General features: G+C 34.9%; 2 protein-coding genes and 1 long non-coding RNA gene across 5 annotated transcripts; 2 read left to right on the top strand and 1 right to left on the bottom strand.

Moving 5' to 3' along the window:
• The first annotated feature begins 2,880 nt into the window (after positions 1–2,880).
• On the top strand, positions 2,881–37,458 carry LOC127872918 (ras-related protein Rab-1A). Its single transcript, XM_052416457.1, has 7 exons — positions 2,881–3,060; positions 23,068–23,140; positions 24,305–24,352; positions 24,902–24,949; positions 26,493–26,588; positions 29,339–29,470; positions 34,714–37,458. Exons 1-7 carry the CDS (start codon positions 3,047–3,049, stop codon positions 34,909–34,911), a joined length of 609 nt encoding a protein of 202 aa, XP_052272417.1. The 5' UTR covers positions 2,881–3,046; the 3' UTR covers positions 34,912–37,458.
• On the bottom strand, positions 5,504–6,110 carry LOC127872935 (uncharacterized). Its single transcript, XR_008045840.1, has 2 exons — positions 5,963–6,110; positions 5,504–5,668 (listed from the first exon to the last, which is right to left on the bottom strand). It is a non-coding gene; the product is annotated as an uncharacterized LOC127872935 (long non-coding RNA).
• Positions 37,459–42,884: 5,426 nt separating the features above from the next.
• On the top strand, positions 42,885–52,342 carry LOC127872914 (ras-related protein ORAB-1-like). Of its 3 annotated transcripts, none has more exons than XM_052416439.1 (7): positions 42,885–43,557; positions 43,799–43,871; positions 47,980–48,027; positions 48,256–48,303; positions 48,702–48,797; positions 50,593–50,724; positions 51,114–51,898. In XM_052416439.1, exons 1-7 carry the CDS (start codon positions 43,508–43,510, stop codon positions 51,435–51,437), a joined length of 771 nt encoding a protein of 256 aa, XP_052272399.1. In that variant the 5' UTR covers positions 42,885–43,507; the 3' UTR covers positions 51,438–51,898. The 3 variants fall into 3 exon arrangements, with proteins under 3 accessions (XP_052272399.1, XP_052272401.1, XP_052272400.1); XM_052416441.1 differs by having other exon boundaries at positions 42,917–43,557; positions 51,775–52,342; XM_052416440.1 differs by lacking the exons at positions 42,885–43,557; positions 43,799–43,871 and adding exons at positions 43,879–45,169; positions 46,791–46,843.
• Positions 52,343–70,042: the final 17,700 nt, after the last annotated feature.

Consider the following 70,042-nt stretch of genomic DNA (forward strand, 5'->3'; position numbering starts at 1 on the left):
AAACAACAACATGTATCAGATACTCAGTAAGATTTTGAGAATATTCCATTTATTCCACTAGTATACCAACATGCACTTACTAATGATTTACATGCATTCCTTAAACAGTTTAACACAACAAATGAATTCTTAATCCAAAGAAAACTACAAACAAGATGCTTCCTAGATAAAGTAAATTAAAGATTTCATGAGCAAAATAATCATTTTAATAATAATGAAGATTATACTTCAAACAAACAATTATGAATTTATGGGGGGGGGGGGGCGTCAGCACTAAAACTAAAATGGGGGAAGGGAAACGTCTGTGGAGGAAACGTTGTGGGGGATGTCTGGGGAGGAAACATCTTGGGGGATGGGGGAATGTCTGGAATTCCTGCTTAGGGCGAAAAGTGTTTAATGTGCCTTTAGAAGAAATAATTGAAGGAAAGTATTTATTGGTGTATGCCCATCCAGAAGCATTTCTGAGCACAACATTGGGAACACATGATCCTTGTGTGGTAACTTTCACAATTTTATACTTATTTTATACTCTATAATCTAGCTCTTTTGTCATAAAATGAGAGGTTTCATTATCCAGCAGGTTTCTTGTTTGAACCTCACAAATTTTCTTATACCCAAGTGAAAAGGGCACTTTCGAGCACGCGGGCATTTCTGGAATGCTTCCTGTTGCATGTTAATTTATATGTTATAAATAATTGTTAGTGTGGTGTAGCCCACTGTCCGAAGCGTTCAGATTGGTCATTGGGTTTATCGCGTTCAATTTTTATTTTATTTCTCTCTGACAGGCGTTTCTTGTTTGATTTATTTTTTAGCAGTCACATAAACAACCAAGCTATGTAATATGGAACTTTTACGGCAGTCTAGAAAACCTGGATCTGTTTAACTGATCAAGTAATGTCTTATTCAGATATTTTATCTTATACATTACCATAAATTAATGTTCATCTGAAGTCCAGTATAAAAACATAAACCTAAACTCAACGGACACACAGACAAACGCATCCGAACATCCACCCACACACAGAGAACCTTAAATCCCCTCTGATCAAAGACCAGTAGGGGAATATAATTACTTTGTTTATAATTTTCAATAAGGCTACATTGTTTACAAAGATGTGATGCAGTCCAGTCCAAAATCCCGTCCACAAGTCCAGTCCAGTCCATGAGTCAAGTCCAGGTTTTCTAGACTGCCAACTTTTACACCAATTATTGCTGCTTCTTCCTGTATTTGTACGATGATGATCTGAAATATTAACTTTATGATGCTATAGTCTTAAATCTTTTTCTATAAAGAAGGAATGTAGTTGACACTTGTACGTAGTGGTAATTAAATTGAATGCGTTTTAATTCCCTTTTATAATTATTGTTTAATTTGAGTTGCAATGCTATGAGGTTAATATTTATTTACACTTAAATGTATCATGAATATTGGTGGGCCAAGTGTGAGGTTGAGCGCTCTAAAACCGGTTTAAACCCCCAATGCTTTGCATGGACCGTTCCAAGGCGTTGACCCCTGCTTTATTCTTTTAGGTGTTATGTATGTTGTTTTGTATTGTGCTGTTTTGTACTCGGGCAGGAACGGATTTTTCGAGCGCCCGCAGATGATCATGCCCTCGAAAACGTGTATTATCTCTATATTATTTATTACGTATATATATTTGATAATTCAATACATGTTTAGTAGATCGATGATAAAAATACGATGAAAAGTGTAAACCGTTGTGCAATAGTTAATTGCAACAAAACGTCAATTACACTTGAATCCACGGAATCCAACAAATGTACTCTATATCATCTAAAAGTCAGCATTTCTGCAATTATGGCCGGATACTCTTCCGTAGATTTAAAAAAAAATTGAGCGTGACCCATCTTCTTTAGGTACGCGTTGTTTATTTTAATGCATATACATACTAAATCAATAAAAATCTTCCGACAAAACGTCTTCTTTGTTTAACTTGATTTCGGCTGCCACGGTGATTTCCAGAAAAAAAATCAGCGCGTCAAAAATTAAATCTGGCGCACATAGTGTGTATTGGCTGTTGTTGTAGAGAAATAGCGAGGTTCCCGGTTAAAGTATGTGTATGCATTATAATAAACAACGGGTAACTAAAAAACTAAATAAAAAATAAACATTGTCATCGAGCGCCGGTGGTTCCGACAGTTACAAAATAAACATTTAAGCAAAACATATTAAGCAAACGCCGAAATAATGACGTCACATTTATTGTCGGAACAAGTTAGGATTTTAATATTCCTCTGTTAGAATACTTGCCCAGTCATAATAGGGCAAGTTTATGATTATAATTTTGACGTTAAAACATTGATTTTGTCTTACTAGTAAAAATATTGGTTATTTCCTCATTTTTGTCAACCGGAATTAATTGTAAATGTATCTCCCAGGCACGCCATTTTGATGACGTCATCTACGATAGTGGCACGGTGTTCGTTCCACTAGTGAAGACGATAAACAGCGCGCTTGAAAATTGTTTTTAAACAACTTTCCCCACCTTGATCGAATCGCAACTTTTCACAGTAACCTTATAAACATTCAAACTTTTTGCCCAAAACAATCAGATATTCTTTTTTTAATTTTGTCTAGGTAAAATTTTAGATTAATGCTCTACATCTCCCGAATCCTCCGGATTTAAGCAATCTCCGCGCAGAGTTGTTGTTCTTTGCTCTCACAACCTAATGTAACCGCATTGTGTCACACCGGTCTTACTTAACGTAGTGACGTCACCATCTATGTATAGAATGAATGTAACCGTCGTGCAAGAGAGTGAATCGTCTGCTCATTTAGAGTGGATTTCCCCGTGTTCAGGAAAATCCTTGTCACGTGAAGCCACGTTAAGGAATGACGCTTTTGAGTTAAATTTAGAAAGCCACCTGGCGGATGTTTGAACAGCGGAAGCAGTCAAAGTAGCCATCTTGGAGATAAAAGGAGGGCCGATACCATTAAGCATACACCATTTTTTTGTCTAAAACGACGTTAATTATTCGACCCGTCTAGGATTGAGACAAGATTTTCACACAAGAAAGCATAATAATGAATCCGGAATAGTAAGTATGGTGAAAACTGTTTGAAATGATAAAGAAAACCTTATAGAACACGTCATCAAGAAAAGTCGCAAAATATTCTGGAATACGACAATTTGACAGATCGTATGACTTCAAAAATTAAGCACGAATGACACATCAATGGCATAGGCGCTCGATGTCAATGTTTATAATTTTTTATTATTATTATTATTTTGTTTTTAGTTACCCGTAGTTTATTATAATGCAAACACATGCTAAATCAATAAAAATCTTCCGACAAAACGTCTGCTTTAAAAAAAAGTTCGACTATGTACATAGAAATTGACAAGGTAAATCACTCGCCATTTTCTGAAGCAACGAAAGTGCATCATTATGCATAATTAAATCGCTGTCACCCCGCTCGCTTGTTGAAATCCGCGCGCAGGCCGGGAACCTCAATCTTTAAATATCAATAACAGTCATGTACATGCGTGTATTCACGATTTCGACATTGTTAAATCACGCGTAACGAGACTGCCCAGATAACACGAGATTAAGGGTTCGGGGGGGTTCTGCCAGTATTCGCTCTACAGTATACACACCTTACCTATCCGCTATATTGACTTTATAAATAAAATAAAAGCGATAAATTGCCGATTTGTAACTAATAAAAGCAATCTTTATTTTTATTATAACGTTCAACGACCATCTGCTCGATAATAGTTCAGTACCATTGTAATTAACGGCGCCGTAATTAACTACTGACAAAAATAACATGATCATACCTGACTGTACGGTGTGCAGAAACCTGTCAGAAATTAAAACAACTCCAGACTCTTATAATTTTTGAGTGCAAGTTTATTTAAACACACCCACTTATTAAAATTAAACCTTTTTTATATTAGCTCATTTTTCTAAATTTTCAGAAATAAAAACCAATTTGTATTTGCACATTTCAGTTAACCTTAGACTACTTTATTGTTAAATATGTTTGATTTGTAAATTGTATAATAAATTAATAATCTATATATTTTTATTAGTTCTGTTGCAAGCCTAATTTAAGTTAAATATGTTTGATTTGTAAATTGTATAATAATCCATATATTTTTATTAGTTCTGTTGCAAGCCTAACTTGTTGTGTTTTTAAAATTCATAAAAATCATATTGTTGACAACTATAATATTATTTAAGATCATTATTAAGCAAAAGTAAGTCCCCCAAATCAAATCAATATTTATTTATTGTCGGTATGGTATACAAACATTATAACTTAAGCTATGAATAGCTTTTGACCGACAGCTTACCCCGGCCAGCTAAACCGGTAGAGTGCTGATCTCTGACTCGCTCATGGGTGGGTAAGTTTAAGCCTCAACTCGGGTTCATCTCTTAGAAATAATTACACCTTAGGCTACCCTGTCTGTAACCCAAATTGCAGTCGAGGGTCACCGACATACATGTATCAAATACAATGTATGTGCTTATGTTAACATTTCCTGATGATTCAACCACTGAGCAGGATAACTAAGTTAACCCCATATTATTAATGAAAAAAATTAAATATACTATTAGATGTATCAAACAGACAAACCAACTAGTACCTACTAGTACTTTCATAAGGAACATCATTCATTAACCATCTATACTTCCAGGTCTTTTGGCTCTGCTACAACAACAGGAATTAGCGTTGGGTTCATGTTTTCTGTGTTAATCATAGGGATTACAATTTATAATATTTCATCCCAATAACAAAATCTTTATAATGATAGTATTCATTTTACAGTCAGGTTTTACTTCTATTAGGTTAAAAACTAAATAGTGAATCAGTTTTTGAGATGAGCTTGTACCAAACACACACACACAAGCTCCTGTAAATTTTATACACACTTTAATGAGCAAGTATTTGGACTGTCACAGTTATTGCTTGTTGGAATGTCTCAGACTAACCAGGATATACAAGCAGTCTTCACTTTAGCATTTTTGAACAACTAGCCTGAATCTTTATGCATTAATAGAACAGATTAAAATACCCACTAGCCCGACTATATGAATCAGGAAATTTTAACAGCCCAAATTGAATACATTTCACTAGCCCCGGGCTGTTGGGCTAGGGGTTAGCGTCAAGACTGTAAAAGCAATAACAATTGTTCAAACATTGATACTTGTCTTGTTTTGAACAAATCTGCCATGACGGGTAGTTAATAAGTATAGCCCAACAAACAACCAGTTAAGGATGACTGTGATACTGCTGAAAGTTTCACCAGTATGGATATTTAGCCAATGGACATTTGACCAGGGACACTTTATTTAATTCGAAGTAAATGTTTTCTTAGCAGTTTTAATAGTCATGTCAACACATCACATGTTATGTTAAATGACTACATGACAACATTGGATGTGTAGCAACTTAAACCACCATCCATTTTATTATATTTCTGAATGTGTAGGATATTTTTTAATGTAAGGGTATGAAGTAGACACACATCTGAAGTATCTTTATTTTATTTTTTTCAAAGAAGATAGTTATGTAACTGTGGTGATGTATAATATTAATTGCAAGAGTTAATAACATTCCAGGTGTAGAATTCTTGAGCGTCATGCAGAATGAGATACAGTATTCCAGTTTCTGACTTCTGTTGACACTGTGATGTTCCTGAAAAAAAAGGTTTCTAAGTTATAACAATAAACCATTCAATAACATTTAAAGACAGCATTGTTATCTGTTTTAAAATAATTGTTCTTTTCAAAGAAAAGTATTTTACCAAAGGTAATCAAACTTCTAATTTGCCCAAACTTAACAAATAATATATTTTTCAATACCCCACCCGCTTTTGGCATGTTTCGTTTTTACCTACTTTAAACACAATAAAATCGAAATAAAGCATAAACATGAACTACAATTAAATCAAAGATACTAAGCTAATAACAAATTACAAAAAAATCATACCATATAAGTTATATCTGCAAATTATTGGGAAATTATAATTGCATCAACACAGAACTCTATGCAGACGCACTGCAGTAGATGATCGAGTACCCCCCCGACCTCACTTAATCCACTCAGAGTTGTCTCCCTTAAAATAATGTCGAAAAGGTCAATGCCTATAGCCTATAGAGACCTCCACAAACGATGTGATAAATTCCTGTAACTATTATTTCACTCACTTAATGGGTTAATCAACAAAACATGTTGTAAATTGCATACACATGAATCATTCCTTACCAATTGTTTAACTGGATTTGGTCTGCCATGGTGGTTTCCAGAAAAAAAAATCACCGATTCAAAAATCAAATCTGGCGCCCGTAGTGTTTGTTGACTGTTATTGATATTTAAAGATCGAGGTTCCCGGCCTGCGCGCGGATTTCAATAAGCGAGCGGTGACAGCGATTTAATTATGCATTATGATGCACTTCCGTTGCTTCAGAAAATGGCGAGTGATTTACCTTGTCAATTTCTATGTACATAGTCGAACTTTTTTTAAGCAGACGTTTTGTCGGAAGATTTTTATTGATTTAGTATGTGTTTGCATTAAAATAAACTACGGGTAACTAAAAACAAAAAAAAATTATTATAATAAAAATAAATATAAACATTGACATCGAGCACCTATGATCAATGGTGTCATCTTCTATCAAAAATGTGATCGTGTTTAAAAATGACGTTTTGTACTAATTCGTACATTCAGTAAATTGTTTTATTACATTACCCCACCCATTAACACCTATTTACTGAATAAAAAACTTCTTAATAAATTAATTCGTTCTGCACTTTACTTTGGTCCAAAATATTTTATAGAGAAGGAACATTTGACAATTTATGATATGGTGCTTCCAACAATAGGTACAGTCGATTGGTGTATAGCGGATTTTAGCGAGTAACGGATAGGTTAAACGTTTTTTGCAAAATACTTTTATTTATGCTAAGATTTATAGTTTTCTATGAATTGAATACAAAAAGCCTATCATTGTGAAGTAGATTCATGTTTTTGTTAACGTGTTTCAATGTTTACAACTGTTTTTTTTTCGAAAGCAAAACAAGGTCACATTATGTACGCACCGTTTTTGTGACGACAGGAAAAGTTCAGATGAATGGTTTCTTGAATTTTGCAGATTTTGTTTGGGAAACATAATGTTCATTGATGTAATAGTTTAGTATTTTGTGTCCTTTACAAAAGTAAGAATGCTCAGAAACCAAATTGATGCGTACTATATAAAATAAGCATGAAAGCTGCAACTCGGGATTTAGTGAATAACGGACATAAGATGACCCATATTCAGGAATGTGGAGATTGTCTCAAAATTAATATAAACTCAATTGAAGTTGTCCAATACACATGTGGTTAGCGTGTGGCTATGCTATTATAGTGAAAACAACATTTTTGATGAAAAATAATCAAATTATAACGAAAAATCGATTTATCTGAAAACATATTTTTCACTATGGAATCTATATATATAACAAGGTATTCAACTCAAAATGACCCGAATATATGGTGCATCGCTTTGAACAGCCATTTATTCATCAATTGTGCAGCGATTTCCCAATCTCTTGCACGACGGTCACATTACATTCACCTCTGTGTTGGCCTCAGAACGGACTATTGTTATGAAAGCGTCTCATTTACGTCATGATCATTCCAAGCGTTCATCATTGAGGTTACAGAATACTAAACAATCTCTTGCACGACGGTTACATTGCATTCACTGCATTAAAGAGAACCATCTCATAACATGATATCTTATATCAGTCTTAATTAATTATTATAAAATTGATATGGTTTTTTGATGTTAAGAAACCAACATACATACACACGTCGAAGCAATTCCTTACGTCACTCAAAAAAAATATGTTCAATTGTTTACATTTGTGAAGTGCGTGGAATGATTCCATCTGCGTAAATGGGCAATAAATTAGTTCCAAAGAGTTGCATTAAAACTCGCAAGTTTTTGCACGATTTATCGTACATTTAAAAGTCATATTTCTTAATTTAATGCATGCGATCTTAAATATCCAATCAAATATACGTTGAATGCGTTTGTTCGGTTTTATCTATTTTATAGACAAAATGGAGGGCTGAGACTTTTGCAGAGTTGTATGTGAGAGGAAGGAACGACAACTCTGCATGGAGATTGGCGATTTCCATGAACTTGGTCTTATTAAATGCAGAAATGAATTCCCTTTCTGGAAATGTACATATATTGCAATTATTTTTATGCCCCCCTTCGAAGAAGAGGGGGTATATTGCTTTGGACATGTCGGTCTGTCGGTCCACCAGGTGGTTTCCGGATGATAACCCAAGAACGCTTGGGCCTAGGATCATGAAACTTCATAGGTACATTGATCATGACTCGCAGATGACCCCTATTGATTTTGTGGTCACTAGGTCAAAGGTCAAGGTCACCGTGACTGGAAATAGTAAAATGTTTTTTGAATGATAACTCAAGAATGCATACACGGCCAACAGGGCACACTCTGAACAATATTACTTTAGCAACTGGTCTGTAATCCTAAATCTATAATTATAATTCCAATGAAACATCATTCTTTTAGTAAAATACAGTGGATCAGTAAAAATATTATCAGAATATGAGATTTTTTGTATATTTAGTATATTAAATATTGTGTTAATGTTTAATTTTGTTGATTAATATAAATATAAGCAGGACAGGGGAGGTAATTGTTACAGCATTTGCCTCCCTTGTAATATATTTAAATTTTACCAAATGTAAAGCTAACTTCATTTTTGTAATGCATACTACTACTACTACTACTACTGCTGCTGCTACTGCAGCAGCTGCTGCTGCTGCTTCTACTACTACTACTACTACTACTACTACTCTACTACTACTCTACTACTACTACTACTACTACTACTAATACTACTACTACTTCTACTCCTCCTCCTCCTCCACCACCACTTCCACCACCACCACCACCACCGTTCACAGTGACAAAAAACGTATTCACACAATGGCTGCTACTACAACTTATAGCCCATATAGGGGGGCATGCATGTTTTACAAACAGCTCTTGTTTACAAATGCTGTGTCAAATTTCAAGAAATAACACGATACAAATGTAATCCGATAAATGCCTAAGCGATCCGGTAATGGCTGAATCAGTGTACCATGAAATTCGCGCTGTAAACAAATAACTTTTCGGAAATTTAAACCGCTGGCATGTTTCAATAGGAAAGACATGTGTCTATCTAGGTTTAATGGTTTAATTACTGAATGCATGGTGTTTACATTGAAATGAGACTCGAAGTCCTTAGCTATCCGTTATACACCAATCGACTGTAGTTGTTCTTTTAGAGACGTTTGAAAAACATATTTTCGGCATCAGTTGTCTTGCATCATCTGTATTTATTTTCTAACCATTTATTTTTTAAGATCTGTTGTCTTGAATCATCATTTGACTCGCTGTATTTATTTCATAGTCATTTAGTGTTTTAAGATAAATCTTATGAAAGTATTTGTTTTTGTAATAGAACTATCATTAAGGTTTCAAGAGCTGGGCAAACCAAAAACCTATAGAATACACAGATTGGACACTGTCGTCTTCGCTATAGCGATATGCGATAAAATCTAACGGCGGACGCGAGTCACGTGACATTGATTTTGGAGATGCCGGTGTGCCATTAGATTCTTCCATGTTCCAGCTACTGTCGGCCATTTTGTTTTAAAGCAATCAATTATGGGCAAAGTCGGTCGCCGCAAACAGACATATTGAATATTTTTTTGTGTAAATAAAAATAAGTTTTTATTTTCTTTGTTGATAATGCTTCAGGATTCGGTAGTTATTATTCTTATGTATTATTAATTTATCGGAATTTGAAAGAGAACAATGGATTTGTTCATTTCGATCATTTTTGAAAAATTGAAAGGACCAAATGATTTTTTTTTAAACTTCTTCATTTCTTAAGTAAGATGGTTATGCTAGGTGAGATGTTAATCTAGGTACATGTATGATTTATAAAAAGTAGACGAAAATAAGGCATTTTAAAGGATTTTGCCTTTGTACAATTTTTGTACTGTTATTTCATTCAATCATTTTCACACCTGTCACCAAAGTGGTTTGTTTCTTTTTGAAAAACTTTTCTATGTCTCATCCCAAATCATTGAAGTATGATTTTTATGCTAGGAGAGATGTTAATCTAAGTATAAATTACAAAAACGTAGAAGAAAGTGTTCAATTTAAAGAATTTGGCCTTATACAATGTTGGTACAATTTTAAGCTCTTTTCCTCTGTTGTACACGATTGCTGTCAAACGTGTTTTTGTTCTTTTTGATAAACTTTCATTTTTCATCCCAAATAGATGAAGTCAGATTTTTATGCTTGGTGATATGTTTATCTAGGTTTGAATAAAACAAACTGGAGGAAAAAGTTCATTTTAAGGATTTTGGCCTTGTACAAAGTTGGTACAATTTTTAGCTCTTATACCCTATTGTACACACCTGTCGTCAAACGTGCTTTGGTTCATTGTGAAAACCTTTGTCATTTTTCATACAAACATAACATCTTCTTCAGTTCGCTAATTGATCTGATAATTAACACGCGCGTGAAATGTTTGTTTTATTTTATTTTCGCGAAATCCTAGTCCATGACACTTAATGAGAGCTTTTATTTATTACCAATAGAAAAAAAAACTTGGTTACAAACACAACTTTAATAACCTATAACTCATGAATAAGATCTAAATAAAAAAAAGAGAATTGAAAAATTGAAAAAATCCTCAGAATCAATATTGAAATAAGACTAACTGAAACCGTTTTTGGATCGAACGATCATAGCATTTATTATACTGTTATGTTGTTTTTATCAGAGACCTAGATCTATGTGTCCACATATATCTATCCGTTTTGAAATAATATTATTTTATAAGGTTTTAACTGTTTGAATTCAAAATGTATAGAAGAAAATTTATCAGCAAAAGCCTTTCAAATAATTAATTCATCGGCATTCTAGCCGCAATTTGGAAATTCTTATAGCGCTATTACTTCAACGATCGCGGCATTATAAATTCTTATTTAAGGTAAATAAAATCGAGATTTTGTAAAAGCATAATTACTCGTGTTTCTATGAAACTTTATTTTATAAAAATCGGATCATTATTGACCAAGTTACAGCCGCCTTTCTATAGCGCCGTAACATTTTCGCATAACTTTGCTCGATAATGGTAGCCGTTGCTACTGGACACGTCGCTATCTTATAGCAATCGTGATACATCGGCTATCTTCGGACTCCTCCGATTTATTTATGGAATAAATCGTCTGCTGATCCTAAGTGTTCTTATCAGTTTCTCGACCACGTGACCCCGCCGCGAGATAGCCCGATAAGGCGCGAAGTTTCCAATCTGTGTATTCTATAGGTCTTTGGGCAAACACAGTGTGCCACATACATGTTTAAATACTTCTGGTGTGCTTTAAAACAAAAAACATTTATGCAAAAATAAACCTCAGTAAACAGCATACAAAGAATAGGGCCAAACAAAAAATAGGTCCGTTTTTGGCCCGACCGTGTCTCCCTAATCAGCGCCGACCCTCAACTTTTTATTGGGGTGGCCAAAAAAGTAAATAAAATTCTTCATTTTCGTTCATATAAGATGTTATATCAAGCAAACAAAGCCAGGGTGTTTTTTTTACTAAGAAAGTGACGCCGATATTCGGCGTCTTCCCCTACCAGAATTTTTCCCCTAAAACTACCATTTCCCCTCCAAAAATATAATTTTTCACCAAAATATAATATTTTACCCTCAAAGAAATGTTTTTTTCTTTTGGGAAGTAGACACTTATCCTATTTGTACCATGTACAACGGTCTCGCTCTCTCTCTCTCTCTCTCTTCCGACGAACACTCAAATCTGGGAATCCCAGTGATTCTATATATAGCTCTTAAATTACGTCATGGAAACCGGGCAACTAATCGTATTAATCATGTGACTATTTTACTGGATTCCGGTCTTGCACGAGAAGGGTGTTTCGTCAATTAATTACCGGAAACCAGTCGAATTTTCATCCGGGTTATGTGAAAGCCAAGATATAAACGTTAAAACAGAAAAAAGTCTCACAATTGGCGTTCATACACGAACAAAATAAAACGTCCCGACTCAGAAAATATTAATTGCGTTGACGCATTTTTAACCAGGTTTTCCGAAGGAAAAAACTGGTTATTAGATTGGCGAATGCGGGCGGGCTGGCTGGCTGGCGGGCGGGCTGGCGGAATAAGCTTGTCCGGGCCATAACTATGTCGTTCATTGTCAGATTTTAAAATCATTTGGCACATTTGTTCACCATCATTGGACGGTGTGTCGCGCGAAATAATTACGTCGATATCTCCAAGGTCAAGGTCACACTTTGAGTTCAAAGGTCAAAAATGGCCATAAATGAGCTTGTCCGAGCCATAACTATGTCGTTCATCGTCAGATTTTAAAATCATTTGGCACATTTGTTCACCATCATTGGACGGTGTGTTGCGCGAAATAATTACGTCGATATCTCCAAGGTCAAGGTCACACTTTGAGTTCAAAGGTCAAAAATGGCCATAAATGAGCTTGTCCTGGCCATAACGATGTCATTCATTGTGAGATTTTAAAATCATTTGGCACATTTGTTCACCATCATGGGACGGTGTGTCCCACGAAAGAATCACGTCAATATCTCCAATGTCAAGGTCGCCACGACTATAGATTTAAAAAAAAAAAAAAAACTTACAAAGGGGGTTAATTTTTTTTGGTCATTTCAAAGTTCAGTTTGAGTTTTCTCCCTTTATCAGATTTTTTTTTCACAATGAAAACCTGGTTTTGTGACAATTTTGTCCCTTGTTTAAGAATGAATCAGGGATTTCAATAGACGCAGAATCCTGCGTTTTGACGCGAGCAAATTAAAAATGACTTGTTTTTGACGCAACCCTTTTTTGTGTTGCGCGTCAATTTGACGCATCGAAAATTTGATCTGTGCGTCAGTCAGTTATTATCTCGAGTTACATGGTAATAGATCCCACTGTGCTCCTATTAAATTGAAATTAATGTTTCAGTATTTAAAACTCGGTCTATAATCGAGGGGAATACCCCGTGCGTTGTTTATCTTATCTCTTCCAATACACATGTCACCGTCTAAATAGTGCGTGCGCACTAACTGGGTAGCCGCAGCAACTACATGATGATTGATTAACCATCCGATAATTGCAGGTTTTTTGCAGACGGCATGGTTAAAGAAAGTCGGCAAAAATAATTAAAGAAAAAAAAAAATTGATCTATTAATTACGTAGATCCACTATTAAGTCCAGCGAGTTTTGTCAGTTTGTTAATCCACCGAAAATTACGAGTAACACCCATCTTATATAAACTGGAATCACAGTTCATTTATTATACTAACAAGTCATAATACTACACATAAACATTGAGAAAACACATTTCCTTGATTAGATATAAATTATCCGAGTAGAATTAAATTGCTACGTCATGACCTTCGACATTGTAAATGGCGGACGTATTGTAAATTAACATTCAACCCGCGTTCAAATAAAACAATGGTTATTCAATAATGGAGAAAGCCTAAACTGGATTTAACAAACATTTGATAAGGTTTGTTAAACCAGATAACAACAAGGAAAATTTGGATTATTAAAATTAAACTACTACTGGTATAAGGCATTCTTAAGTGTATGTATTTCGGACATGTATAATATTCGGATAAACATTAATAGATATACTAGATGTTCCATTCATTTTGATTGTGTTTTTGTACAAAAGCTATCATAGGGATGATGATAAAATAATGAGGATAAATATGTGATGAAAAGGTGCTACCGGTACATATCTTAATTTACTTAAATGTCTTAAAGGACTAAAATGTGTTATGATGAAGTAGATTTTAAAGAGCATTTATTGTTTTTACAAATAAACATTGTATAGTGATAGAAATAATAAAAGTTGTAAAATGAACATGTTTTGTTTTTGAAAAAGTCGATATTGTTCGCACAAATTATTAATATTTTGTCCTTATCTGTGTGTACCAATTCATTAAAATATGTTGTTTTATGTATCATGGTATTTTTATTTAATAAAGCAGTATAACTTTTTAAGATATTGTGTTTCTCTTAGAGCATAGTTTTATCTAACAAAAATGAATATTACAGACAAAAACGCAATTAACGCACTTCAAAATGACTCCAGCATTTTTCAATTTGACTCCTCAAAATTTCAGTCCAGGGGTCATTGACTCCTGGTTTTTAAAATCTATTGAAATCCCTGATGAATCATCAAAAACTGTTGAAACCCAGCAGGATTCGGAGGTACATGTTATCAACATCGATTAATACTGTCGGATTATTGTGAAAGTGAAAGTAGACAATCGGCAGCTGCCGCACCTTTCCCTTCCAATACTGTAGCAGATCTAGATCGTCAACCCATTCATCATGAAATGGAAATCACAATATTGACATCGTTCCCCTGCCCCAGTTGAAAACATTTCCCATTATAAGATCTACCCCTGCAACTTTATTTAGGACTTTGACTTTAATATCATACTTGTTCTTGTGTTTAAGAACAAAAAGGTCAGAGACATGCCTCTTTTTCTAAAAAAAACCCTGAAGTCTGAAGGCGAGTAATAGACATTGAAATGAACAGTTTTTATTTTTTCCCCAAATATGTCTCTTTCGCGCTCGATTTTCCCCTTTTACCCAGCGTCCAGCGTCTTCCCCTTTTTCTATAAAAAAACCCTGAAAGCATATATATACATGTATTTCTTATTATAAGCTTTAGTAGCCTTCCATTCTATTACCCATAAAAAAACACACTACCTACCGACCCTGTTTTTTTTTTTGCAAGGAGACCAGAAACGGACCTATTTTTTATTTGGCCTAGGCAGGAATAATTGCAATAGACAATCCCAGAAATCAATACCTCCCGGATTACCCGCCCCTGAATACTCGCGCGCGCCTCCAAAACAGTACTAAAGAAAAACACAGGGATGTGTTTGTATAGGTCCCTGAACAAAACAAGAAGGCGAAACGATTTTATCGAATATATTTGAAGATTTAAATAGTCTCTGTTACCGATCTGATAATCAAATAAGAGTTTGTGATTTTTTTAAGATATGTTATTACGTAATTAGTAGAAATAAGGTTTGTCTGCATTCCTTTAAGAGTAATAAAACTCAGCATGAACAGGGACCTATTTGTAAAGGTCCCTGGCACAAATAAGGTCTTGATTGTCATTTAACATGTTATTTAAAGGCAACACGTGATATGTTATCTTAATTACGGTATATACACATGTGCAGACATGTGGTGTCACGGGCATACCCGTAAACGCTTTTAATCCACACTTGGAACATCGCCTCCCATTTAATTAATTAATCCATTTATTTGCTCTTTTATCGCTGATGTTTTTTTTTCAAGACCTTATCTTACTGAAATTTATCATCAGGGTTGGCACGAAAAACTCGCCCCCGGGAAAACCCGCCAGGAAAACACAGTTTTTCCCGCCCCGGGCAATACTCTGAAAGTGGGCAATACTGGGCAATAGTATTTTTTCTTCATTAAACATGCAGTTGTTTTGTTTTTTTTATCATCCTTACTTCTCTGCTAGCCTCTATTGTAAAGAAAAAAGAGTTAGCAAATGCTATAGAATAGTTGGCAATAATATTGAAATAGAAGTAGCATATTGTCCCTGTATGATATATAAAATTTTGCTGCAGACTTCAAAGTGACAGTTGTGACTACAATATCTAGTCACAGTTTCTTAGAAAAAAACATGATATAAATAACATAAAGCAATCTGAAATTGATAAATGGACTTTTATCATGATTTTAACCTAACAATATGAAAATAAATATAGTCCCCTCATATTATTAACACAATACATAAATAATCAATGAATATAATAAATTAATATGTATTAGGCCATAGAAAATAAATTCCTAGACTCTCATCCCCGCCCGAACGTTTTTTATTTGAAAAAAAAATCCTTAAAATAAATTCGAGCCGCAAATTCTAAGGACCAAACGGCTGAAAGTTCGAAAATAGCAAAGTGCAAACCGGCAACTCAATGTCTCCGAGAAGCTTTGGCCTAAAAAAAGAAGTCTTGTTTCCGGTTACCCGACCGACCCTGTTTTCAACCGCCAGCTCAAAAGTTTTTTTCTGGTACAAAATCCGCATCTGAATTTTAAGTCCGAAATTTACACAACTGCGGAAAGCATCTGAATCATTCAGAACTCTTCAGGGCTCAACATTAACCTAAAAACCAACTCGCCCTGCCGGGCAAGTACTTAGAAAATCTACTTGCCCTGAACATAAAGCCACTTGCCCAAACATGAAATATCGCATTAACTGTAAACCTCATAATTTAAAATAAATTTCAAAATGATACACCACAAAACCTATTTTATTTTTGCACATTTAACAAAATGAATACAGCAATTAAAGTCTTAATTTAATGCCTTTTGCTCTTTTTTGCACTTGCCTGGGCTGCCATTAGATTATAAAATAACTTGCCCGGACCCAACTTTTACTTGCCAGGGGCAATAGGACAACTGCTAATGTTGAGCCCTGCTCTTTTTTGTGTGAATGTTTTGTTTCATTGACATTTATTCTAGTCAATAAATGCTGTATTCAAAATGCAGTCTTTAGTTTTCAACGAATATTTATTTGTACAGTAATTTTCAGATAAAGACAAACGTTTTTTTCTGATACAAAATCAGCATCCGAATTTATGTCCGAAACTTACGCAACTGCGGAAAGCGTCTGAATCGTTCAGAACTGTAATTTTTGTTAATGTTTTGTTTCATTGACATTTATTCTAGTCAATAAATGCTTAATTCAAAATGCAGTATTAAGTTTAAAAAGAATATTTATTTGTACAGAAATTTACAGATGAAGACAATATGGATCAAACTTCTTCTTGTTAAGAACTATATCTGAAAGTTAGTACTATGACGTCATGCATTTCACACTGCTTGTACCTGAAAATAATGACATTCTCATGTCCCTTATGTGGCCCAAATAGGTCCAATGATTATCTAAGTGGCCCAGTGTTATTGTTAGTTGTACAAACTTTGTGAGTGTCATAAATGATGACACAAAACTGTGTCAATAATTTAAAACACTAAATTGGGGCATGAGTCTTAATGCAACATGAGATCAACTAAATTATTTGAATGAGAACAAAAAGATATATTACATGTATAATCCCTTATGTCTCTACCCATTTCCCCTCTCCTTCATAAATACCATTCTGTTACATATCATATCATATTTTTAGAAAAATAATGTGAGTTAATAAAATGTAAATCAGATAAAACACACATACCAAGTTATACCCAGTTTTGTCCATAAAGACCATTAAATTGAATTTCATTTATGTAAAAATAAGAAAGTATTATTAGGATTCCAAACTTTCCACATGATGTACATGTAGTTGGTTAAAATGTAACAAATAGTTTCTAATTATTAATAATTAATGGATATGTTTTTATAGAGACTAATAATTACATGTATATAAGTTATATAATTGTGTAATATCTTTATTACCCAGTAAAGCCCATCCAAACCATCCAAAACAAACACAAAATGAATTGCACTTTTTTTGCAGAAAAAAAGTAATTATTAATATGCATCCACATGAAGTAGAAGTTCACAGTGTAAATAATAGAATAGAATTGCTAAAATTAATAGTTATTTTCTGTTATGTACTAAATCATTTTTATCATTATGCAAGTTGTGCTGTTGTATAATTGTGTAATATCTTCAATACCCAAGTAATGCCCATCCAAACAGACAAAGAAAAAGAATTTCCTTTTTCATAAAAATGAGAAGGAATTATGAATATGTTTTCACATGAATTAGAAGTTGTCAATGTTACTAATAGTTAAAAATTGTTAATAGATATGTTCTTTTAATATGTACAAACTCATTATTATTGTTATTATTAAGTTATACAATATTGCAATATCTTTATTACCCAGTATTGCCCACTATTGCCCAGTAAAACCTGGGGTTTCCCAGTATTACCCGCCCGGGCCGGTCAATACTATAAAACCCGGGTTTTATGCCAACCCTGTTTATCATCCGTTAAAAACGAAGCAAAATCACTTATTATTTTTTTCGTGTTTTTATTTTTTTATCGTAGATTTAGACTTTATAACAAAATTACCGTAAAACGCTGTGTATAACGCGCATTTATGTATAACGCGCATGTACTTTTTGAAGCAAAAAAATCGGGAAAAAAAGTTTTTGAAGCAAAAAAAAATTTAGGCAAAATTTCCGTACCTAAGGCTCACTGAAAATTGTTTAATTGATATTGCCGATCTCACATGTTATTTTATTTTTCAATAATTAATTATCTTAAAAAAGATAACGATAAAGATAAACTTGTTTGTGTGTTGTTTTTTTTAATTATAATATTACGTGTTAATGCTTCGATTTAAATGAATTATGCATGAAATGCACAATTTCCACGAGGATACCATCGAGGTTTTCATCATAAGTCTCCCAAGTAACTGTCCACGATTTAATCGTGGAGGAGTACACATTAAGGACCGATTAGTGTGCTTAGTATAACTAAGACACTGAATTTTTTTTATTGGTATTGGCACGGAGTTATTCACACATGACTAATTCACAACCGCGCATTTAATTTACATTTCCCATCTCACGCGTTCTTTTCGAGCGTCTATAATTGACAGGAGACTTTAATGACTCAAACTTCTCAACACCATTACTGACATAACCGGCTTTAAACAAACATTGGAGGTGTGAAGTCGTTTGCCGGTTCGCATGTTTGATAATAGCCCAGCTACACAAAACTTGACAGGTGACGCAAATTGCTCGATAATCACAACCCAATCTTGACAAGACATATGAAAATGTGTAAACAAACACAACATCAATTTTATTAACACATTTGAAAAGCAAGAAAAATAATAATAAATATATCGGGAAAGACCTTGCCGACATACTATTGTAAATCTACAAGTGCCCCCAAATAAATTGTGTAACCCTAGTACAGTAGGGTATAATATTGTGGGAAAAAACAATAAAGTTTAAATAAAAATGGCTTTCTTGTTTTTCATTTTCTTCTTCAAATTTATTTGATTTCAATGCTCTGTATGTACCTGAAAAAGATAGAAAATATTAATGTTAATTTTATAACGTTTGTCCATCTATATTCAGATCGTAAATATAACACAATTATTAACATAGTTAACATATTAAAACAATGGGGAACGTAGTGTGCCCGAATAAAATGTCGTAGTGTACACCTTATTTATGTGTTGTTCTACCTATGGTTCCACTAATGTTCCCTTGTGCCGTTGTGCTCAAGTGGTGCCAAAATCCTATAAGTAATACTGTATTCTACAGTATTAGTACGGCACAAATATCAGTCGTACTTGCGAATTCTTTCCCTTTAATTGCATTACATCCCTTTAAGCTATATATAACTAATTTATGCCTAACCCTAGTCTAGGATAGTGAATATGGCCCTAACCCTAGTCTAGGACACAGGGTATTATTACAATCACTCGGGTGATTTAAGTAAATCATGTATCCAATCATGTATCAATCAATATGAATTCTATCACGTATCCAATCATGTATCAAATGATCATGGTAACAGAATGGTAAATCATAAATCACATAACACATTCAAACATATTTACATTTTATTCACACGTAACATGGTACACGCTATACGCAGATAGCTGTTATTGAAAGCCTCGAAATTGAATAGTATATTTAGCCATATATCCAATATTTACAAGTTGTTTAGTCCCGAGTCTAGCATCATAAGGTATATCAAATGCATGTTGAATATCACCCCATTCAGTGCCCTTAGCACTCGTAGACAGCCATCCGGAAACAAAGTGATTATCACTTCCTGTCTCATCAAAGGTAGGGTATCTCAAACTGGCAAGATGTATTGGTCCCCGACTTAAAATCCAATGGAACGACCTTGACTCCTGACATTCGCAACAACGCATTCTTGTCCACAGGTTTTAATGCATTTCCGGTATCTGGACAGGCTATCAAACACCCCTGTATACTGCTAAATGGCCACGTTTCATCCTTTATTAAAGTAGCACTTGTAGCGTAGATGCTGACCATCTTTATCTTGTATTCATCAAAGAACTGTGGTATAGAGTCCACGGAATTTCCCAGTGCATCAGCTAATGTAAACGACTTCGTTTCAACTTGTGTCAACGTATCAGAATGCGTTTCAAAGAACGTTGAAATATAGTTCATCCTAACATATCTCCGACGACTGACAGGTATACGACATCCGCCTCCACGACCAAGCCGTCTGTACTTCCGGCGGTAACCACCGCGGCGTCGGCGGTAGTATTTCCTCTTCCGAAATACCATTTTTTGTTTCTTAGAAGTCCCTGTGCCTTCGAAACCAGATTCGGGCTCCTTTCTTTTCATATACGTCCAAACTCAACAGAAGTAGTAAAATAGGCAATGATACAGGATATAAATACACGGTAGATAAAAATAATCCGGCATTGATAAAAACACGTCCTATCCGTTTAAAATCCATTAAAATACTAAAAAGGATAACTCTGTATTTACCTAATTGCCCTTGTTTTCCCCTGGCACCAAAAGGTGATTGGTCAAATATCGGCCAACCATGTTAATATATAATAAATATAACACAATTATTAACATAGTTAACATATTAAAACAATGGGGAACAGAATGATGCGAGTTACTGTAACTGGGTAACTGACAGGGAAAAAATGTCTTGGCATGGCTGTAGTTGTGCATAACACGCATCAAGTTTTAAAAATTAAATTTGGGGGTAAAAATGTGCGCCTTATACACAACCTTTTACGGTAAATAAAGACCCAAGTTTAGGAAATCTTCAGAAAACAATTGGAACTATTCAAGTTTATTTAAGGCTCCATATTTTTCATGTTGAACATGTTTATCGTGATTTTAGATGTTATTAAATTTTTAAGAAATAATACAGGCTTAAACAAAGGCAGATATCTACCCTTAATAAAATTTTCTACCTTTGCCTGAAATTTTTCAAAGTTTCGCCAATTAATATTTTCGGCACTATTTACGCTAAGATCACAACGTTTACTTCAGACTTTAAATATTTCTATAAACTTGATAATTTTCATTGAATAATTTTATTCCATAAAGAAATCATTAAAATTTATACAAAGGCATTACTGAAAGGTATGCTTAAAAAAAAAACTTGGCATTAAACATGTGTTGTCACTGATATTGGTGCAGAGACACATGTTTTATAAATCTATCGTTTATTTTTATGCCCCCCTTCGAAGAAGAGGGGGTATATTGCTTTGCTCATGTCGGTCTGTGGGTCGGTCCGTCCACCAGGTGGTTGTCAGACGATAACTCAAGAACGCTTAGGCCTAGGATCATGAAACTTCATAGGTACATTGATCATGACTCACAGACGACCCCTATTGATTTTGAGGTGACTAGGTCAAAGGTCAAGGTCACTGACCCGAAACATTAAAATGGTTTCTGGATGATAATTCAAGAACGCTTATGCCTAAGATCATGAAACTTCATAGGTAGATTGACCATGACTAGCAGATGACCCCTATTGATTTTCAGGTCACTAGGTCAAAGGTCAAGGTCACGGTGACCCGAAATAGTAAAATGGTTTCCGGATGATAATTCAAGAGCCCGAATGCCTAGGATCATGAAACTTGATAGGTAGATTGATCATGACTAGCAGATGACCCCTATTGATTTTCAGGTCACTAGGTCAAAGGTCAAGGTCACAGTGACCCGAAATAGTAAAATGGTGTCCGGATGATAACTCAAGAACGCTTATGCCTAGGATCATGAAAATTCATGGGTAGATTGATCATGACTCGCAGATGACCCCTATTGATTTTGAGGTCACTAGGTCAAAGGTCAAGGTCACGGTGACCCGAAATAGTAAAATGGTTTTTGGATAATAAATCAAGAACGCATATGCCTAGGATCATGAAACTTCACAGGTACATTGATCATGACTGGCAGATGACCCCTATTGATTTTCAGGTCACTAGGTCAAAGGTCAAGGTCACAGTGACCTGAAATAGTAAAATGGTTTCCTGATGATAACTCAGGAAAGCTTATGGCTAGGATCATGAAACTTCATAGGTACATTGATCATGACTCGCAGATGACCCCTATTGATTTTCAGGTCACTAGGTCAAAGGTCAAGGTCACAGTGACAAAAAACATATTTACAAAATGGCTGTCACTACAACTTAGAGCCCATATCGGGGGCATGCATGTTTTACAAGCAGCCCTTGTTCTTATTTAACTTATATTGATTAACGATGTTTAACAAATCGACACTTGGTTTCATGTTTCAATTGTTTTCAATCCTACTGTGCAAAGTCATTAAGTACTGTTTATTGGAATAAAGCGGGTGTGCACTATGATTACGCTGTAATCTGCCATATTCTTCAGTACCGTTTTCAGTATCGGGTCACGTGATAGCCAATATGGCGGCGGTCAATTTATTGATTCTGGGATTGTCTATACACATGTTTTGAATCTCACATTAATGTGAACAAAACATTCTAGATCTTTGCCAAGGATTTTCTTAAAAAACATAGTTGACAATAGGCTTGATTAAAAATATAATTATTTTTATAATATGTAAGTCTTAAAACAATCGAAACAGGATTAAGCCACATAGGTCTGGTGCACCTTATTTATAATTAAAAAATCACGGTACAGGGTTTTTCCTTTGCGTAAAGAATGTTTTAAGTGCATGTGACATCATTATTGACATTCTTTGCAAGTAGTTTTTGCCTAAATCAGCATTAATGGAATTACTTTTGATATATTGTGAATATTTAAATTATACAGGAATTATATTCCTTGATAAATTGATTATAAAAAGTTAACAACACAGCACACACTGCTGAAGGTCAGCATTATATGGACCATTTCACACATTTGCCATGTGTAACCTGTAAGTAAATTACTAGATACCTATTATATACAATGTGCACTCACTATTTGCTTGTTCAAATGTTCACATAGCTTTAGTGACTGTATCTTGTTTTTCAGTGATTATTTGTTTAAGCTGCTTCTGATTGGAGATTCTGGAGTAGGAAAATCATGCTTGCTGCTAAGATTTGCAGTAAGTACAACATGACAGCAATTAAATAAAAATAATTGTATTGAAACTTGAAAGACATATATGCATTTGGCTTGCAGTGCTTTTAGTTATTGAACCATTGTCATCAATTTATGGCTGATTTTGGTAAAGGAAATTCTCCTTTTCTAAAACTTTTCCGACCTAAATTTAGAACCTTGTTAAATTGTGTTTAAAATATATTGCATGGATTGGTTATATGCCATATGCGTCAGCCTAGCTCCAGTCTAACCCTGTTGCTTAATGAGACCACAAAACATTGCCTGACTTATTACATGTAGCCGAGTCTTGCCTGGAGCTATGCTGGGGTAAGGCTCATTTTCACAGGATGTGGCTTGGTTTAGCCATAGGAAACTCAATTATATACATGTATAATAATGTACATGTACTAGAAAATGTCATCTTTACCACCACTAAGCATGATGCTTGCTTTCAATTTGTTTTAGGCTTTATTTCCTAGTAAACAAATATAGCAGATGTTATTTCAATGTTTGGATCATGGATGTCCCTTAGTTAGTAGACACATTATTGACAACAACATATTATATTATTGAAACTGACACTGTAAAACATGTTTATGTAGATGTGAAACCACACAAAAATAAAAGTAAAAAATATGCAAAGGTAGTGTTTTACAAAATTGCAATTTTCTAAATTATGATGGTTTAACAGAATATTTTGATCTTTTCAAACTGTTCTTACGTTGTATTCATAGCTAAACACAAAATTAATATATTTTTACCATCCCATAAAAGCAAAAAAATCAAAAGTTGCAAATTTGCAAAAACAAAATTGCAAATTTGTAAAATTTGAACTTTGCATCTTTTTTGACGGTAAGACACATTTATTTAGATCCGAAAACACACAAAAATAACCATGTTTTACATGCCAAGTTAGAATTTTACAAAATTGCAATTTTCTTATTATGATGCTAAGCAGCAAAGCATGCATCTTTTCGAACTGTACGTTGTACTCATCACTACAAACAAATATGAAGTTAAAATGTTTTCATTGTTACAGATCCTTATTATGTATATTTAATTTATTTATGCATTTTATCTTTGTTTTCTCCATGAAATATTTGTGACATGTTCTAGTATTCCAACAGCCCAAAAGATTTTATTGAAGCACTATGTGTTTCTTTTTCAGGATGACACATACACAGAAAGCTATATAAGTACCATAGGAGTGGACTTTGTACGTACATGTAGCACATCCAAACATGTTATTTCCTTACATAAAGATTTTAAGTGAAACAATTATAATTTGTTATGGTTGAACTGTTTATTATAACTGTCATTCATCGTAGTAAGGTATTGATGAGAGAAAGTAGGGTTTTTAACTAGTACAATAATTTTCAATAATTATGTTCTAAATTGGATACAAGTTTTCATCAGGATTGATCACAGAGTATTAAAACTAAGAAGTGAATTGGAAAGATATTGTATGTTTTATAATTTACACAGTGATGTTTTACAGGATGGGTGGAAATTGGAATAAAATAATTGCAACAAATACATTGGATTTTAAAAGCTTATTTACTGTTTACAGTTATGTGTTGACTTGTCCAAAGAGGCAGCAGGCCTTCGGTATAATGAAACATGTTAAGCTTAGTGCTATCTCACACAACATCTTTCCCTAAAATATTGGTTCACACAGTTAATTTATTGATAATTGTTTTGGTAATTTTGTTTGTTACCAGTTATCATTATGCATCAAGTCACATTAACATACTTTTTATTTCAGAAAATAAGAACAATAGAACTGGATGGCAAAACTATAAAGTTGCAAATTGTAAGTGTTGCGATCATAACATTTTTTTTATTACTTCCTTGTTACATGCATTCTCCATTTTCATTTATTGACATGTGCAGCAAGTATTAAATGTGTTATCTCATTCTGATAATATTGTTGGAAGGGAAATTCACTAGACTGGTAAATCCTCCATTAAGGTATAAACACTTTTGAAGCAGCTTTGATTCCATTCCATGACCAGGGTCAACTATTTTGTAATGATTGGATTTTATCTAATTGTTTGCATATGTCAATCTTAACATGAATCATTTTCAGATGGTTTTAATTTTTGGTAAACTTATAATGATGGGTTTGTCCAATATCAACACCACTCTCAACTCAACCTTATCACCTGATCTCATTTTGACCTTGACCTCCTTTTGGACTTATTTGGAAGGTCATCATACAATTGGTTAACCAAAATTGGCTGTTTAATTAACATCAATACTACAAAATATTAAAGTTACTTCCTGCCAAAACATAGCAAACAACATCACTTGACTTCATGTCATCTGGACATTTTTCCTAATTTTTATGTCCCCAAAGTAGGGCATATAGTGATCGGACTGTCCGTCCGTCCGTCTGTCCGTCACACTTTGCGTTTAGGTTTCAAAAAATGCTCATAACTTTTATGTCCCTTGAGATATAACCTTCATATTTGGTATGCATGTGTATATGGACAAGGCCTTTCCATACGCACAAAAAATGTTGACCCCTGTGGCCTTGATCTTGAACTTAGGGTCCGTGTTTAGGTTTCGAAATCTGCGTTTAGGTTTCAAAAAATGCTCATAACTTCTATGTCCCTTCAGATATAACCTTCATATTTGGTATGCATGTGTATATGGACAAGGCCTTTCCATACGCACAAAAAATGTGACTCCTCTGACCTTGACAGTGAACTTAGGGTCCGCGTTTAGGTTTCGAAATCTGCGTTTTGGTTTCTAAAAATGCTCATAACTTCTATGTTCCTTGAGATATAACCTTCATATTTGATATGCATGTTTATATGGACAAGGCCTTTCCATACGCATACAAATTTTGACCCCTGTGACCTTGACCTTGAACTTAGGGTCCGCGTTTAGGTTTCAAAAACTGCGTTTAGGTTTAGAAAATTGCTCATTACTTCTATCAAAGCGTTTATAGGGGGCGTATGTCATCCTATAGTGACAGCTCTTGTTTTAATTTAACTTACTAAAATGGGCAAATGAATCAGTACTGAGGAGGCTTCCACTGGAAACATAAGCATTTATTGAATGCAGCATCTTGTTACTGAAAAACAAAGCTTTATAAATAGTCGATTAATTTTGGTTATATTGTTATGGGACTAACTTATGGACCAAATATAAGACCTTAAAATTCATAATAGGTTATTCTATTAGTTCTATTTACATTTGAATTATTTCTTGTTACATGACATGGACTCTCAAGACTTCAATATTGAATAAAAACACAAACCACATAAGGGAATACAATCATCTGTTTCCTTAACTAAAGTAGTATAATTATATGATTATATATAATTGTATGATGGCTGTTATTTTAGTGGGACACAGCTGGACAGGAGCGGTTCCGTACCATCACATCCAGTTACTACAGAGGTGCTCATGGGATCATTGTTGTCTATGATGTCACAGATCAGGTAATTGCCTCTAATGTTTTTACATGCCTCCATGAGGGGGGCATATAGTCTGTCCGGCATCTGTTTTCCAGAGTGTTATTTTAGGCTTTCACATATGGAGCTGATTTTTGGTATGTAACTCTACCTTCATGACCTTTGGATGAAGTGGGAGTTTTGTTCCCGCTCATATTTTTTTTTGCAAAGATATGGGCCTTGGACTTACCAATTTTCTATATATAAAAAAGCTGCTGTGCTGTTTCAAAACCCAGTAGGGGACACTGTGTTTCACAAACACAGGTCTTGTTTACAACTGTGGGCATTGGTCTTCGCACTTACATTTATAGGCATGTAGATTCTTTTTGAGGAAAAAACATGTTTGTTTCTCTTGGTGGAAGTTGCAGTATTTTAAAGGTAAATATTTTTGCGAAAGAAGACAAAGAAAAAGATCCAGCAGGTTTAATATCATTGCACAGGGTTCGCACAGGGCTTGAAAAGTGCTTGAAAACGAGTCCTAGGCTTGAAAAGCCCTTGAACAAAGGTTGGCCTTGAAAAAGTGCTTGAAAAGTGCTTATTTCATGTAAAAAAGCCTTGAAAATGTTAATTTCTGCTCAAAATTACTTTTATCATCGCTTTAATTATAAACTTAAATTGTTCTTAAGGGAAATATTACGAAATTTATCATAAATTCCTTCGCGCAAAAAAGTTGAGTACGAAATATAAGCTTCGTACACTATTGACTACGAAATGTTATGTATTCACGTCACAGATTATGTGTACTACGTCAGAGGTTCTTTATTGTGATCAATTTCCGTGAGTGAAATTGCAGCGATGGGGAAGTGTCGTTTCAAACCAGGCTGGTTAACTGAATATTCCTGGGTACAGAAAACAAATGACATTCGAAAAGCACATTGTCGGGTCTGTATGAAGACCATTGATGGTGGGGGGATGGGGGAAAGCGCTTTGAAAAGCCACAAGAAAGGGGAAACCCACACAGAAAACATGAAATTGAGAAGCAATGTGTTTGTTTGTAATAACTTTAAGAAGTAAATACATATGTGAGACTCATTGAGTTAAGGATGGATAACATGTATTTGTATGTAATTAAATAACATGTATGAGTTAATATGGAATAAGTTTAATGTGTTTGAGCAAATAAATGACATTTACTGTGTTAATCTGTCTTGAAAATGCATTTTTTAAAGGAAACTAACGTACTGTTCTTGGCCTTGAAAATGAAAATTTGGCCTTGAAAAGTCCTTAAAAAGTGCTTGAATTTAGGTTTGAGATTTCTGTTTGAACCATGTTGCATGTTTTCTCTACAGCCATGACCCTGGATTTTGTGGCTGTGCCCAAAGGAAACTTTATTAATTCTTGAACAAAATAGCACAACAAATTGAGTTGGATAGTTACTAAGCTGTCAATTAATAGTTATCCCCCGCCATAGGCGGAGGGATATTGTTTTGGCGTTGTCCTTTTGTGTCCGGAGCCATATCTTGGAACTGCTTTGGCAGATTTCATTATCCGTGGTTATCTCCGCCATCTGTCCGTCCTGGCCACTATCTCCTCCTACACTATAAGCACTAGAACCTTGAAACTTACACACATGGTAGCTATGAGCATATGTGCGACCCTGCACTATTTGGAATTTTGATCTGACCCCTGGGTCAAAAGTTAAAGGGGTTGGGGTGGGGCCAGGTCAGAGATTTTCACTAATTTTGTATGTTATGTTACATTAACTTCTTCATTTCTACACCCATTTACTTCAAATTGATACTGAACATCTCTTATGACAATACGGTCAATCTCAACTATGCATGGCCCCATTACCAACCCTAGGGCGTCCCGCCCACATAGACCACGCCCACCCAAAATTGCCTTTTACTATTACTTCTTCATTTCTACACCAATTTACTTCAAATTGGTACTGAACATCTCTTATGACAATACGGTCAATCTCAATTATGCATTGCCCCATTACCAACCCTGGGGCGCCCTCGCCCACATAGACCACGCCCACCCAAAATTGCCTTTTACTATAAATTCTTCATTTCTACACCGATTTACTTTAAATTGATACTGAACATATCTTATGACAATAGGGTCAATCTCAACTATGCATGGCCCAATTATCAACCCTGGGGCGCCCCCTGGGTCAAACATGCAGCGTGGGGATACGCGTCGGCCTCTGCCACGCCATTTCTAGTTGAAACTTGGTATGAGTATATATATATATATATATATATATATATAAGAGGATGATGCACACCAAATGGCATTGTACACCATTTGTTAATAACGGAGTTATGGCCCTTTGTATCTTGAAAAAATGCTTTTTTTTGTGTCCGGAGCCATATCTTGAAAATGCTTTGGCGGATTTAATTGAAACTTGGTATGAGTATATATATGGATAAGAGGATGATGCACGCAAAATGGCATTGTACACCATCTGTAAATAACGGAGTTATGGCCCTTTGATTTTAAAAAAAATCTTTTTTTGTGTCAAATATAACATTTTTGTGTCAAGAAGCATATTGGCGGGGGATATCAATTCAACAAATTTGCTTGTTTATGATAAATTTTGTTGACAGTGCATAACTTTTTAATATAAATTATATAATAAAAAATTAATATAAATATATTTTTATTCATCAATGTTTGTTTATTCTTATGTATTGAAACTATGTTCCTCTGCATTTAATGGCTTAAGTATAACAATATATGTGTAATTTTATAAGCGCTAGAAATTACAAAATATGTTTATTTGGTTTCAGGAATCATTCAACAATGTTAAACAGTGGTTACATGAAATTGAGCGCTATGCCAGTGAAAATGTCAACAAACTGTTAGTAGGAAACAAATGTGATTTGACTCCAAAGAAGGTTGTAGACTACACAACTGCCAAGGTATTGTTAATTTTGTAGCTTTTTTCTTTATTTCTGTCAGGATGCAAATCATTTGTTTACTTTAAAATTCAGTATTCTGTGAATAGTGAAATTCAATCATCCACGCGTTCTACTGGAGCAGGCCAATTTAGAGGCATGAGCATTTTCCAGTTTTTAGCTCACCTGAGCACAACGTGCTCATGGTGAGATTTTGTGATCGCCTTTTGTCCGTCGTCCGTCGTCAACATTTTGCCTTGTGAACAATCTAGAGGCCACATTTATTGTCTGATCGTCATGACATTTGGTCAGAACATTTGTCCCATTGATACCTCGACTGAGTTCGAAACTGGGTCATGCTGGGTCAAAAACTAGGTCACCAGGTCAAAAAATAGAAAAACCTTGTGAACACTGTAGAAGTCACATTTGATACCCAATCTTCATGTAACTTTGTTAAAATGTTTGTCTAAATGATGTGTTGGTTGAGTTCAAAAATGGTTCCAGTCCGTCGAAAAACATGGCCGCCAGGGGGCGGGGCAGTATTCCTTATATGGCTATAGAGAAACCTTGTGAACACTCTAGAAGTCACAATTTTTGCCCAATCATCATGAAACTTGGTCAAAACATTGGTTTTATTGGTATCTCGGACGAGTTCGAAAATGGTCCAGATCGTTGAAAAAAACATGGCCGCCAGGGGGCGGGGCAGTTTTCCTTATATGGCTATAGTAAAACCTTGTTAACACTCTAGAGTCTACATTTATTGTCCAATCTTCATGAAATTTGGTCAGAAGATTGATCGGTAAAATATTATCAATGAGTTCAAAAATGGTTATGTTTGCTTGAAAAACATGGCTACCAAGGGACGGGGCATTTTTCCTTATATGTCTATTGTAAAACCTTGTGAACACTCTAGAGGCAAAATTTATTGTCCAATCTTCATGAAATTTGGTCAGAAGATTGGTCTCAATGATATCTTGGATGAGTTTGAAAATGGTTACGTTTGCTTGAAAAACATGGCTGCCAATGGGCGGGGCATTTTTCCTTATATGGCTATGGTAAAATCTTGTTAGCACTCTAGAGGCCACATTTATTGTCCGATCTTCATGAAACTTGGTCAGAAGATTCATCCTAATAATATCTTGGACAAGTTAAAAAATGATGCCGGTTGGTTGAAAAACATGGCCGCCAGGGGGCGGGGCATTTGTTCTTATATGGCTATAGTAAAACCTTGTTAACACTCTAGAGGCCACATTTATTTTCCGATCTACATGAAACTTGGTCAGAAGATTTGCCCTAATGATATCTTGGATGAGTTCGAAAATGGTTTCTGTTGCTTAAAAAACATGGCCAACAGGGGGCAGGGCATTTTTCCGAATATGGCTATATATCATGCCTTTGTAAAACCTTGTTAACACTCTAGAGGCCACATTTATTGTCCAATCATCATAAACTTTGTCAGATGATTTGTCCCAATGATATCTTGGATGAGTTCGAAAATGGTGTCAGTTGTTGGAAAAACATGGCCGCCAAGGGGGCGTGGCATTTTTAGCTCGACTATTATATATGAAATATATATAGTGGAGCTCTTCTACTCAACCCGGCGTCGGCGTTCCGTTCTGTGCCGTAAGCGTGCAAATCAAAGGTTTTCGTACTACCCCAATTATTTTCATTGTCCCTTGACATATTGCTTTCATATTTATGCCCCCCTTCGAAGAAGAGGGGGTATATTGCTTTGCTCATGTCGGTCGGTCGGTCTGTCGGTCCGTCCACCAGGTGGTTGTCAGACGATAACTAAGAACGCTTGGGCCTAGGATCATGAAACTTCATAGGTACATTGATCATGACTCGCAGATGACCCCTATTGATTTTGAGGTCACTAGGTCAAAGGTCAAGGTCACGGTGACCAGAAATAGTAAAATGGTTTTTGAATGATAATTCAAGAACGCATATGCCTAGGATCATGAAACTTCATGGGTAGATTGATCATTACTTGCAGATGACCCCTATTGATTTTGAGGTCACTAGGTCAAAGGTCAAGGTCACGGTGACCCGAAATAGTAAAATGGTTTCCGGATGATTACTCAAGAACGCATACACCTAGGATCATGAAACTTCATGGGTAGATTGATCATGACTCGCAGATGACCCCTATTGATTTTGAGGTCACTAGGTCAAAGGTCAAGGTCACGGTGACCCGAAATAGTAAAATGGTTTTCGGATGATAACTCAAGAACGCATACGCCTAGGATCATGAAACTTCATAGGTAGATTGATCATGACTTGCAGATGACCCCTATTGATTTTGAGGTCACAAGGTCAAAGGTCAAGGTCATGGTGACCCCAAATAGTAAAATGATTTTCGGATGATAACTCAAGAACGCTTTTGCCTAGGAACATGAAACTTCATAGGTACATTGATCGTGACTCGCAGATGACCCCTATTGATACTTGCATACTTGTTTACTAACATGACCCCAACCTATAAACAAGAGCAGACAACTCTATCAAGCATTTTGTCATAATTATGGCCCCTTTTCCACTTAGAATATGCAGCAAATGTTTTCGTCCTACCCCATTTATTATGCCCCCCCTTCGAAGAAGAGGGGGTATATTGCTTTGCTCATGTCGGTCGGTCGGTCGGTCCGTCCACCAGGTGGTTGTCATACGATAACTCAACAACGCTTGGGCCTAGGATCATGAAACTTCATAGGTACATTGATCATGACTCGCAGATGACCCCTATTGATTTTGAGGTCACTAGGTCAAAGGTCAAGGTCACGGTGACTCGAAATAGTAAAATGGTTTTATAATGATAACTCAAGAATGCATACGCGGCCAACGGGGCACACTCTGAACAATACTACTGAAGCAACTGGTCTGTAATCCTAAATCTATAATTATCAGTCCAATGAAACATCATCCTTTTAGGAAAATACAGTGGATCAGTAAAAATATTATCAGAATATGAGATTTTTTGTATATTTTGTATATTAAATATTGTGTTAATGTTAAATTTTGTTGATTAATATAAATATAAGCAGGACAGGGGAGGTAATACACTATTATATCTTTCTTATATACAGGGGAAACAAATGCAATAAGTTTAAATTTATTGTTACAGCATTTTCCTCCCTTGAAATATATTTAAATTTTACCAAATGTAAGGCTAACTGCATTTTTGTAATGCATACTACTACTACTACTACTACTACTACTGCTACTGCTGCTGCTGCTGCAGCTGCTGCTGCTGCTGCTGCTGCTGCTACTACTACTACTACTACTACTACTACTACTACTACTTCACCACCACCACCACCACCACCACAAAAAAAGTATTCACACAATGGCTGCTACTACAACTTATAGCCCATATAGGGGGGGAAAAAATGTTTTACAAACAGCCCTTGTTTTCATTGTCCCTTGACATATTGCTTTCATATTTATGCCCCCCTTCGAAGAAGAGGGGGTATATTGCTTTGCTCATGTCGGTCGGTCGGTCCGTCCACCAGGTGGTTGTCAGATGATAACTCAAGAACGCTTAGGCCTAGGATCATGAAACTTCATAGGTGGATTGATCATGACTAGCAGATGACCCCTATTGATTTTCAGGTCAATAGGTCAAAGGTCAAGGTCACGGTGACCCGAAATAGTAAAATGGTTTCCGGATGATAATTCAAGAATCCTTATGCCTAGGATAATGAAACTTGATAGGTAGATTGATCATGACTAGCAGATGACCCCGATTTGATTTTCAGGTCACTAGGTCAAAGGTCAAGGTCACGATGACCTGAAATAGTAAAATGGTTTCCGGATGATAACTCAAGAACACTTATGCCTAGGATCATGAAACTTGATAGGTACATTGATCATGACTGGCAGATGACCCCGATTGATTTTCAGGTCACTAGGTCAAAGGTCAAGGTCACAGTGACCCGAAATAGTAAAATGGTTTCCTGATGATAACTCAGGAAAGCTTATGGCTAGGATCATGAAACTTCATAGGTACATTGATCATGACTAGCAGAGGACCCCTATTGATTTTCAGGTCACTAGGTCAAAGGTCGAGGTCACAGTGACATAAAACATATTTTTTGCATACTTGTTTACCAACATCACCCCAACCTATAAACAAGAGCAGACAACTCTATCAAGCATTTTGTCTTAATTATTGCCCCTTTTATACTTGGAATATGCATATTATTGAAAAATCTATGTTAAAGTTTGCGTACTACCCCAAATATTTCCTATATCCTTTGACATATTGCTTTTTTATGTTGCATACTTACTTACCAACATGACCCCAACCTATAAACAAGAGCAGACCACTGTATCAAGCATTTTGACATAATTATGGCCCCTTTTACACTTAGATAATTGAACATTTTGCTTAAATTGCCATAACTTCTTTATTTATGATCACATTTTATTATTACTTTGACAAAACAACTCTTACCTGAATACCACAATGGATTCCACCCAAACAATACCCCACGCCCCTACCCAGAATCCCTTCTCCCCCCTCCAACCTCCCCCCCCCCCCCCCCCAACCTCCCCCCCCCCCAAAAAAAATAAAATTTTGTTTTCCTTTTTTTATTTTTGAAAGATCGTCTTATAAATTATTGAATATGAACAATTTCCCCATGATGGCTTACGTTATACTGTCAAGCACTCGAATAGTCGAGCGCGCTGTCCTCTGACAGCTCTTGTTCCTTATATAGCTATAGTAAAACCTTGTTAACACTCTAGAAGCCGTATTTATTGTACGATCATCATGAAACTTTGTCAGAAGATTTGTCCCAATGATATGGGTGTTCACTAGTCATGAAAGTTGGTAAGAACATTTTGTTCTAATGACATCTTGGGCTGCACAGAACAGGTCAGTTCCTTTGAATCTCAGGTGAGCGACTTTGGGCCTTTCAAGCCCTCTTGTCCTTATTTTTCAGTTCATTTTGATTGTCTTCAGAATGGGATAAACTTTTTGGAAGCTTTTTGCCACCTTGAAATGTTAACCAATTTATAAGTTTTTTACAAGTGCAAAATATTGGAACATAATATGATGGGGTATGTAAATATATAAACAAAATTGCACATCCTGTCCCAGAGCATGTGAAAGTGTTAAAAAATACTGCTGTTACTGTAGGAACAAGTTAGGAAATGAAATTCAATATGCACTTTTTCAGAGAAGTCGTGTGGCAAGTTGTTAAATCTTCTTGAAATTTACTAAAGCATGTGAGTTGTTTCGGAACGTTCGATTGTTCCATTTGCAGGAGTTTGCAGATTCCATAGGAATCCCATTCTTAGAGACCAGTGCAAAGAACGCCACGAATGTTGAGCAGGCTTTTATGACGATGGCCGCTGAGATCAAGAACCGCATGGGTCCAGTCACTGCCGCATCGGACAACAAACCAAATGTGAAAATAAACGCTAGCACACCAGTGAAACAGGGCGGTGGTGGTTGTTGTTAAAGTTGGCTACATTTAGACACACTGGGACTGTGTAATTTATCAATATTCTATTGGGAAGAGATGAGAGTAAGATGCGAAACATTTGGACACTGATGATTAAATTCATTTATTGGTGTTCACTGAAATTGTGATGACATGTTGTTTTCTGCGTACCCATTTTCTTTTACTTAGTCCTTCAAAATTATTCCAGTCAATGTTTCATAACATAATTGTTTGTAAGTAAGCGGGCCAAAAAGATATTTTTATGAGTATTTGTTTACGCTGTTTAGAAGTTCTATAAGGATCCTGAACATTTAGATCTCTGCTGTATGGCAATAGTAGAGAACATTCATTCACATTTCCATGCTCACCTTGACAAATAATCCACATTCTGTGAAAACTGGGCTTAAATACCCTTTATGCATGTGCGTGAAGTGTCATTACCAGGGACCACACTTTCCTCATTTGTGGTATTTTTGGTTCAAAGGAAGTCTCTTTTTAGCACAAATCCATTGACGCAGCAAGTGTCGTTCGTCCCTGATTAGCCTCTGCGGACTGCACATGCTAATCTGGGATGACAACGCACATTCACAAGTCAAGTTTTCCCGGAATGATACTCAAATTATTATGAAATTCAACAGGATTACATGTTAGTTTGATTGTAATGGAATAATTATTTATATTCATGCTGTTAATATTGAAAAAGATGCACAAGTGAGATGTTTCTGATTCTTTCTTTATGGAGCTTTCGTCTTTTGTTACGTATTATTCTTACTGTTTCAGTGTATAATGTGTACATGTATTCTTAAATTGTAGTCATCAAATATGTTCGTATATATTTTCAGCTATGTTAATGATGTGCAAATGATCAGTCAGATGTGATAAACTGTGTAGTGGGAGTATGTTTGAGTGAGGAATTTCACAAGTTTTATTTGAAAAGTTAATTTACAGAATAAGTGCTTTTTTTCATTGTTTTAAAGAACAGATAACTAATTGATATAAACAAAGGTGGTTAATTTTGCCTGAATAATTGTTTTGCGGGTAAATACTCATATAAATTTTTGTCCCATTTTGCATATGATCGCACAATCTTGTTTCCACTTTTCATATTGTACAAGTGTAAGTGCTAATATGTTGGGGTGTTATGTTATATAAGTGTTGTTAATTTTTTCCTTCAATTTGTTTTGTATTTCATTCTTTATCCGCAGTTTTATGTGTATAGGCTACTATATACTTCGATTGCTTTTGATGGTTTGGAAATTTCAGAAATAAAAGAATTTAAAAACTTGCTTTTTTTCAGAACATTTTTGTATCAAATAGATGAACAGTAAAGAATTCTTTGAGAACATCTTTATACATATAGTAATCAATTGGCCATCCCTGCTGTTGTTGCCATGGCCCATAGTTTATTTTTGTTTTTTGATGAGCTGAAAAATCGCTAGGATATGTAAGGCAAGTTTTATTTTGGTTTCCTTCTGTGGTGCATGTTATTTGCATTCACTTCAGTTAATACACTCAACAATTATTACTTAAATGCATAGATTGTTGAGCGCATGAAATAATGTGGACAACCGGTAGGTTAGCATTTGTTTACATAACAAGTGTATATAGCATTCCTCCATCAACATTGTTATTGTTTATGATATATACCGACATGTTAACTCATTTTGGCATGGTATTATTGCGTTGTTGGTTCATAGGGATAAATGATAGCTGTCAAACTGTAGTTTCTTTTGGTTAAAAAATGTGTTTGTATATATATATATATATTATATTACAGAAGCAAAATAGGATCTGTTCACAAATTATCGCAGTTTTGATTCCAAAAAAAAATCATTACATGAATTTAATAAAAGGAAATATTTTAATTTATATAAAAATGATATGCCTGGGAATTGAATTCATTCTAACAAATACACCTCACAGTGTTTTGCTGTAAATGTGTTGTTAAAAAGTTGTGTGGTTAAAAAGTTCACCAATGCTTTATTACATTTTTCTTGATCAGACGTGTTTTCTTGTTTGAATATAATGCATACATTTTGTTTTTATGCCCCCGGTTGGGTGGCATATAGCAGTTGAACTGTCCGTCAGTATGTCAGTGTGTCAGTCTGTCCGTCCGTCCGAAAAAAACTAACATTGGCCATAACTTTTTCACTATTGAAGATAGCAACTTGATATTTGACATGCATGTGTATCTCGTGGAGCTGCACATTTTGAGTGGTGAAAGGTCAAGGTCATCCTTCAAGGTCAAATGTCAAATTTATGGCGTCTGTCCGTCCGAAAACGTTAACATTGTCCATAACTTTTTCAATATTGAAGATAGCAACTTGATATTTGGCATGCATGTGTATCTCATGGAGCTGAACATTTTGAGTGGTTAAAGGTGAAAGTCATCCTTCAAGGTCAAATGTCAAATATATGGCGTCTGTCCGTCCGAAAACTTTAACATTGGCCATAACTTTTTTAATATTGAAGATAGCAACTTGATATTTGGCATGCATGTGTATCTCATGAAGCTTCACATTTTGAGTGGTGGAAGTTCAAGGTCAAGGTCATCCTTCAAGGTCATCCTTCAAGGTCAAAGGTCAAAAAAAAATATAAAATTCAAAGCGGCGTTCTCATGAAGCTGCACATTTTGAGTGGTGGAAGTTCAAGGTCAAGGTCATCCTTCAAGGTCAAGGTCATCCTTCAAGGTCAAAGGTCAAATTTTTAACCAGGTTTTCTGAAGGAAAAAACTGGTTATTAGATTGGCGAATGCGGGCGGGCTGGCGGGCGGGCGGAACAAGCTTGTCCGGGCCATAACTATGTCGTTCATTGTCAGATTTTAAAATCATTTGGCACATTTGTTCACCATCATTGGACGGTGTGTCGCGCGAAATAATTACGTCAATATCTCCAAGGTCAAGGTCACACTTTGAGTTCAAAGGTCAAAAATGGCCATAAATGAGCTTGTCCTGGCCATAACTATGTCATTCATTGTGAGATTTTAATATCATTTGGCACATTTGTTCACCATCATGGGACGGTGTGTCGCACGAAAGAATCACGTCAATATCTCCAATGTCAAGGTCGCCACGACTAAAAATATATTTTTTTAAAAAACAAACTTACAAAGGGGGTTAATTTTGTTTGTTCATTTCAAAAGTTCAGTTTGAGTTTTCTCCCTTTATCAGATTTTTTTTTCACAATGAAAACCTGGTTTTGTGACAATTTTGTCCCTTGTTTTTTTTAATTTCAAAGCGGCGCAATAGGGGGCATTGTGTTTCTGACGAACACATCTCTTGTTAATATATGATTTGACCAAACTGTGAACAGTTCCTTTTTAGAATGTTTTGAAAATATGAGCTTAAGTAATCAGAATTATAAGTTTTGACTGGTTTTTCCAAGTAATGGAGAAAGTTTGTTAACTGTAATAAGATGTGCTGTGTTGTTCTGAAATATGGTTAAACATGGCGCATGTCTAATGTTTGTTTAAATATAATGTTCTGTGCTTCTAATACAGGTATTTACTTCATTACGTTCATTTTATGAATACTTGATCAATTGCGGATACAAATAAATTGTAATATATATGAACCATTTTGTATTTGATTTTCACAGCTGAGGGTGTATGACTATCACTACGAAGATATTTGACCAGTGATTACATGACTTGCTACAAAACATGGATATCCTGGAAAATAAACAATTGTTAGCTCATTTTTTTAGCTCACCTGAGCAGGATATGCTTATTGTAAGCTTTTGTGACCACATTTCGTCTGTTGTGCGGTGTGAACATTTGCCTTGTTAACACTCTAGAGGCAACTTTTATTGTCTGATTTTCATGAAATTTGGACAGAAAATTTTTGTCAATGATATCTTGGACGAGTTCGAAAATGGTTCCGGTTGGTTGAAAAAAATTGCTGCCAGGGGGCAGGGCATTTTTCCTTATATGGCTATAGTAAAGCCTTGTTAACACTCTAGATGCCACATTTATTGTCTGATCATAATGAAACTTGTTCAGAAGATTTTTCCCATTTATATCTTATATGAGTTCAAAAATGGTTCCAGTTGCTCAAAAAACATGGCCGCAAGGGGCGGGCATTTTTCCTTATATGGCTATATGTGGGTTTTGTAAACCCTTAACACTCTAGAGGCCACATTTATTGTCTGATCTTCATGAAACTTGGTAAAAAGATTTGTCCCAAAGATATCTTGGACGAGTTCGAAAATGGTTTCAGTTGGTTGAAAAACATGGCCGCCAGGGTGCTGGGCATTTTTGCTAATATGGCTATAATAAAAACTTGTCAACACTCTAAAAGTCACATCTATAGTCCAATAATTATGAAACATGGTCAGACCATATGTTGTAATGATATCTTGGGTGAGTTCGAAAACGGTTCTGGTCTGTTGAAAAACATTGCCGCCAGGGGGCAGGGCATTGTTACTAATATGGCTATAGTAAAACCTTGTTAACACTCTAGAGGCCACATTTATTGTCAGATCATTATGAAACTTGTTCAGAAGAGTTGTCCCAATGATGTTTTGGACAAGTTCGAAATGGTTCCAGTTGCTTGAAAAACATGGCCACCAGGGGCGGGGCATTTTTCCTTATATGACTATAGTAAAAACTTGTTAATATTCTAAAAGTCACATTTATTGTCCAATCTTTATGAGTACGAACATGGTTCCGGTATGTTGAACAACATGGCTGCCTGGGAGCTGGGAATTTAACCTTAGTTAAACCTTGTTAGCACTATAAAAGTTACATTTATAGTTCACTGTATATGAAAGTTGGTTAGAACGTGTGTTCTAATGATATCTTTTGGGCTGCACAGAACAGGCCACTTCCTTTGTAGCTCATGTGAGCGATTTAGGCTTCTCATAGTTCATAGCTATTTCATAGTATGGTATCGCTATTTAGAAATTTTCAAAATAAGGGCAATTTTACAGCTAAAAATGTACATAATGCCCCATTGGTGCAAAAAGGTACCATGTGCCTTCTAATTTCACATGTTACCTTTTTGCAACAAGGGCGAATTTATACACTTGGTTTGCTGGTGACACTCTGTCGGTAAGTTTACGGTATGGCTTAAGTGATTTCTTTCAAAATTTAAACTTATTTGTAATCTTGAAATGATCCTGAAATGAGCTTGTCAAAACTATGGTTGATTTTAGACTTGGGCATTTGCATATACCCCATAGAAAGGTTAAATATTTTTGGTAAGCTGGTTTCTCTGGGGTGGATCAAGGGGTTTCATTCGAACTTTACCATACTTGTAATTAATGGCATTGTATACTTGTAATGAAACGTAATTCAATAATTTCTCTTGACCATTTTTAGGTTTGGATTACATATGCTGCTGGTTGGTTCAAGGAAATATATTTTACAAATCCTGCTCAATAGCTTCAAAACACCGTAAGCTATTGTAATAAAACAAAATTAATAAATATTAACCAGACCTATCTAGGGTCGCATGTGACAAGCATGAGGTCAACAAAAAAATGAGTTATTGTCAAGCAACAACATACCTAGATGCTTTCCAGCAAAACTTCATTTGAAACTGCAGATGCGGTCAAGATCCCTATAATTAAATATAGATATATGGTTTCTGCTCATTTTCAACAACAAATAGAGCTACTGTATTGAAACTACTCACTACTCACATAATCCTTATAACTAGATCTAGCATGGTATTTAATATGGTGTTTGGGGGGGGGGGGGGGTAAAGGCAATTTCACTGTAAGAAGCTTTTGAAGAATTTGAAGAAATCATTAACTTTGAAACAAATTCAGCAATTCTAATGTTACTTGATTCATTGATTCCTTACGTACAATGTATATTGATTGCACTTGGGATGGGTGTGATCAAGGTCATGGTCACCGTTACTGCATATCGAAGAAACGTTTTGGCATAATATATCAAGACGGGTAGTACTATTGTTATGCAAGAAAATATGCATTTTTCAAAAACTCTATTTTGTTTGCAAATGGGGCATATTTGGTGAAGGTATTATGGCAATACGGGTGTCTGCTTAAAATCAAAGGTTTGTGTGTCTTGTAAGATATTTTGCGAATGGGAAAAGTACTAAATAACTTGATAGTTAAAAGAAAACTTATTTAAAAAACTGTAAAGAAAAATTGACATTGCTGTCCTCCGACAGCTCATGTTTAATATATCTGATTTGCGTGGTTATAATGCAATAAAACAGTGGACGTTCAAAGCTGGCAATGATAACAATAAGGACAACATAACAATATTTTAAAGTTTGTATCATGCAGTTCGACGAATTTCAGTAGAATTAAAAAAAACAAGGACATGAAACAATGCACAGGTCGTGGTAGTATACTGTAAGGACGAAAATAATCGTTCACGGCGATGATGGGGAATCGAACCCACGCCGGTAGACCCTAGTCGATCGGCAGTCTATCGCCTCAACACAGAGCACACATTTTGGAAAAGCAATTTATCGAAAACAAACGTTCATTTGGAATGGTAAAAGATAAGCGCAATGCTGGCATGTATTTTTCTCTCATGCTCCAAACTGAACAGTATTACAGACTAGCATTTAACCCATTCATATGTTTTTAATAAACTAGATCTAGGTCGTAATATGACATGTCCACCATTAGTGTCAGTTCTATATACAATGAGCTACGAATAGAAACCTAAATGTAAGTTGTTTACTGTATATTTATATTCTATACATGTATATAATCCGTGAAATTTGAAAACATCTGGTCCTAAGCGCCACCTCGGAAGCAGCATTGGCTCATTTATAAATTCATCTCAAAAAAGGTGGAGCCCGTGATTAACGGCCGTGTTCGTGCTTTATTTGTTTTTACTACATATTAATGGTTTGTCATGTGCTTTTACGTGATTATTCTGCTCTTTTTGCAACTCGTATATCTCTACATATACCTTGAACATTAAATATATATCAAAACAACTCTTGGACAGGGTTATCAATTGACCATATTAAATAAGCGACATTTTTTTTAAATAACATGTCTCACATGACCAGTCCTTCGAGAAGACGTTTTGCGCACAATTCTTGTGTCACCGAGCTCAAATGTGTTAGCTACACTTATTTTTTAGATGAACCAATGTCTCTATAATACAATTTGAAATGCTTGACGACGGTCTTAAAATGTTGGCGACTAACATCAAATTGATAAAAGCGACTAACTTACACAGGAAGTCGAAATACGATGGCTCAAACTGCCGGGAACCGACAAAAAAGTTCGAATTACCATTAGTCTGCAACAGATTTGCATCCCCCAAAAGAGGTGTATTCATGCTATCGTGACTCAATACTAGTGTCTGCTTATGGATTGATAAGAACCAAATATTTACATTATATACTTATTAATAAATCGTTCGAGCCTTCCGATAATTCGAACCTCGCGAGTTTGAGCCAAAAGACAAATTGATATGAGTATATAGCCATAAAAATGGTGCTTCGATGACACTTCGAACCAACCGGAAAATCGAGCGAAAAGAGTTCGAGCCGTTGGGTTTCCACTATAGTTGGATAATAACAATGAAAAGATGTAAATCATAGTTTAACAATGTATTTCAAACAAAAAATATGGTTTTTTAAAAGAAGGGACCTTACGAAACATGTATTACTTTTGTGATAGTTGGTACAACATTAATAGTCCCACTGAACGCAGCGGATTATGTGTTAAGAGGAGCTATAGATTACCCCTTTCATGTAATATGGATAACTAGTATATTGTACAACTAAAGCTCAATGTCTTGAATATGAAACATTGAGATAAAATTGTTAGCTGACTAAATTAAGCATTAGGTGACATTTAAAAAACTAGCATTAAGGAAGAAATAAATACCGACATAATTTCATTCTAAAGCTCCACTAAAAATAAATCACTACGTTTAAAAGGACTCAAGTTTTTATGGAAGGAAATGGCGTTTGTGCGAACGCATTTAATTGTTTGTATGTACAAAATTGTTTTGCGAAAAAGGAATACAATCTTTACTACATGGTTGTTATGATAAAATATATTTCGTCTACTAACTCCATAGGAATCAACAGCTATCGCCTGTATCCAATGAGATGGTGACTAATTAAAACGCGTACATAGGTGTAAATCACAAAAATATGATAGTGTTTGTTTCCAGATTTGACAAGTTTGCGTGTTCACCGATGTGTACCAGAACAGAATCGTGAAACGAACTTAAGCAAAATTGAGTAATAAGGTATATGCTGTAATGTCAAACACAAATGTCAAACGCCCAGTTTCGAACATTCTTTCTGTATAATTATCTAATGTCAGCGAATATAGTAATCGATCTGTACTAAGGCATTGATCTCAATGTCAGTGTAAAGAATATATTGTTCGTTCATGTATTTAAATATAAATCGATTCAGTGTGCGTAAGGTCTATTTATGAAATCTAACCGACTAAGTGACTCATATGATCCAACCCGTTTTCAAACACGTATTCAAAATAAACGTAAACTATAATACTCAATTGATAAACATTGCGTTTAGCTCTGATGACCGTATGCTAATAATATCCTCGATATAGATATAAGATATATAAACGTCTGCTGACTGATTTTTAAATCATTTAAATATAAACGAATGCACTGTGAACGTGTAATATAAAAATGGCAGATACATTGGACGTTGGGACTTACGATCATTCATTGCTCGACAAGTGAGTGATACAACTACAATAATAACAATAAAATAAAAATAAATAAATACATACTACTACTACTACTTATAATAATAATAATAATAATAATAAAAGTTATAATAATAAAACTAATACTTATAATAATAACAAAAATAAGGATAGTTAAAGTTTTAGTTATTGGACGAATAATTTGATCGATCGATGATCGTATAAATATCGAAAAATTGATAGATTTGTCTTACTCTTTGTTTATTTGTAGTGACCTACTGTTCAAAATGTTGATTATCGGCGATTCAGGGGTGGGAAAATCCTGTCTACTACTGAGATACGCTGTAAGAGAACGAAGTTTACCAGTAATATTTATACCTCTCAATTAACCTCAGTTAGATCAACTGCGTTTCAATGTTTTATTTTATATATGTTGTATTTTATCGATACAAATTATTACGTTTTATGTAGTTGTTTACTGTAAATCGATTTCAGACTGTCTGTTTTACATGAGTACGTTTTAAAAGATACGTATGATTGCCTTGTCACATTTTTTAAATAGTGTATTCAAAAATGATTTTTATGTTACTTTTAAGTAAATTGAATTGATATACAAGTATGGATATATAGAGAATAAAAGGTTACTGCTTGATCGTTTTGTAATATATCAGGCAATGCTAAGAATAAAATAATGGCGAGGCTTGCCGCTGCATTCGTTTAACGCGTATGAATCTGTACAGCGTTGTTCCTCAACACACAAAGTAGCGTCATTCAATGTAGTTTTATAACTCCGAAAAGTCTCTTTGCGTCTTTTATTATACAACAGAAATGTAAGCCGCAATAATATAATACATAAAATAAATGCATACACTATGCATTGTTAAAGGGCCGCTTTATTAGCGTTTGTAAAATGTCAAAGCCAGTCGCTCACGTATTCGCACTCGCAGTGCATCTACACGTGTAATTAAAGGATAGATGTGTTCATTAGAAGTTCGGAATTTATTGCGCGTTTTGTCTGCGGCTATGATATTAATTAGTAAAAACATCATTTTGAATGAAAAATAAGCAAATTATAACGAAATATCAATTTTTGTGTTAATCGTTTTATTTCTTAAAATATGACCCAGCATTTGTAAAAATATAACAATATATGTGCATTCCAGAAAGGATATTTATTTCTGCGTTGAATAAGACCAAGTCCATGGAAATCGCTGCACAATTAACGAAGTTCTTATTGTTCAAAGCGATGCATCCCGTTTTCGGGTCATTTTGAGTTGAATAAATTGTTATATAATATTATATATTTGATAGTGAAATTAATTTGTTTTCAGATAAATTGATTTTTCGTTATAATTTGATTATTTTTCATTCAAAATTATGTTTGTACTAATTAATATCATAGCCACACGCTAACCGCGTGTGGTTTTGCCTACTATGGTGGTTGTGCGTAAATATTGAGTTTCTGAACATTTAGAACAGCTCCAAATAACATGTCATTTATTGGATTTATTTGAGCGGGAAACTGTGGTTGTGCAACTCCAGGGTGGGTGGGGAGAGAAATGTTCATTTCGGAAGTGTTGACAGCAGTGCATGACACAGATGGAGATGACTCGCGAGTTGCAGTGGAACATGTTGCCAACAGGTTTGAACATATTTTTGGGTTTGTTCTGATATTTCAATGTAATTGATTATGGACTGAAAGTTTTTGTGTCCTGTAGTTTGCATCATTTCTGTGGGTGCAATGGTTGAATCCTTTAATTTTTGAACTAGAGCAGAATGATTACTGATATTTTTTGCCTTGTCAAAACCGGCCCCGATTGCCATAGATTTCAACATCTGGGCAAGTTTTCTTGGACCAAGTTTTTGCCTTAAGAACCACTGATCAGAACTGTCAGTTAAGGGCCCGGTTCTTGTTGTCAGGTAGAATGGGCTATCATCAGTGCTGAAGCCAGATGGCCTTTTACCACTATACTGTTTGTAAATGTAAATAAGGTTTCTATTTCTTAATTCTGGTGAGGCAAACATCTTAGGATGATTTGTTTTGACATCGGATTCATTTTCCCTAGTGCGGGTCTTGGTCTGCCGCTCATTTAACTCCATATTTTTTTTCCACAAGCATCTATCTTTAGTTTGACATCACCCCATCTTTAAAAAATATGTATAATTATCAGAAGTATTTCATCCGGCGTTGTTGCACCCAAAATGTTGTCCGTCGACAGTTTTTAGTTATTCGCTTGATTTGTTAGAGACCCAAAACCTGATAACTGCCGCATCTGCAGCGAGAAAGAGTTCGCGGCGCGGTTTCAGTCATTGAGCTACAATTATTTAAAAATCGACACATTATATGAATATTATGTTAAATGTAATAATTTTGAACGGATCGTATATAGAAAAGTTCAAAAAACATTTTTTAATTATACGTGTCGCAGAAGAGTAAGTTTATGAACTATTAACATATTCCACTAAGTATTCCATTCAGTCAAGTGGTATTTTAGCGCAGCACATGTCATTCCAAATTTGAAGCTATGAATAGAATATGGAAAATATAATGTTGTTGTGGTTCATACTCACAGACTTTTCCTTAGCGCAAACTTAGATATACGTTAAATTTCTTCTTTCATCTTTTAAATCTTAAGGGCAGTTTGTGTGAATCCTGTATTAAATTACGAAGCATTGTAAATCAATGTCATTTCCCTCCTTGATTTGTTTTTCTCAAAATCTCACCATTGAAGACAATTAAAAGTAAATTACACTGGTGTTAGCATTTTTGTGACCGTTCGATTGGCCTTCGTTAAAAAGTCGAACTTCATGTTATGTACCTGTAAGTAATGTTAAGTTCAAAGAGAGAACAACTGCAGTGCCTTCAGCGCTTGGATTCTATCTCTTCGTCAGATAATGCTGCAGCCGCTCTAGGCTTGTTTTCTAAAGACATGAATATAACATATAATTATTGTCTGCACATTTTACACATAATTGTGACTCTTTTAGACTTAGATACATATTCCGATTAATTACAATAATAACAAACATGATCAGAAATTGTTGCTTTGATTTTTTTTAAACAAAAAAGTTAGTAGAACTCATTTAAAATCGAAACAAAATCGAAGAATAAATATATAAAAGTAGATACATTAAACATAATGTTTTAATACAATAATGCTGTAATATTTACAAATTTCACTCCATATTTACTGTGAAAACAGTGATTAAACTTACCTTTTCCTTGTTTATTTTTTATATAGATTTTTCTGTTTTGCTTTCAGGCAGGCACGTGTTAGAAAAAATTTTGGCCACTGCTACGAAAGATAGAAAATGGGTACTTTGCTCTTTGTCAATTCCGCTCAATCTTCCCACGATGCTACGCAATGTGACAGGCTCGTATTCATCACCATTATTTATGCGAATGGAGAGCAAATATGTGGCAAGATATTCATCTAGATGGTCGACTGATAAATCGTGGATTGCCTTCGTTTCGTCTTTCATCGCATGCTGTTGTTTAAATCAACTGAAATCTGCCAGTGTTTTCGGGATAGTGTTTTTGTTATCTTCGCCTTCGCTTTTACATCTTCGGTTGTTATTTCTTAGGCGTTGTCTCATATGTTTTCACTGTTCTCATTTAATGATTTTGTTTCAGTAAGCGATTCTCTATGACTTTTATTTAAATTGAAATTTGCATGCGTGCTTTCATCAAATGGCTCATTAAACACTCTCGGATTTATTCCAAACTAATTTGCAAAGTCTTCCTCTTACATTACAACTTCCTCCATTAAACCGACCCGAACAATGTGTTTATTGTATGTTTAAGTCCTAATTTTCAAAAGAAATTAGCTTTTAACTAGCCTAATCAAACACAATTCCTGTGGCATAATTGACAAACTGTAGCAGACGACAAATGTAACCTGAATTATAATTTATTTTGTTTTAATTAAATAATGAATACATAGTACATGGAGTTTTTTTGTGAAGTGAGTTACTATTTTATTTTTATAATTTTTATCCCTTTTTAATTGGGTTATTTTATTTGTTTTGCCTGTTTATATTAAGTGCTGAAATTTTGACATATCCCTTGACCTCTGAAATTTGCATAGGAAGGCGTGTCTAAACACGTATTCGATTTGTTACATTATGTCATCAGCATTTGTTCATTCATTCTTTATATTTGGAAAATACGTTTTTTTCTGCTTTTCTTGCTTTTTGTGGATTAAATGTAATACATTTTCGTATCAAATTGTTTGTCTGATGCATTTTTACAATAAAATAATATTTAGTTATTAAGTCTTAGTAGTATGACCTTCCTCCACACATGAACTGATATAAGAACTGCCTATTGAACATGATATAAAAATATATCATGCAGCTATCAGGCAGATATCAATATGGTGTTATGATAAACACATATACAAAGTAATGCTCCTATAATGGTTGGCATACAAAGACCCATGTTTGTTGCAGGATGACGAATTCAGCGACTGCTACATAAGTACCATTGGCGTGGATTTTGTGAGTACCTCTTACATAGTTTGTTAACAAGACTGGTTTTATGTATTGCGATGAAAGCAACGCTATTCCCATACTTTTAATTAACGAAAGTCATTCATTTGTATTTACTAGTCACCAAAATTATACAGAAATGCTTAGAACCTTCAATTATGATTGCACGAATCTCTCATGTATATATGTATATCATATTTAACCATTTATTTCAAAGTTGCTGTTTTTTGTCCTCAGAAAATCCGGACAATTGAAATGGACGGCAAAGTCATAAAACTGAACATGGTGAGAAATAATGCTATGGAAAACGTAAAGTCTGTTGGAGATATACATATATGAAACTTCGTAGAATATGTTTTCTATAGGAAAAAGGACACAATACATTTATATTTCTTAAATACATAATGCAAGGTCTATGTAATGCATTGCGTATTTATAAATCTGCCTCCAGACCGATTGGTTAATTCGATCGTTGTGTGTAAAATATGTACTACCGTTACTCCGAATAATAAATGTTGTGGAATCTCCACATCGTCAACAAATTAATGTTTGGAACGAAGATATGTTCATATTTGTAAGTGAAAAGATCCATATAAAATGTGGTTTCCACGTATTCCTATGTTCACAAAGTATAACTTGAGCTTTATGAGCAGGAAAGAAACCTTATTCTCATTTGTCTTCAGTGGGACACCGCCGGACAGGACAGGTTTAAAACTATTACGTCAACTTTTTATCGAGGAGCACACGGAGTCATACTGGTGTTCGACCTTACTGATATGGTATGCCGACTGCATTTTGTTGTAGACGTGGTATATAACTTTAAGCACAATAACTTAGTACATTTTATTTAGAAAATTGTTTGACATAGAATACATGGTATTCGCTTGATTCAAGAATAAATCGTCACAGCTTGACAGGCATTTGAAACGTCGATCGTGGTTCCTGGTTTTCTATCGTTAAAACATCGATACATTCTAACTAGAAACTGTTTTAAGCTTTTTCCTCTTTTTGATGAGAACAAAAATGCATTTTACTATTCTTTACATAGAAAAAGGAAACACGTGTAAGGACGTGTTAAAAAGTTTTTGAAGAAATTCATTTGGTATTAAGGGTTTGATTTGCCTAAAAAGTGACCGAAGCCAGTTTCGTTTTATAATTTATGTAATATTTCCAGTTAACACATCTTAAATACTAATAACGAACGTTTTGAGAGATTTGCTGATTGTGCAGATCACATATGAAGCATCTTACATGATCTTATATTTCAATTGATTTTCTTATGTGAAAACAACCATGTGATTTATAAACTGCCACTTAAATATAACGCAATAAAAAATTAGTTTTACACACATGAATAATTGATTTATATAGAACTGCAAGTGCATCGTCGGAAGCCTACTGGCAATTTATTTAATAACTTCTAATTTTACTTTCCATTCCAACACTCCGTGATAGATGGAAAGTATATCAGCAGTCAGGTGTATCCTAGGATGTTGCAAATACTCATAAAAGGTGTAGGATCAACGGGGTTTACACACGGGCTGAACAGAATGTAAACACACCGTTTAGAGTTTTTATTTTTGCAAATATGTAAACTTATTGAAATACATTTTCAAACATCTTTAGTTTATAAAAACAGTTTTTCTTGCAGTTTGTGCCGATATTTTAAAGGGGCCTTTTCACAGATTTTGGCATTTTTTAACTTATTCATTAAATGCTTTATATTGATAAATGTAAACATTGGATCGTTAAAGCTCCAGTAAAAAATCAAGAATAAAATTAAAAAAAGGAAAAGAACATTGCCCGGAGCAGGTTTCGAACCAGTGACCCCTGGAGTCCTGCCAGAGTCCTAAAGTAAAAACGCTTTAGCCTACTGAGCTATTCCGCCGAGTACACTTACGGTACGTATTTTATACCTTATATAAGCAATCTTCGTAGTTTCACAAAATTTAACGACAAAAACAGAACTCTCCAAATTATTCAATCGTTTCGCGTTGCAACGCTTTATAATTTTTAGGTTTTAAAATCGTCAAAAGATGCATATAATGGCTATATTAGACCATGGTAAATGTTCAGTATTACTGTGTCCTCACAAATATCATAACTAAAACGAAAATTTGCGAATCTGAAACAACTTTTTTCAATTTTGTCAATTTACCAAAGCGTGAAAAGATCCCTTTAAGATTAAGGAATACATCATGGAATACATCTGAAATCGATGCCAAAATGTTCCGTGCAGCTTTACCTCGTGCATAAATGCGTTACACATCGAATAGTTGGCCAAGAACACAGGCTTATTATTTAAAATAATTCTGATGTATTTCACATTGCCAAAAGCAGCATTAAAACGGTAGTGTATGCACTAGTTGAAATACTTAAGAAAAATCGCTTTGAAAAGTTGTTTGGAGAAAAGCTCCGAATTCCGGTGTGTTTACATTCATTAACTTTCAATTGCGAACCCCACAAAGTTACGTGATCCTGCGCCCGTTATTGTTATAAATAAAGTTTTCCCAAATTGCTTGAATACAAACATGGATTGGTCACATGACTTCTATTGTAAACGTCTCCATACAGGAGTCGTTCCATCATATCAAGCAATGGATGGGCGAGATAGACAAGTTCGGTGGAGGTCACGTTGCTAAGATGTTGGTAGGAAACAAGTCTGACCTCAAAAACAAACGCGTGGTTTCCACGGATATGGCACAGGTATGGGACACTTATATGAGCCTCGCTCTGTGAAAACTTTTTTTTTCATGTGTTCAAAGTGTCGTCCAAGATTAGCCCTTGTATTCCGCACAGACGAATCAGGGACGACACTTTCCGCTTATATTGTATGTTACGTTTCAAGGAAGACTGCTCTCGACAAAATCCAGTGAAGGCGGAACGTGTCATCCCTGATAAGCCTTTACGGACTAAACAGGCCAATCTTTGACGACACTTTACGCACATGAATCTAGCCCCGTTTTTCCCAAACGAGTTATAAATAAATAAATTTATTAACTAGTCCATACTTCCTGACCGCTAAACCAATTTCTGTTGAATTCATTTTTTTTCAACGTTGACTTCTTAATATAAGATTCTCACATGTTGTATAGAATTATGCAGAGGAATTAGGGATACCATACATCGAGACCAGCGCCAAAAGCAGCGAAAACGTCGACAAATCGTTTAAAAAATTAATTTTCGACATGAAAAACTCTCAGCAAGCTCAATGTCGACCAAGATATAATAAGTTTTCTGATAAAGAAAATGAAGAATCTCCAGATGGATTTTGTTGCAGTGCAAAGGAATGTTGTAGTAATTTGTTTTTGACATGCGTCGGAGGTCTTCTATTCCTTGTACTCTCTTGTTGTGGCATCAAAGTCTTCCCTGCAACCTGCTCTCGTACCCCTGCATATCGCCGTTTCCACGAGAAGTAACGCAGAAGCGTGTGCCACTGGGCAAGGGTCTTGCACAGTTTGTATACGATCCATGTTCTTGATCATTTGTCAATCGTCTGTGTGTTCCGATCTTCACTGATCAAATGTCGACGATATAAACAATTTCTTCAGTGAATTTTAATGTTTGATGTAGACGGCGGCAGTTTGAGGTGCACTTCAATAACATCCTGGTTTACACGCCGAAATAGTTGAAATGCTATAATCAGTTATTCAGGAGGAGCCAACCACAAACACCATAAACGAATATTGCACGTTGGTATGGCCACATTGTGACTGAGTTTGTTTCGCTAAGATACTTTTCCTTATTTACATTCAGGAATTTGCGATCAAACTGGGCATACCATACATAGAAACAAGCGCTAAGATGGCGACAAACGTCGAGCAAGCGTTCCTAACCATGACGGCTGAGATGAAAAAACTCTTTGATACCGGCGTCTTATCAAAACAGAAACACGTTGTATTTCCAGGAGGCACGCCCGTTAGGACCAGTGGATGGAGTATTTGTACGTGCTAAGAGCAGTTTATCGGGTATATGTACGTGTAAGGAGCAGTGAATGGGGCATTTATACGTGTTAGGTACAGTTGCTTGTGTATATGTACGTGTTTGGAGAAGCAAAAGCGCCAGTGTGTATCAAACTCCGGTCATTAAGCTTCATTCATTGAACATACACGATAAGACTACGTTCAAAGCGCCTGACTAACGTGTAAGGGAATATCAGGAAGCACCATTGTGATACAGTACTGCTTGTGCCAAATATACCATTATTGGTTGAATTATTTGTGTCCTGCACGTAATATGAATACTGACTTATGACAATGTTGTGATATTTGCACGATTTAAACCAAAGTGTAAATTCTATTGCCATAACGGAACCTCAAAATTACATTTTTGGTTTTGTTCTGTCTAAATTAAAACTATGTATTAAAATTATCGTTCAAAATTTAAGCTCAAAAGCATTAATGTGGCAGGCATTCATGAACTCGATAAGCATGAATCATGTTCTTGGATTGTTTCCTACATTAGCATTCAGGTTTGTTACTGCTCGAGGGGCCGTCTACCAGATAAAGCGTCGTATCGACGCTATTCGATATTTTGGGAAACTACGAGGATTGCTCATATAGCTAAGCAATACATCCATGCTGAGCTGAACGTGGATGGTCGAGTGGTCTAAGCTGGAGGCTTTTTACTCCAGGAATCCAGGGGTCAGTGGTTCGAGCCCTGTTGAGGGTTATTTTTTTTCCTTTTTTTAAAATTGTATTCTTGTTTTTTTACTGGAGATTTATAGTTCAAATGTTTAAATTTATCAATATAAAGCATTTAAAGCATTTAATGACAAGCTTTAATACATGCCAAAATCTGTTGGACGGCCCCTTTAAGCAGGCAAAACACAATTTACATAGGCACGCGTCATTACATTTAAATTGCTTTCAGTATGGAATCTTATGTATCCATCGTTACGGAAATCCTACTATATAAATGCTTGACGGTCAATGCCAGGTTAATATTTGCGAGCTATAGTATCAACCGTTGTTTTCATTATTCATGGCTGTAATTATAACTTAATCACGCCTGTCCCATCGATCTAAATCATACAAGTACGTTGATCGAATCAACGGTTTGGGAAGAATGCGAACACTTGACCCAGTAAGGCAAATCACAGCATGAGGATGACGGTTGGAAGCAACTTCTCGGAACATGCCATAGCGGACATAGTATATATATACACACTGTAAACACATACAGTTGATACATTAATATTTTACAAACATGATCATATCACATACACGTTAATAGTCAAGAAAAAGAAGACGCTCAATTAGTTTCATACAATGATACATCTCAAAAGTGTTCAAGGAATTAATGTCCATTGTATTTGAATAAAGGAAAAGTTATAAACATGTTTCTTAAATTCTTTTAAGAGGAACGCTAAGAATAATGTTTGTTTAAACGACGGTTTTGCATGTTTTGATTATAGAAAACAAGAGAATATGTCAAAACGTTTTGTCTAAAATGTTTTGTGTCTTGCTCAAAATTATGTATACCTGCTTATTACTGGTAGTTTGCCTTTTACTTGTTGGTATGACTACAAGTTAGCGTTTTTTTCTCACAACAACAAACTCAAATTTGTTAAATCTGAAACGTGCTTTAGGCTGAGTTATTTTGTTTTCGCCGTCGTTAAAAAACTCGGCCACGACCTTTGTCCGAATATAATATCGGAACTGGGTCATGTTGGTTGAAAAAATTGGTTACTAGGTCAAATTCAAAGAACAGGTTATAAACAATCTAAAAGTTACATGTATGGCTAAATCAATATAAACATGTCTCCGACCATTTGTTCAAAATATTTCTCGGATCATTGAACATATTCCGGACCGTTTTGAAACATAACCGCCAAGAGGAGGAGAGAAAGTTTAAGTTTATGGCAATCAGTAAACGCAGATCCCATTTTTTTCCCATTCGTCATAAGACGTGTTCACAAACTTAGTTTTAATAATGCATTGGCTGAGTTCGAAAAGTGTTCAGGACCGCTGAGAAACATGGTTGCCGTGTGCGATGCAGTTTTTCTTATCAGGATATATCACCCATGGTCCCGAAGCGATCACTTTTGTACAAAGTGCACCAATTGTTGAAGACATGACCTGGTGAGATAGTTTTTGTTAAAACTTCACGCATATTAAACCATGGCATTGATAGTGTCAAGAAAAAAATTATTTCCAAGTTTCATATAGATTAAGTGGGGTTTAAACATGTAAAATTCGTTTTTTAGATTTGACGAGGTGACATTAAAAAATATATATAACAAAGCCACCCGGGTTGAATCCCCGTCCCGGCAGCATGAGAGTTAAGTGGTCACTATATTGTACAGGCGGGGCTTTATGTTTTGGAGGAAATAATATAATTTTTCGGGTGAACAATTACTTTTATTTTGTAACTATTAAATTACATATTATTGTGCCATGTATGTACTATTTTGTATTTTTCGCAATAGTTAATACTGCGTTTATTTAATTAATTTTTCATCGACAACTCGCCGTACCTACTCTACGTGTATGTGTATTTTTCTATCGCTTTTTAAAGATATACATTCTTATTTGTTTGTATATTGATTTATTTTTTTTCAGAGAAATTTCTTTCATTAACATCGGGGAATGGTCAAATAATAATAAAATATATAAACATTTGATCTGCGTGCTTACAATAAAATCCTCGCAGAACACGAACCCCGAAACAGCGCTTAATCAAAATTCGTCCCAGAAGGGTAACAAGATAAGTATTGATGCAAAGCATCAAAGGGCGTCGAGAATTTCAGTGTAAAAGGCACTCAATGAAGTTACATGGAACGATTTTTTTCTACTGTAAATATTAATATATATATTGGCCGATTATTTTAAACAAAATAGAAAAAGATACTGGTTTAACCATTATCTATGATTTTGTGTTATAACCCTCAAATAACCATTATCTATGATGTTGTGTTATAACTCTCAAATAATCATTATCTATGATTTTGTGTTGTTACTCCCAAGTATTGCATAGTTCATTTTATTTACATTGGTTTCCTTTTTTTTTACTGGCATCCGTGTGCAGTTTTCATTAATGGAACAGAACTGTGAAGGTTTAAAAAATCTGCTTCATCTTGTAAGAGTAATGTCATATTTTTCTCAACTTCAAGCGGAGATGATTCTGAACTTATTCTTACGTTGCTCATTTACGATAGGGGTTGAGTACTCATTGATATGAAAACACTGTAAAAGTTTTAATGTGTTTACGACCCACCCTCTCACACATATATTTCATGGACACAATAAAAACAAAAAATAGTTACAATAAAACAGCATATTTATTTAAACTAAAATGTCTACATCAAAACAAAAAAGTTAACATAGAACACAAATAAAATAAATGGATTCTACTGGGGCTCGAACCTTGGGCCTCTCACATGTGAAGCGAGCGTGTAACAACTACACTACGGAACCGCTTGAAAAATCACCTTCTAACTAAGATATCAATAAGTGACTGTAGTGTAACGGTTATCAATAAAGCAATTAACCGTGTAATCGCTGTCGTCTTGAAAATTGAATAAAATACGCGTTAACCAAAACTCGAACAGCAAAAGTCTGCGCTATTGTTAGAAAAAACACAAAATAAATATATTTTGATTATGTTTTGTTTCTATACAAAACCAGAAAGTTTCACCGGTTCGCGTATTTGCCCAGTCCCTGTGATCTTTTATTATTGCCCAGTCCCTGTGATCAGTTATTAATTAAAAGAATTAGCTTTGCATTATTGGCAATAAATGTTGAAGTAAATGTAATAGGCACAAATGCAGTACTTATTTACACTAATTTACACACACAAAAAAACACTATGCAAGATATTCTGACAACAAAAATATATACCTTGATCCGTAAAATAACTTCTCCTCCCATAAGCGAAAAAAAACGTATTACATACGAGTCGCCGCACTTCAGTGCGACGCCAATAACGTAGGAGTTCTGGAACCTCACAACATGCAGCCTCGTGCGCTGAAGAACATCCTAACTTCGATATACACACACATATAATAGTTTTAATTTTGTATCAAATACTATTCATGTATATGTGTTTGGTGTCTCGCTGTTTTGGAGACTGCTTCCTTACCATCATAGAGGACAGCATTGTTTATAAAGGTTTCTGACCTGCTGATTTCTGATCTGCTGGGTTGAAAAAAAAATCAAAACATGTTTGTACATAACGTGAACGAAATAATTTCATAAAATAGATGACAATACTATACTTAAAGTTGCAAATCATCATTTCTTTAACTAAAGTATATGCATCGTTATATAAAATATTTGCTATGTATCATACAGATTTTGTTCCCAATTCTTGTCTGAAACCACTGAGTGCATTTGCCTTTGAAAATATTATAATATTGGTGTGTACGTTTCCCATTCAATGCTATTATGTAGTCAATTAGATATACATTATTAAATTAGTACCTTTTTGACGCGTATTACAAATTTATCAATTCATTCATTATGCATGTGTGCTTGTAAAATACACGTTTTGACATTCAGATAATTATGTGTTTTAAGAAAAGGAAAAAATAAACCCAATACCAGTTGCCAGGCATCAGCTAGCAATGCGAAATTAACAACTGTAATGGGGATTAAACATTCTTGTTCAAATGTAAAATGATCTATCTCTAAAGGGGCCTTTTTCACGTTTTGGTAAATTGACAAAATTTTAAAAAGTTGTTTCAGATTCGCAAATTTTCGTTTGAGTTATGATATTTGTGAGGAAACAATAATACTGACCATTAACCATGCTCTAAAATATCCGTTATATTCATCTTTTACGATTTGAAAACCTGAAAATTATAAAGCGTTGCAACGCGAAATGATTGAATAATTTGGAAAGTTATGTTGTTGTCGTTATATTTTGTGTAACTACGATGATTGCTTATATAAAGTAAAAAATACATTGCATCATAGCACGGATGGCCGAGTGGTCTAAGCGGAAGACTTTTAAATCCAGAACTCCAGCAGTCAGTGGGTCGAGCCCAGGGGAGGGTCACTTTTTTCTTGCTTTGTTTAATTGTATTATTGTTTTTTTATTACTGGAGATTTTTAGGTCCGATATTTCAATTCATCAATATAAAGCATTTTATGACAAACTTCAATACATGCAACAATCTGTGAAAAGGCCCCTTTAAAATAGTTATAACAATTATATCTGTTTTAAGATGTACATACTTACCATTGTTCATACTCTGTAGATCAAACTTACACAATACAATATAAGATACTTAGATGCTATTTTTGCAAACAACATAAAGTACAAACACGATCATTTAGATTGAAAACAATATTGTATTAAATAATAGTTTCAATGCGAATATCCGCGGTTGTGGTAAAACGCTTAAAGTCCTTAAGTATAAACAAGGCTGATCCATTGTGGTTTCAATAAAATAACGGACCGTTTTCACATTCCCGATATCGAGTTCTGTAGAAGTTGCCTTCCTTGATATAACTAGTCGAGAACGACGATGATGATGTCTCGTTGATATTGGACATAATGTCGAAAAGAATTAAAAACATTCAGCCTGTTTCGTAGCTTTATATTGGTATTTTTCTCCAAAATCAAGCACATTCAACATAACGTTGATAAAGGAAGCACCATACAAGCAGAAATAGTTTTCCTGGACTGTACGGGTGAAAGGACGTTTTACACCTTTTCAGTTGGGAAACTAACTTTATACACAGAATTCAACTCACCAAACGTTAATATTTTCAAGGAAATGTTGTATATGTATATACCCTGTCCCAAGACCCCCCCCCCCCGCCTGGGGAATCTGTATAGGATGGGTGAGGTCACAGTAACTATCACTGCAACTAAACAGAAAAATGAATTTTATTTTATTTATCGATAATAAATCGAGTTAGTGCAATGAAAATGTCTACAGTAATGCAATGTGTTGAGCTCTAGCTTTGGACAAGTCCAGGTTCGGTATATAAACATAAATTGTTCTGCTTAATAACTCAGTAATAATAAAACAATAAATAGCTATGCAATTCCTCGCCATCATTACTTCATCTGTGCCTACAGATGGGGTAAAGGTCACTGTTACTTACTTAAGATAATGATGTCCGCTCGTTTTAAGAGCTATTGTATTGAAACTATGAACATACTCATATCTATATCTAGCATGGCATTGAATATATAAAGTACGTAGTTAATGTCACTGTAAAGAGTTATTGGCCAATTATTGTTACTATTGTGATCAAGGTATAAAAGATCACTGTAACTGCATATCGAAGAATCGTTTTGACATTAAATTTCAAGAACAATTGATATTGAGATTCAAGCACATGCGCATTGTTAAAAAACTTGATGTTCAAATGGGGTAAGGTGGGTTCATAACAACAGTCAGTGTCACTGTTAGTTTATATAAAAACAGTTTTGTGTATAAACCTTTCAATCTCATGGATTGTAATGGAGATTAAGTTGGTTCCTTTTTCCTAGTTCCTTATTCGAATAAGGAATAAGGATCAGTTCATTATTCCTTACTGAAGCTTAACACATTTGATATAGGGTTTTAAAGAAAAGTAATGCATACAATTTTTAAGTAAATCAAAACAAAATAACTTTTACTTTACGTATTACGTTACATTTTCATGTTTCTTCCTTGCGCTTGCATAGGATTTCTTGTTTAAACCGAACCGATATTTTCTAATTCGAATACCAACTTCACATCCACAAAACCTAAACCATATAGCATTATTTTATATGTATATTATATAAAAGTGCAATCTTGTACATTTCAAAATGTCTGTTTTTATTTATAATCCAGTCTCTTTTTCGCGGCTGAATAAGGAACCAGTTCCTTATTTCTTATTCAAGCCGAATAAGGAGCTGGCATTTTCTTACTTAAACATCAACGAAATGGATCCAAAGTTAACCACATATACATGAACGTCATTATATATAGGCTGTATATTTAAAATACTAATTGCAATACATTTCTTCTTAGTTTTAAGTAATGATAATCCGTTTCCTTATTCAGTCTGAATAAGGAATAAGGAACTGGCATGTTGTTTCTGTAAATTATAAATCAAAATGAATAAACGAGACGAATAAATCAACGAAAATTATTGTTAATGTAGGAAGGGTATAAAAATATTAATTGCAGTATATTTCTACTTTATTGCATTTAATTTTAATATAGTTCCTTATTCGATTTGATAAAAGAATAAGGAACTGGTTCCTTATTCATTATTCAAATCGAATAAGGAACTGGCATTTTCTTACTTAACAAATAAATTAATATGAATAAAGAGACGCATAAATCAAGGAAAATCACTGTAAAGGTAGGTTGGGAATAAAAAAATGTATTTATTACAGTTCATTTCTTTTCAGTATTCTTTTGTAATGATAACATAGTGCCGTTTTCGCGGCTGAATAAGGAAAGCGCAACCAGCTACAATATCTAAAAATATCACTTATAACTACCAATAGCAGTGCAATTGTGTCGGTTACCACGACGTTTAATCGTGCGCCCATGTTGAAGGTCGCCGGATGTAACGTAGACATCCTAGAGCGAGAAAACGCGCTTTCGGAGATAGAAACCCTATTGAAATAAAAACCACCCAATTACAGCTACGTAAGTTTTGGTTTTTAATTGAAAAACAACAACAGCAACAACGAAATACAGAGGCATTTCGATAAAACTTTCCAGTCTAACAGAGGCACCTTTGCCGCTGCTTGCGGTTCAGTCTCACTTGAATGTGACATCAGTGACGTCGCACAGATGACAATGCTGTCTGGAACATTTGCATTCGTTATGTTCCGATGTTGAAAGTCGCCGAATGTACCATTGATCTGCATGAGCGAAAAAACGCGTATTCGCACTAAAAATATATTAGACGAAAACACACTTTTACAGCTAGTATGCGCGCTTTTTCGTTTCAATTATAAAATAAAATATTGAGGCATTTCGATGAAACTCTTCAGTCTTCTAGAGGCACTTGGACCGCTGCTTCCGGTGCAGTCTTTCTTTTATGGAGACGTGTTGAAATCATTCTTAATCATATCCCTTCGTAACAGTTTTCGTATGAAAACGGAACAAAAACATGTTTAGTTTTCAGCTATCATGTAGTATTGACCAAAGTTCAGGGTCAGATAAGACTTCAAGAACTGTATCAGAGATATAACTAACAAATCTTACACTTAACATCGCCAATAATAACGAATATATGTTTATGTTTATTAAACAATCCATCCAGAAGGCCAAAAGCCCAAGTGGACAAAGCAAGCATACATGATACAGTGTTTACACAATACACAGTTTATGATTATACAAAATAAAGTTATGCAAAGAAATAAAATCGTTTGGTTACAACGGTGCATACATGAATTATTATACATTATGAATTATTATACATTACACTAGAACATAAGTAATTATCGAAAGTATACATGTAATTAAATATATCCTAAGTGCGTCAAAGTGTATGAGGCTAATAAACTCAATTTAATGCAATATACCAAAAATACTGTAATTTACATTTATAAGGTCTTCATAAGCAAGATTTACTAATAAAAAATACTTTGTACTAATCCGGATTAACATAGTCGGTTTAATTATGAATATTCGTATGTTACTAGTACATTTATATATTATTATTATTATTATTATTATTATTAAACACATCCAGAAGGCCAAAAGCCCAAGTGTAAGTAAGCATACAGTGTTTACAACATAAATAATTCATGAATTTACAAAAAGAAATAAAAAAATCATACGTTTCATTGCAACAATTCATACATGTATAATAAAATATAGGTATAATTATTTTAATAACTTTTGATAGTATATATGTAATTGAATAGGTCGTATTACATCATTTGTAATGGAGCTTAATTATGACAACAAAATATCAAATAAGCTTATTGTACATATATTGGGTCTTCACAGGACAATTGTCATAATAATAACACGTTTTACTAACCCGGCGTAAAAAAATTTCGTTTCACGTGATAGCACACAGTATTTAACTAAATATCAATTATGCTTTTTTCATGCTTGTATCAATTTCATAAGAATTAGCCCTTGCTTGCTACCTATGCGAAACGAAAATATAGGCAGCTCAAAGGCTCTGCTCATAGTACAACATATTATTTAATTAGACTGATATTATGATATTATGACAAGGTGTATGTAGTTAAACAAACACGAGAAACAAAATGTTTTAACTGGTTGCGTTTGATATTAAAAACAAGCATTTCATAAACCTTAAACAGACCACCTACGCAATCAAAAATGTAGATGGTCAAAAGGTCCTGTAATATGCTCTATGAAAATATAGATGTTACAAGTATAGTATTTAATGTGACATAATAGTTGTAAATCAGTGCATAATAGTTCTAAAAATGCAGCCATATTGTCGTAGAATACATCTAGGAACAGATACGATACTATAATATAACCTTCATTAAAAAGATAATAATGGCAATTGATTAAATACATTCAAATACAGTTTTGACAGTCCATTAAAGGCGACCGTTTAAACACAAAGACAGAAAAAACACGGTACATATGCGGTACTATCCCAACAATTAATATGCAGTACATACTAAATGCAATTAAAGTTACAACAAGATATATACCGCACAAAACATTTCAGAATACATCAAATTGATGACACATATGTATTATGCGTTCGAACCTTAAAAGAGTGATAAATATAACAGCTTAATTTTTTTTATTAAAAGTTCATTATTTGATGTTATTAGCTCGATAAATTTGTACATGTTTGGTCGTTTTCTGTAATACAATGGAATATATTTTGATCTTAGTTCAGTATATATTGTACATTCAAGAATAAAATGAAACTCATCTTCGAGTTTATTACAAACAGTACACTTTCTTTGGTCTAATGGAATTGGTGTAGGTCTAGCCCATCTGCCTGACTCGATATTTAATCTATGTGATGACATACGTAATTTTGATAAATTTACTCGAAACTTGTTGACATTACATATATTCAGGTACGGTTGAAATTGAAAAACGGCGATATGTATATAAAAATTTGCCCTAGTAGAAGTATGAAGTCGCTCATTCCAATTCTGCACAAACGTGTCGCTCAATCTTTGTCTTACGACTGATACAAACATATTTTCATTTCCAACATCTTGAAAAAGCCAAGCATCATAAAATCCCAAATTACTTAGTAGATCCCTTAATAACGTGCACCAATTTTTCTTGTTAGGATACTCAATACTATCATTTAATAAAGTCAAATAAACTTTTTTGTTAAATTTATTATCTGATGTTCTCAAAAGTTTTATCCAGTATTTAATTATATTAATATATCTCCTGCATTGATAATTTACACGGCCAAGTTCACCATATACGAAATCATTTTGAGTGCATCTTTTTACACCAAGTATTTGCTTACAATATTGCAAATGAACCCTTTCAATTGATAAACCTTTGACAAAACCCCACACTTCGCTTCCGTAGTTAAGAATTGGTGTTATGAGTTTATCAAAAAGACATAGTTTATGACTAATTGGAATGTCTGTAAATTTGTACAAATATTTTTTCAGTTTGAAGATAGCTTTTAGGGCCTGTCCAGCGAGAGTATGTTCTGCGTCACTAAATGAACCACCAGTTGTGAATACAATACCAAGATAGTTGAACTGGTTAACAATATCTATGATTTGATTATCATATTTAAATATATTTGTTAAGGGGCGACCACCTTTACGAAAAACCATAATTTTAGACTTTTCAGTATTTACCACAAGTTTCCATTTGTGACAATAATCGTATAATAGATCCAAGCCGTTTTGTAATTCTTCAGCGGTATTAGCAAAAATTATCATATCATCGGCGTACAATAAGAGAAAAATTTTAAAAGAGTTAACGTCGATACCATTAATGCCTTTCATGTAAAATTCAGCTTCCAAATCGTTAAGATACAATGAAAACAAAAATGGCGATAAACACTCACCCTGCCTTACACCAAGTAAACATTCAAAGCTGTCGCTCAACGTATTGCCATGTTTAACTTTTGATTTTATGGAGTTATACATTGATTTCATAACATTGAGTATATTTCCACGTATACCCAATTGAATTAATTTATACCATAGATTATCTCTAACAATATAATCGAAGGCCTTAGTGAAATCTATAAAAGCACAGTATAATTGTTTACTTTTATTTATTACATGCGTTAATAAGCCGTGCAATACAAATAAATTATCGACGGTACTCATTTCCGACCGAAACCCAGCCTGCGCTTCAATGTAAACATAATATCGTTCGGCCCAGTCAGTTAATCTGTTATTAAGAATTTTCGTAAACAGTTTTCCAAAAGTACTAAGAAAAGTAATACCTCTGTAATTATTTACGTCGTTTAGACTGCCCTTTTTATGTAATGGTATAACGTAACCCTCAGACCATGAAGATGGAAAACACCCCAATATAAATACTTTATTAAAAAGCGTATGTAAGTACGGCGTAAGAACGTCTTTTCCGTAAATAAAAAATTCATTCAAATACAAATCAGGTCCTGCGCTTTTACCTGGATGAATTTCTTTAAGAGCTTTTTTAATTTCGTTCATTGATATTGGCAAATTTAATTCTTCGAACATTATTTTAAATTCATTATTTTCATAGCGCTCAATAAAGTGCAGAACATCTTCATCGGGGGTAAAAAATGTGCTGTCGGGATTGTTAATGCTCTCAAAATACTGTTTAAACATGTCTAGTGGAATATTCGATTTATTCAAGCCTGCTACATTTTTAGCATTTTCCAATAAAGTTTTGCATTGTTAAATCTTGCATCTAATAACTTTTTAGTTTCATTGTGATCGTATTCAAATTTTGATTTTCTTATACATGTTTTAAATTGCGTTCTTGCATCAATAAAATTACGTTTATTTTCTTCGGTTTTATTGTTTCTAAAAATATTCAAGTGTCTGTAAAAATTAATTCTCTTCTCTGCACACTCGGCATTAAACCACCTTTTATCAATCCTTGAAGGAAAATATTCCTGACCCTGAGACCTATGTTGCCGTTTAAATAAAGGGGAGAGTACGTCATCAAAAATATCGCCAAAATGCGTTATGCATACATCAATATCATTTGCACTGCAACAATTATCTACACTATCCACCCACACATTCAGTTTTTCAATAAATATTTCTGAGTTTAACATTTCAGTATAAGACGTTTTATTTTCACTATTCCAGGCATATGTATACGCTTGATGCGTTGTACTAGCATGTGTTTCGCTATGTGTATTTTTACCGTTAAAAGAAAAAGAGAACTCAATTAAACAATGATCAGATAAAATATTTGGTTCATGCACACACAACGTATCAATATATTGAAATAAATTTGGGGAAGCTAATACATAGTCAACAACGCTCGATCCAGTTCTACCAATAAAGGTATATTTACCCTCCATATCCCCATTTACTCTCCCGTTCAAAAATCGCAATCCCGTTTGTTTACACAAATCTAATAAATACACTCCGTTACTATTTAAACGCCCCTTGTCTAAAGAACAACGTTCCTTGCATTCATCAAAAATAAAATCATCAGGTTGAAAATCAATATTTTTAGAGTTATCATTTTGAACAAAATCTGGCAGATCGGATGTGTGCGCATTCATGTCGCCACAAACAATTAAATTTAAACCGCTATCATTTTTGGAGTCAATATCAATAATAAACTCTAATTATCGGTCAAATGTGTGACAATCGAGTAAAGCTTGCCGAGAACTTCCCTCCGGTACAGCATAACAAAGACATATATATAAATCATTGTTTAGACTAACTTTTGACGCCTCAAGTTTAACACAAATTATATCATCTTGTGACTGAAAAACTAAAGTATTTTGACTTACATATTTATTTCGTATATAAACAATAATGCCCCCTGACGCTCGTTTACTAGTTTTCAAGTTTTCAGTTCTGTTAAGCTCGAAATGCTCAAATCCCTCATAAGTAAGATCCGTTAACTCATGTGCCCATGTCTCAGTCAACAAAATAACATCGTGACATTGAAAAATACTAACAAGTTCATGTGATTGAAGTTTGTTCAATCTGCGCGTAGAAAGTCCCTGAATGTTCAATAACGCGCAGCGCAGTTTGGCCTTCTCAGCGCCGTCCTACTTAATAACACTACCGGTACTCGGCTGACCTTGCCCTTGTGCACCGCCCACGCCAACCTCGTCTTCATGTGTTGTTGAAGTACACACTGGAGCATTGTTTATTGTAGAAGCCGTTAATCCTTGCTGTCTATTTAGAGAACATTCACGGCTTTTACTACCTTGACGATTGTAAGGCTTTGCAGATTGTGATCGTTTTTCTGCTCTTGTCAATGTCAATGAACGTGGATCACGTGGACGTCCCCGTGCTATTCTAGAATGATCCGAATTTAAGTAACCGAAAATATGGCCTCTGAATAAGGAATTGGGCGTTAAGTTAGTTCCTTATTCGGAAGCCTGTAATTCGGGCAATCACTTCGGACATGTTGTACTTAAGATGGTGTGTGGGTTATTTAAGCATGATTATGTTATATGGACGTATTCTGTCACATTTTTTATATTCTCCGTGACGATACACGCTGAAAGCATGTATTATGAAGACGATGATAAGGAAATGGTATTGCCTTACTCAAACATAAATTGAAATTAACCAAATGATAGTAAATGTCGATGAAAATCATGGTTTATGTAGGTTCGAAGTTAAAAATATTTATTGCAATATATTTCTACCTAGTATTATTTAATAATAACACAGTTCCTTATTCAGTGCGAATAAGGAATAAGGGACTGGTTCCTTACCCCTTATTCAAATCGAATAAGGAACTGACATTTTAATACTTAACAAAATATTAAAATGAACCAAAGAGACCAATAAATCAATGAAAATCATTGTTAATATAGGTTAGGTATCAAAAACATTAAATGCAGTACATCTCTACTAAATTTCATTTAATAATAACATAGTTCCTATTTGGATTGAAAAAATAATAAGGAACTGTTTCCTTATTCCTTATTAAAATTTAATAAGGAACTTGCATTTTCATACTAAACAAAATATTAAAATGAACCAAAGAGACCAAAAAATTAATAAAAGCCATTGTAAATGTAGGTTAGGTATCAAAAACATCAATTGCAACACATCTCTACTAAGTTTCATTTAATCATAACTAAGTTCCTTTTTCGGATTGAAAAAAGAATAAGGAACTCGTTCCTTATTTCTTATTCAAATCGAATTAGGAACTGGCATTTTCATACTAAACCAAATATTAAAATGAACCAAAGAGACCAATAAATGAATGAAAATCATTGTTAATATAGGTTAGGTATCAAAAACATTAAATGCATTACATCTCTACTAAATTTCATTTAATAATAACCTAGTTCCTGTTTGGATTGAAAAAGGAATGAGCAACTGGTTCCTTATTCCTTATTCAAATCGAATAAGGAACTGCCATTTTCTTACACACACAAACTCACACACACAAATAATATGAACCGAAGAGACCAATGTATCAAAGAAAATCATTTTAAATGTAGGTTGGGTATAAAAAAATATGAAGTGTAGTACATTTCTAAATAGTTTTTTGCGTCATGATAACCAGCTTTTTTTAGTGGCAAATAGTAACCAAGTGCACTAACTTCGGAATAAATAGGACTGGTTACCACCAAGACCAGCGCTATTTTGCCGTTTATCACGACCTTTAATCTGATGGCAATGTTGAAAATCGCCGGTTGTACCGTTGGCATCCAAGATGAAGAAGACGCCTTTCGGAGATAGAAAATATACGCACTCAAGTAAAGCTGGCGCACACATTTGTTTTTAATGGAAAAACAAAATACGGAGGCATCTCTTTGAACCTTTCCAGATTTCTAGAGGCCCCTGAGTCGCAGCTTCCGGTGCAGTCTCGCCTTATGGTGACGTCAGTGACGTCGCACTGACGAGAACGCTGACCGAAATATTGGCATTCGGTACGAATACATAGCGGAACTGTTACGATAAGATTGGCGTGAGACTGTTTACCATAAACGCCGTCGCCGTTTTGTAGACCCCACAGTCAATAGTCGTGTGCCAAGGTGTAGGGTCGCCGTATATACCGTTGGTCTGCATGAGAGAGAAAGCGCGTATTCGCACTTAAAACAAATCTACGAAGAAAACACACTTTTACTGCTAGTATACGCGCATGCGTTTGAATTATAAAATAAAATATTGATGCATCTCGATTAAACTTTAAAATCTTCTTGAGGCACCTAGACCGCTGCTACCGATGAAGTATTGCTTTCATTTTGGCGAATTGAAATCGCTTTGCATCATGAAATATCTCTTTTGTAACTGTTTAGGTATAAGAACAGTATGGGATTGCTAAACATGACTAGTATTCAGCTATCGGTTAGTCTTCTCCAGAAGTATGGGTCATAAAATACTTCAAGAACTGTTTCAGAATTATGTATCAGATAAAAAAAATACATTAAAAATATCCAATTATAATGAATATATATATATGCGCTATTCTAGAATTGTCCGAATTTAAAGATCCGAAATTATGGCCACTGAATAAAAAAATTGGCGTGAAGGTAGTTCCTTATTCGGAAGCCTGTATTTCGGACAATCACTTTCGGAAATGTTGTATTAAATATGTAGTGGGGGTTATTTAAGCTTCATTATGTTATATGGACGTATTCTGTCACATTTCGTTTTAGCTTCATTATGTTATATGGACGTATTCTGTCACATTTCTTTTTATATTCAGTTCGACGATACACGAAATGGTATATTGCCTTACTAAAACAAAAATTCAAATTAACCAAAGAATGGTAAATGTAGGTTCGAAGTTAAAAATATGTATTACAATATATTTCTACCTAGTTTTATCAAATAATAACACAGTTCCTTATTCAGTGTGAACACAGAATACGGAACTGGTTGCTTATTCAAATCGAATAAGGGACTGGCATTTTCATACTAAACAAGCTATTAAAATGAATCAAAGAGACCAATAAATCAATAAAAATAATTTTAAATTTAGGTTGGGTATCAAAAACATTAATTGCAATACATCTCTATTAAGTTTCATTGAATGATTACCTAGTTCTTTATTCGGATTGAAAAAGGATTAAGGAACTGATTCCTTATTTCTTATTCAAATCGAATAAGGAACTGGCATTTTCATACTAAACAAAACATTAACATGATACAAAGAGACAAACAAGTCAATGACAACATTGTAAATGTAGGTTGGGTATAAAAAAAACATCAATTGCAGCACAGCTCTACGGAATCCGGATAGGGCCAAGTTGAGTGTCGAGGTCGAGGTCGACACACGACATTCTCGCGACATTCTCTCGACGCTCAATACGACGCGCGACAATCATGCAACAATCAATATTTGAGTGTCGCATATCGCGCTGGGTTTTAGAAAAAAAAAATTCGCAGAAAATCTTGACTGTCGACTGATTTGTCGCGCGTCGCATTGAGCGTCGAGAGAATGTCGCGAGAATGTCGCAAGAATGTCGTGTGTCGACCTTCGAGCGCGACACTCGACATTCTCGCGACATTCTCTCGACGCACGACAAATCAGTCGGCAGTCAATATGATATATCGCGAGAATGTCGCCTGTCGACCTAAAATCACTAGGTCGACACACAACATTCTCTCGACGCCCATTACGACGCGCGACAAATCAGTCGACAGTCAAGATTGACTGTCGACTGATTTGTCGTGCGTCGAGAGAATGTCGCGAGAATGTCGACCAGTGTGGGAGTAATTTTTTCATCTGCAAGCAAGGTGTTATAGTAACGTTTTCAGCTTAAGTAAAAATAGCGGCATCTAGTGGCAGCAATAAAAGCAGCAGCAGCAGCAACAGTAGCAGCAGCAGCAGTAGTAGCAGCAGCAGCAGGAGCAGCAGCAGTAGTAGCAGCAGCAGTAGCAGCAGTCGCAGCAGTAGCAGCAGTAGCAGAAGTAGCAGGAGTAGCAGTAGTAGTAGTAGCAGTAGTAGTAGTATAGTAGTAGTAGTAGTAGTAGTAGTAGTAGTAGTAGTAGTAGTAGTAGTAGTAGTAGTAGTAGTAGTAGTAGAAGTAGTAGTAGTAGTAGTAGCGGTAGTGTTAGTGATACTGGTAGTAGTGGTAGTGGTAGTGGAACTGGTGATAGTGGTAGTAGTAGTTGTAGTAGTAGCAGAATCAGGAGTAGTAATAGTAGCAGTAGCAGTGTAGTAGCAGTTGCAGCACCACCAACAGTAGCAGTAGTAGTAGTTGTTGTAGTAGTAGTAGTAGCTGCAGTAGAAGCATTAGCAGTAGCAGCAGCAGCAGTAGCAGTATCAGCAGTAGCGGCAGTAGCAGCAGCAGTAGCAGTATTAGTATTTGTTGTAGTAGTAGTAGTAGCTGCAGTAGAAGCAGAAGCAGCAGTAGCAGCAGCATCAGTAGCAGCAGCAGCAGTAGCAGCAGCAGCAGTAGCAGTTGTAGTAGTTGTAGTAGTAGTAGTAGTAGCTGCAGTAGAAGCAGTAGCAGCATTTACAGCAGTATCAGTATCAGCAGCAGTAGTAGCAGCAGCAGCAGCAGCAGCAGTAGCAGCAGTAGCAGCAGCATCAGTAGCAGCAGCAGCAGTAGCAGTAGTAGTAGTTGTTGTAGTAGTAGTAGTAGCTGCAGTAGAAGCAGTAGCAGCATTAGCAGCAGCAGCAGTATCAGCAGCAGGAGTAGCAGCAGCAGCAGCAGTAGCAGCAGTAGCAGCAGTAGCAGCAGCAGCAGTAGCAGCAGCAGCAGTAGCAGCAGCAGCAGTAGCAGCAGTAGCAGGAGTAGCAGTAGTAACAGTATTAGTAGTTGTAATAGTAGTAGTAGTAGTAGTAGTAGAAGTAGTAGTGATAGTAGTAGCGGTAGTGGTAGTGGGACTGGTAGTAGTGGTAGTGAGACTGGTAGTAGTGGTAGTAGTAGTAGTAGTAGTAGTAGTAGTAGAAGTAGTAGTAGTAGAAGAAGTAGTAGTAGTAGTAGTAGCGGTAGTATTAGTGAGACTGGTAGTAGTGGTAGTGTTAGTGGGACTGGTGGTA

The sequence above is a fragment of the Dreissena polymorpha genome, chromosome 3, assembly GCF_020536995.1.
Source record: "Dreissena polymorpha isolate Duluth1 chromosome 3, UMN_Dpol_1.0, whole genome shotgun sequence".
Lineage (NCBI taxonomy): Eukaryota > Metazoa > Mollusca > Bivalvia > Myida > Dreissenidae > Dreissena > Dreissena polymorpha.

Excerpts from the sequence above, each read along its gene's own strand:
- LOC127872914 (XM_052416439.1), top strand. The coding sequence starts at position 43,508 with ATGGCAGATACATTGGACGTTGGGACTTACGATCATTCATTGCTCGAC. Across the intron at positions 43,872-47,979 it reads GTCTACTACTGAGATACGCT|GATGACGAATTCAGCGACTG; the intron begins GTAAGAGAACGA and ends TGTTTGTTGCAG. Across the intron at positions 48,028-48,255 it reads GTACCATTGGCGTGGATTTT|AAAATCCGGACAATTGAAAT; the intron begins GTGAGTACCTCT and ends TTTTGTCCTCAG.
- LOC127872918 (XM_052416457.1), top strand. Across the intron at positions 24,353-24,901 it reads GTACCATAGGAGTGGACTTT|AAAATAAGAACAATAGAACT; the intron begins GTACGTACATGT and ends TTTTTATTTCAG. Across the intron at positions 26,589-29,338 it reads TCTATGATGTCACAGATCAG|GAATCATTCAACAATGTTAA; the intron begins GTAATTGCCTCT and ends ATTTGGTTTCAG.